The sequence below is a fragment of the Saccopteryx leptura genome, chromosome 6 (assembly GCF_036850995.1).
Source record: "Saccopteryx leptura isolate mSacLep1 chromosome 6, mSacLep1_pri_phased_curated, whole genome shotgun sequence".
NCBI lineage: Eukaryota > Metazoa > Chordata > Mammalia > Chiroptera > Emballonuridae > Saccopteryx > Saccopteryx leptura.
This window is the reverse complement of record NC_089508.1, coordinates 145,035,453-145,090,429: the sequence shown is the minus strand read 5'-3', so window position 1 is coordinate 145,090,429 and position 54,977 is coordinate 145,035,453. Positions and strand designations below refer to the sequence as shown.

At 40.8% G+C, this 54,977-nt stretch overlaps 1 protein-coding gene across 4 annotated transcripts; it reads left to right on the top strand.

The window, feature by feature from the left end:
• The first annotated feature begins 29,478 nt into the window (after positions 1-29,478).
• CBLL1 (Cbl proto-oncogene like 1) lies at positions 29,479-52,056 on the top strand. Of its 4 annotated transcripts, none has more exons than XM_066341668.1 (6): positions 29,479-29,818; positions 35,591-35,758; positions 40,569-40,666; positions 41,258-41,341; positions 44,049-44,122; positions 46,662-52,056. In XM_066341668.1, exons 1-6 carry the CDS (start codon positions 29,770-29,772, stop codon positions 47,698-47,700), a joined length of 1,512 nt encoding a protein of 503 aa, XP_066197765.1. In that variant the 5' UTR covers positions 29,479-29,769; the 3' UTR covers positions 47,701-52,056. The 4 variants fall into 4 exon arrangements, with proteins under 4 accessions (XP_066197765.1, XP_066197764.1, XP_066197767.1 ...); XM_066341667.1 differs by having other exon boundaries at positions 29,486-29,818; positions 40,566-40,666; positions 46,662-52,055; XM_066341670.1 differs by lacking the exon at positions 29,479-29,818 and adding an exon at positions 30,398-30,756.
• The last annotated feature ends 2,921 nt before the right edge of the window (positions 52,057-54,977 follow it).

The following is a 54,977-nucleotide window of genomic DNA, read 5'->3' as shown; positions in this document are numbered from 1 at the left end:
TTTTAGAGAGGAGAGATAGATAGATAAAGATAGAGAGAGGAGTGAGAGAGAGAATGGGGGGAGGATCAGGAAGCATCAACTCCCATATGTGCCAAGACCAGGCAAGCCCAGGGTTTTGAACTGGCGACCTCAGCGTTCCAGGTCGACCTTTATCCACTGTTGTCACTACAGGTCATGCTTCCCTATGTTTTGTTTAAAATGTTTGTTTTACCTCTTCCATTTAATTATATGATATATCTGGAGCCAATTTTTGTACATGATGTGAGTCAAGGGGTGACGATACTTATCATTTTTTTCAAAAAGAGATATCCCCCTGGCCCAATACCTTTCAATAAAAATGTCACCCTTTCTCTTTCTTCAATGTAGTATCACCTTTATCATAAATCACCTGAATGTAAATGTTCATGTCTGTTTCTGAACTCTCTACTCTGTTTCATTGGCTTATTTTTCTGGCCTTGTACCAATACTTTAACTGTCTTGATTACCACAGATTTTTTTTTCTTTCTTTTTTTTTTTTTTTTTTGCATTTTTCTGAAGCTGGAAACGGGGAGAGACAGACAGACTCCCACATGCGCCCGACTGGGATCCACCCGGCACGCCCACCAGGGGCGATGGTCTGCCCCTCCGGGGCGTCGCTCTGCTGCGACCAGAGCCACTCTAGCGCCTGGGGCAGAGGCCAAGGAGCCATCCCCAGCGCCCGGGCCATCTTTGCTCCAATGGAGCCCTGGCTGCGGAAGGGGAAGAGAGAGACAGAGAGGAATGAGGGGGGGGTGTAGAAGCAAATGGGCGCCTCTCCTATGTGCCCTGGCCGGAAATCGAACCCGGGTCCCCCGCACGCCAGGCCGACGCTCTACCGCTGAGCCAACCGGCCAGGGCCACCACAGATTTTTAGTAGCTCTATATATTTGGAAGTGTAATTTTTCCAGTTTGTTCCTTTCCTATTATATTTATTTATGCCTAGCCATCTTTATTTCTATCTATATTTTAGAATAGCCTATCTATTATTAACAAATACTATGAATATATTTCCTAGAATTAGCAAAAACTTTCATGAGGGACAATGACCCTCAAAAAATTAAATTATGCTTTACATGAAATAAAATAATAGGCCCTGACTGGGTGCTTCAGCGGATAAAGTGTTGACCTGACACACCAGAGGTTGTGAGTTTGATCCCTGGTCAGGGCCCATATAAGAAGCAACTGAAGGGTGCACAACTAAATAGAACAACTAAGTAGAACAATGAGTTAATGCTTCTCTCTCTCTCTTCCCCCTTCTACACACCCTCTCCCCTCTCCAACCAATGAAAAAATTTTAAAAAATAAATAATGTATATTGAAAGTCACATAAATTAATCATTGCTGTTTTATTAGATGATACAAAATGCAAAAGCAACTTGAGTTTTGTATTTGTTTGTTTGTTTTAGGTTAGATAGAAATACAAATTTTGCTTGACCTGTGGTGGCGCAGTGGATAAAACGTCAATCCGGAATGCTGAAGTCCCCATTTGAAACCCTGGGCTTCCCAGTCAAGGCACATACGGGAGTTGATGCTTCCTGATCCTCCCTTTCTTCTCTCATACAAATTTCAACTCATATGCTTCACAAATGTACATGGTAGACTCCTGGGTTGAGGTCATGTGTCTCATTGGGTTTGAGATATGTCCAGATACTGCCACTGAAGGGCAAGGCTAAAGAGAATTTTGTTTAATGATTGCGGGCCTCCAGGGAGAGAGAGAATTTATTCTAAAGCAAGAAGGATCAGGCTTAAAGAGTTGACCCAGTATCAGAGCTTAGTTGTTGGTGAACAATGGTAATTGGAGGTGATATAGGGCTGTGTTACTCTGGGCTATGTTCTAGAGCCAGATCCATAAACTCATGCTTGGGTCCTATGAAGAAAAGAAGCTGCAAATATACAACCCAAAGAAGCTGCTTTACTGAGGCCTCTATAAAAGGATGGTCACATGCAATGTTCTTGGCACCCACCATAAAAGTATAACTCCAAAGGTAAAGGAAGACATTCTGTACTGGCTCCAGGCACATCTGCAGCTCTGAATACCTCATGTCTTAACGATGGTGACCAGCAAGAATGCGTGGAGGAGAACAGTCCCGGATAGAATAGACTTGCTCATGAATACATGTGAGGCACTCTTTGGAACTTCCAGAAATATTTGAGGGTTGCTCTCTCTAGGACTTAGACCTATGTGATAAGATGAAATAGGAGTCTAGAAAGTATCCATCATGCAAAAAGTAGAACAATGTAACAAAAGCCACATTAACTTTAATCACATAAACTTTAGTTTCATAAAGAAGCCATATAATAACAAGTAGAGAGAGAAAAATAAAAACAATGAGGGAAGGAAAGGAGGTTAAAGGGGGGAAAAGAGACATATAAAAAAGTGAAAAATCTACCAAAGGCATTAGGAAAGGGAAGGGAGGGAAATAAGAAAGGGGAATTAATTGAAAAAACAGAAAAAAGGAAGGCTAAAATAAAAGGTGGAGAGAAGATGAGAGAAGATATAAGGAAAAAATAGAAAGAAACGATAGAGAGAAATTGGTAGTGGGCAAAGAAAATTCAAATAGAGAATTAATTTCAATACAATCATGTCATTTAAGAACTCAGAGGCCCTGGCCAGTTGGCTCAGTGGTAGAGCGTTGGCCCAGCATGCGGAAGTCCCGGGTTCAATACCCAGTCAAGGTACTCACTAGAAGCGAGTATCTGCTTCTCCATTTCCCCCCTCCCTTCTCTCTATCTCTCTGTTCTCCCTGCATTGGAGCAAGTTGGCCTTAGGTGCTGAGGATAGCTCCATGGCCTCACTTCAGGAGCTAAAATAGCTTGGTTGCTGAACAATGGAGCCAGAGCCCCAGGTGGGCAGAGCATCACCCAGTAGCGGGCTTGCCGGGTGGATCCTGGTCAGGGTGCATGTGGGAGTCTGTCTCTCTGCTTTTCCGCTTGTTACTTAAGAAAAATTAAAGAAAAAAAAAGAACTCAGAGAATTTAGCATCACTCGTTTTCTCACACACCACACTTTCTCTTAATTCTTGGTCTCCTTTACTTGGCTCTGTTTTCTTCCAACATAATAGTCATCACAAGCTAGAATGCTCTGTAATTCACTTATTCTTGTTCATTTTCTTTCCTGGCTCCTCCCTTATGCTAGACACAAGCTTCTCCAGGGCAGGGTTCTTTGTTTTTATTCCTAGAAATGGAAGAGTGAAGAGTGCCGGACACACAGTTGGCGCTTAATCAATATTGTTGGAAGACTGAATTCCACTGCAGTGGTGCTGAATAAGCCTACATAGTTAGTGAATGGCAGTCATCTGAATGTGTAAGACACCCAGAGTTTCCTGGGCTTTTCAGTCCTATTCTAGCCCTCCCAGATCCTACTCCTGAGTCTGCTCACTGGGGTCACCCACTTCATTCTTTTTTCAGGAGCTTCTTTGACTGGACACAGAGGAATTGTTTTTGCATAGGATCTTCTAGCTTCAAGGCCATCTCCACTGCACTATTTTATAGCTTAGGTGAAATACTTCAGTTTTCTGAGACCCTCCCTCAACAAAAACTTTTATATTTTGAAATACAGATTGACAAGAATTTGCAAAGAATTGCACAGCAAGATTCCCATGCACTCTTCACCCAGCCTCCCCAGTGTTAACATCTGTGCAACATAAAACCTAGCAAATTGGCATTGGTACAAATCATAGATTTTACTTGTATTTCACCAGTTATATATACACTCATGTGTGTGTTTGTGTGTTAATACAATTTTATCCCTAAAATAGTTTCACATAAACACCACCAAAATCAAGATGCTTAATTGTAGCATTAGCACAAATTTCCTTCTGGGGCCCTTTGTAAAAGCACTCCAGGGCAGATATACCCTCCACATCATGGCATCTCAGACTGACAGCTGGAGTTGGAGGGACACCTCTCAAAATATACTTCTTATGCCCAAGATAAGTTGGCCACGTCATATTTCATTTTAGAATTTATTTGTGACTTTCTCCATTGCTAGTCATTCCCAGCTCAGTCATGGAGGAACCCTAGGCCATAGAGGAGGAACATCTGAAGGTCACCTTTTAGAGTCAAAGAAGGGCACAAGTCCTTGACCAATCAGCCCTGCAAGTTGGTGGAGGCTCTTCAGAAGGGAGATTGGGTATGGCTGTTGTCTCAGTTCAGGCTTTTGTCACAGATCACCAGAGGGTGGGGGGCTGAAAGAGCAAACATCATTTCTCACAGTTCTGGAGGCTGGAAGTCTGAGATCAGCGTGCCAGCATGGCCAGGGTCCTGTGAGTGCCCTCTTCCTCGTCCGCATGGGGTGCGTTCTTGCTGTGTTCTCACATCGCTAGCTTGCTGGGCTTTTCTTTTTTCTTCTTTTTTTTTAAATTCATCTATTTCTTCTGGCTTTATTTATTTATTAATTTATTTTTATTTTTTTATAGGGACAGAGAGAGAGTCAGAGAGAGGGATAGATAGGGACAGACAGGAACGGAGAGAGTTGAGAAGCATCAATCATCAGTTTTTCGTTGCAACACCTTAGTTGTTCATTAATTGCTTTCTCATATGTGCCTTGACCGCGGGCCTTCAGGAGACCGAGTAACCCCTTGCTCAAGCCAGTGACCTGGGTCCAAGCTGGTGAGCTTTTTGCTTAAGCCAGATGAGCCCACACTCAAGCTGGCAACCTCGGGGTCTTGAACTTGGGCCCTCCACATCCCAGTCCAATGCTCTATCCACTGCGCCACCGCCTGGTCAGGTTTGCTGAGCTCTTCTTGCAAGAGCAGTATAATACTATTGAGGGCTCCACTTCCCTGATATAATTATTCCCATGGGACCCACCTCCAAATATCATCACTTTGGGATTAAGATTTCAACATATAATTGGGGGGGAGCATATTTGGTTAATTGTCCTCTCTTCAAAACGCCTGTGAACTAGGTGGCACTGCCATACCCTCGATGACAGATTCTGATCTCTGTGAGTTGATCAGTCAACCTTACCCCTGAGAAGTGAATTCACTTCCTAGTGCATTAATTTCTGGTAAATCTAGCACATCAGGATCCTTTAACCCATTCCCCCAAACTTATGCCACAGACAAAGGCAGCCTGTTCGTCCTCTGTACCCCTGCACAGAAGTGTTCCAATGAATAGGAGAGAGCTGGTCCATTTGAACACACGTGTGAGCTCTGGATCTTTCTCTAGTAAGCTCCCAATTTAAATGAGTAAGGGAAGGAAGTGGGGAGAAGTGAGGTCAGGAGTGGACTGGGGCCAGATTATGAGGGACCTTGTATGCCACATTAAGCATTTTGGATTTTATCCTTTACTCTGATAAGAGAAAAGGGCAAAATGGCTGGGTTACATTACTTAGCTAATCCAGTCAACTGACCTAGATATCTAGAAATGAATTCAAAACATGTAATTAAAGTAGAAATGAATGAAGCTTTTGTTGTTTAGTTTCCAAGGAAAGAGTGACAAACGCAGACATATTAGCTTTTGTGATTTAGAAAAAATAAACTTGTTCTGTGGATGTGATTTGTATTTTCTTAGTTTATTCTTTTAAGGACAATTTTAATATTCTATTATTGAAAATGATACGAGGCATTACTTTTATAATTAGGAAAATATCGCTATATTAAAGAACTTAGGGCAGAAATGGATACTGATTTGAGATTGTGGAGTTAATATTTCCTTATACACATCTTGCTGTTTCTACATAAGAGTCATTGTCTTCTCTGGTTTTACTTGCTTGTCAAACAAAAAGAATTCTTGGCCTCTACAACAAAAGAAGAAGTGATTGCTGAATATTTCTGTTTAAACCAGTTGTTAAATGCCTGTGACAAAATACAAGGTCTGGCAAGGAGAGCTCTGTGCTTGCAGCCACTGTCTCACAAAGAATTCTTGGTCTTGAACCTTTGGGAACGATATCCCGCTCCTTATCCCTCCCTCCTACATGGAGTGGTTGCCCTAAACAGAGACACAGCTGGCTGCATGGCTACACGCTATGAGGGAGCTTGGGATAAAAATCTGTCCTAGGGGCAGAAACAACAGGAAGACCTCCTTAAACAGTTAGGCTTTTACAGACAATTAAAAAGTTGAGGCTAGATTCTTCTTTTAGTATCATCTGCCCTTTTTTTCCAAGACAGTAGTTTTAAAATCAATTCCTCATTCATTCATTCATTCATTCATTCACTCATTGTTAACTATGCACCTATTTTGTGATAGGCGCAGAACTAGGAGCTGGGTATATGGTAAGTGATAAACACATAGACCAGTGGTTCTCAAACTTTGTGAAGTCGGGGCGCATTTAAAAGCCTACAAATAATTGTAGGCGCACTATATACAAATTTCTGAGAAATATATTAAAATAATTAAGTCAAATATTAGAGAAAAAAAATATAAAGTCCAAGCATGCTTTTATGATAATTAAACAAAATAAATACAACAAAATTAAATTTATTCTGACATTAGAAAACATTTTTATGTTACATTTTTTGAGTTATGCTTTTTAGAATTTGTAAAAAAGGGGTTAAAAAATAAATAAAATGACAAAAAATTATCTTTTTATATATAGAGATACATTCTTAGTAAGATTTAGTAAATTCAGCAGGTCCCGGAGCGAATGTGTTAAGCTTTTCATTCTTGTGTCTATGAGAAACATGAGCCTGATGTGTCCTTGCGATTTCTTCAATGTTTGGGCATATATTTGAAAGGCAAACTCTCATTTCCTTGTCAGTACACTGAAGAATTCTGCTCTTTTTACTCTTAATTGTGTTGAGGGTAGAAAATCCTAATTCACATAAATAGGATGTTGAAAATTGTAGTAAAATGTTTAAAGCTTTTTTAGCTATTGCCTCATAATCTTCTTTTATAGAAATCCAAAAGGCTTCAAGAGATAATTCCTTATGTTTAATCATCAATCCAAATTCCCCACCATACATATCATCTTAGCTTTACACCAAACAAAGGATAGAAGAAACTTGCCTCCAGTCTTTCTGGGGAACATGGGGGGTAGTGTAAACAATCCAGCACCACAGCTTAACAGCCTTTTGCAACCTAATCAGGCAAGTGAGGTAGGGGGTTGGGCAGATTTTCAGCTTATAGCGAATTCCCCACACCTCTGTCCCCCAAAATCTAAACTCCAAAAACCCTGATGGTTTTTTCGGTCCCCAACAGGCACATATTTCTCTGGAATACCATAGGGCGCACCTGGAAATCTTCTAGGGCGCAGCAGTGTGCCCTGGCACACACTTTGAGAACCACTGCCTTAGACAATCTCTGTCCTCATGAACGTATGGTCCAGTATGGGAGATGGCCAGTGAACATCCGAAAAGACATATGATGACTGCTGTGGTGGGGACCTCAAGGCAACAAATGGAGTGTTGTCTTGACAGAGAACAGGGGGAAGTCTCTGAGAAAGTCATATTTAAAGACAGAATTGGCATGCACAGACCTGGAGAAACTGTCTGTGCAGGGGAAACAGCATGGGTGAGAGCCCCAAGACAGGAAAGATCTCAGTGGAGAAGGCGGCTGTCGAGCTGGACGATCAGCAGGACTGGGAAGGTTGCCAACACAGGGCCTAAAAGTCAAGAGTTTGTAATGGGAAAGTGTTGAAAGGCTTTAAACTGGGAAACATTGCTAGTTTTGTGTTTTCAGAAGATTATGCTGAGAGACACCTAGATTTGTTTGTGTCCATGGGCAGAGAGCTCTCGCAGGGTTCACAAAGACCTGGTCATTTGGGTTGCCACAGGAAGGGGACTGGGTGGCTGGTATTACATATATATCCTGAGACTGGAGGCAGGAGCAAGAAGAAGGCATTGCAGATGTCCAGAACAAATTTGAGACATACTTAGAAAAACTTGGTGATCCAACTGTGTGTGTGTGTGGGGGGGGGGGGGGGAGTTGAGATGATCCCTAATTTTGGATTCGAGATTGAGCAACTCAGTGGATAGTGATAAAAACTGAAATTGTGGAGACTTGAAGAGGGATTGTTTGGGGGCACTGGCAGCTCTAGAATTTCTATTTAGTTGAGGCTAAGAGATGGCCAGCTAGTCAGAAGGAGGAACAAGAAGAGATTTGTCTTAAATATACATTTACATAGCATTTATATCAGTGAGGCCACGTTTGCTTATAATGTAGTAACCTAAAATACACACAAGTACACACACCACGAAACTAAAAAAGCAAAGCCTCAGTGATTTATAAAACAAAGGTTTTTTTCTCCTATCGTTTCTTGCTTGCTCTAAGTTTGCTGTGGATCTAAATGACTGTCTGAGCAGTTTTCTTCCACATGATGACTCAGCATTCCAGGCTGTTTTGATCTTAGGCATCTATACCTCAACAAATCATAACCCTGGAACAAAGAAAGGTGAATTAAAGATGGCAGGTAGAGTTATGTGCCTGCTCTTAAATATTTCCATCCAGAAGCAATAAGTGCCATAGCCACGTGTGGCTTCAGGGACATGGGTCAAAGCCTCTCTCACGCCTAGAACAGAAAGGAGAGCTGGAAGTGCTGCTAAGCTCTAGTAATGTTCACAATGCTATTTCACATAAGAATGGAAAAACTTCGAAAGTCTGTATCAAAGACTGGGGCAGAAGCTGTGAAGAGAAGTGGAGTGTGAACCACCCTCTCCCCAGCTTCCCACCGCGCCTGCCCCGGGTCCCATCCAGCACTGCTTTGTATGCTCGGGGTGGGGGAATGCAAGAATCCTAGTTTTGGACATATCAAAGTCAAGATGCCTCTGTCCAAGCGGAGGTGTCAAATAAGTAGTTCAATCAGAAGGTCAGAGGACAGGTATGGGTTGGAGATATAATTTGGGAAATTAATAATATATATCTACAGTTGGATATGAAAGTGTAAAGCCCAAGAAAGTGGTTTAGAGCAGTGGTCCCCAACCTTTTTTGGGCCACGAACCGGTTTAATGTCAGAAAATATTTTCACGGACTGGCCTTTAGGGTGGGGCGGATAAATGTATCACGTGACCAAGACAAGCGTCAAGAGTGAGTCTTAGACGGATGTAACAGAGGGAATCTGGTCATTTTTAAAAAATAAAACATCATTCAGACTTAAATATAAATAAAACGGAAATAATGTAAGTTATTTATTCTTTCTCTGCGGACTGGTACCAAATGGCCCACGGACCGGTACCAGTCTGTGGCCCACAGGTTGGAGACCACTGGTCTAGAGTGATGGTTAGGGCTAAGATTGTTTAAGGAAAATATAGAGAGGATTATTAGAAGGCAGCTGTGGACCAACCCTGCTGACAACCAAAATAAATGGTCTGAGAAGGAGACTAACGAGGAACAGAGAAGAAAGGGGAGAATAAACAGTGACATTGTTAAAACTAAGGGAAAAGAGCTTTTTTTTCTAGGTGAGAGGAGGGGAGACAGTGAGGCAGAATCCTGCATGCACCTTGATGGGGATTCACCTGGCAACTCCATCTGGGGTTGTTGCTTGAGTACTGAGCTATTTTTAGTGCCTGAGGCTGATGTGCTTCAACAGAGGTATCCTTAGCACCTGGGGCTGATGCTCGAACCAATCGAGCCACTGGCTGTGGGAGAGAAAGAGGGAAAGAAGGAAGAGAGGGAGGGAGGGAGAAGCAGATGGTTGCTTTTTGTGTGTGCCCTAACCAGGAACCAAACCTGGGACATCCACACACCAGGCCAACACTCTATCCACTGAGCCACTGGCCAGGGCTGGAAAAGAGCTTTAAAAGGTATGTGTGCTTCCTTCTTAGAGCAAACCCCTGTATTTGTGTTATGGATCCCGCCCTTTTTGTGTCTCAGTTCCTCTCTCTACTGAATCGTATCTATTAGCACTTACACGTGTTCTAGTGACATATCCTGTCTTACAGAACAATGTCTACCTCTTCCATCTGCCTTTCTAACCACTGTCATATCACAAAGCTTTAGGCACATGGCTCTCCTATCAGTTACTCCAACATACCAAGTTCTCCAGTGCCTTTGCACTTACTCTTCCTTCTGCTTGGCACGCTTTCCCCCAAGTTTCTCTAAAGAGTAACTTGTTAAGTCTCAGCTTAAATGCCATCTTCCCAAAGGGGCCTTCTTTGACCACACTATGTGAAGCAGTTCTCCTTCCCTACCCTGTGCCATGGGTGTTTATGCTAGTCCACGCAGGCCACTATAACAAAAATGCCATAAACTTAGTGGCGTATAAACAACAAGCATTTCTTCTGCATAGTTCTGGAGGCTAGGAAGTCAGACTATGGTTCTGGCAGATTGGGTATCTGGTGAGAATTCACTTCCTGCTTCACAGAGAGAGTGCTTTTCACTGTGTTTGTATGTAGTAAAAGGGGCAGGGGTCTGTGTGGGGTTCCTTTTATAAGGGCACTAATCCTACTCACAGGGCTCTGTCCTCAGTCCTAATTACACCCCAAAGGCCCCACCTCCTAACATGTCCACCTTGGTGGTTAGGATTTCAATGAGTGAATTTTGGGGAAACACAAATATTCAGACCATCCAGGAACTTCATTTTGCATTGTTCTCTATTTCCTTCAAAGCACTTACCATGCTCTGAAGTTATTGTTTAATTGTTTACATATATACTGTGAACCTCCCCCCCCCCCCGAAAGAAAGCTATAAGAGGATATAAGGAAAGCTTAGTTTGGGGAAAAGTGGGGGTTTAGGAGCATAGGACTGGTCATTTTCTCTCAAAGTATTATCTTTTCAGCAATTTAAAGATAGTATGTTGATAAGAGAGTTGTTAATAATATGATGTGAATAACATTGACAAGCAGTCTGAAATTCAGATTGCAATGCAAGCAGAATAGTCAGTCAAAGGCTGACGTCTTTGTAAGTGCTTGCTGCCACACCAACCACAGCTGTGGCGCTCACCAGTCCTTGCTCTGGCCCCTGGCCATATAACTCTGATGTCAGAACCTGGCTACATCTTTGAGGCAGGACCTCATCTATTTATACATCACAGTGCCTAGAACAGTGGCAAACACATAGTAGGTGCTCAGTAATTATTGAATGAACATTAACAGTTGGAAATGTTGCAGAGAGCTTAGATTCAGGCTGAAAATCACCCAATGATTTTGACATGAAGTTCACTGGTAAACTCAGTAGGGCCATTTTAGGTGGGTAGAAAGAGAAGAGAGGAAGTGAATCCAGGGAGACTGATCTTTCTAGGAACTTGGTTGCAAAGGGAAGAAAGAATAAAACAATAGTGACAGGTGCAAAAACGACGAGAGAGTTTTGTTTTGTTTTAGAAGGAAGAGATTTCAACTTCTATAGTTCAGAAGAATAAAACCAGTAATGAAAGAATTGAAAATGTATGGGAGGGAACAGATCACTGATGGTGGGTGGACAAGCACAGAGTTAGCATATATAGGACAAGGACTTCCCTTTCCTGTGAGATAGCAAAGACATAAGGAGGGGTTGGGGGGGAGGCCAAGAAGCTAAGGAAATGAGCCTGCCACTGGCCTTTTTTTCTTTTCTTTTCTTTTTTTAAGTGAGAGGAGGGAAGATAGAGAGACAGACTCCCACATGTGCCCCAGGCTGGGATCTACCTGGTAACCCCTGTCTGGGGCCAGTGCTAGAATCAACAGAGCTACTGACTGCAAGAGGGGAGGAGAGGGAGGAGGGGGATAGGGAGGGAAAAAGAAGCAGATGGTTGCTTCTTATGATGTGAGCTCTGACTAAGAATTGAACCTGGGATGTCCGCATGCTGGGCCAATCCTCTATCCATTGAGCCAACCGGCCAGAGCCTTCTTTTCTTTTTAAAAAATTTAATTTATTGGTTGATTTTTGAGAGAAAGAGAGAAAGAGAAAGAGAGAGAGAAACACCAATTGGTTGTTTCACTTATTTATGCATCCATTGGTTGATTCTTTATGTGCCCCAACAAAGGATCAAACCCACAACCTTGGTGTACAGGGGCAACACTCTAACCAATTGAGTTACCCAGCCAGGGCTTTATTTTCTTTTTAAACAGAAAGCTCAGAAACCTGACCTTAGAAATAATTTCCCTTTTCAATTTCTCCTCTTACCCAATTTAATTCTGCTCCACCCTGTTTACATTGTTTCACTTTGGCCCTTTCTGCTTTGTCAGTCAACTCCTCCCTGTTCTGGGTCCACCTGCAGGCCCTTGGCCTTCTGCTGGGTTAGGGGCCAGTCTGGAATCACCCTGCTCTTTGATAACAAGTGACAAAACCTCCCATCCTAGGAAACTAGGATTTCCTGGCTTCTACCTGATTTTGCTAAGTCTTAATGAGGATTCCCATGGAGTCTTTTCACATTCCACACAATTCATCACCTTACTTCTGTAATTCGGTTCCAATTGGTATAATAAGCCAGCCCAAAGATGGACACAAACCTCTCCCTTAACTTCCTAAAATATAATCAAGATATTTTCAACAAGATTTTATTTGAAGGTTTAGAGATAATGGAATGGAATGACAAGAAAGGAAAGTAAAAACATGCTGTAACTCAAACGTCCAGCTCATTTGCTCCTACTCTATCTCGAGATTGTTTTCTTAGACGTCAGAGGAGCATAGCTAATATAGCAAAAGCACTCCAGATTTTTCTTACCACATAGAAATGCTCCAGATTACACCCTGCTCAGCAAAACAAAGCTAGAGGAGCAAATTTCTGGAAAACAAATGACCCAGTGTTAGCCAAACCTGACCAAGAACCACACCTCCACACTTCCATACAAAATAGGAGAGTTTCCTTGAAGCCTCTCTGCTGATTCCAGTGGAGAAATCCACTGGGGTCCGGGAATCAAACCAGAACACATTTGACTTGTTTTAGATATGCTTTCACTAATTATTATGGAGCAAATGCTTAGTTTATGGGCCACAATATATTTACATTCATATATGCACATTGCCTTGTTAACATTGCAGTTCTATTTCTGTCTCTTCACATGACTTCCAAACTTTTGGTGAAATACAATATACAGTACTTATTGCGTGGGAGATTTTATTTACCTGTAACTGGTGCCACCTAGTGGTCATCATCTCCTAAACAGCTTTAAGTCCAGGATTTTTTAACTACCTGGCAAAGTGGTTATGAAGATGGAGATGACTAACAGTCATTAAGTGCTTATTATTTATTAGGCATTATTTTAGATGTCATGTTAATCTATTTAAATTTATTGGCTAATTTAACCTCAAAAACAACTAGGAGGTGGGAGCAGCCATTCCTATTTTGCAGAATATGGAAACTGAGACAATGAAAACTTGAGTTGCCTGAGGCCACTCGGGAAGTAAATGGCAGCTAATGATGCCCTTAATTAATATACCAAAACAGTCAATTCTACTGATGATTCTGTATGCTGTGTTTATATATTGGTAAGTGAGGGGGTGTTGATGATGTGGTTTAGCACCTGGGAGATGGTTTAAGAAGACTTAAATACTAACAGGTTCCAAGCAAGCAGAAATGTTCTGCGCTGAACACTGGGCAGACAATTCATTCTGAATTCCTCTGGTGCCCTGGACAAGGATGCAGGTGGACTAGGCCATTTATTATTGTCTTTAGTTGCAAGAAATAAACAGTTATTGGCACTAAATGGGATAACAAAAGTGGGGTTCAGGCTGACATGCTCCCTCCCATACACTGAATTAGAAAGCTCAGACTCTATGCTGACAATCTGAAGTATTTATTACTGATAAAGAAAGTGTGTATCATTTTCTAGCCTCTCAGTGAAAGATTCAATGCACTCAAATGCCGCTTTTTCTCTGTGGAGTAAACCTTATTGCTACCTTCAAGGTGCTGTCAAGGATTTTCTGTGTAACTAAGGAAAGTTAAGTCACTCTAGAGTCTAGACTCCATAACAAAATACCATGAACTGGGTGGTTTGAACAACAGAAGTTTAGTTCCTCACAGTTCTGGGAAGCTTAAAGTCTGAGATTTGGGGGCCAGGTTCTTTTTTTTTTTTTAATTATTTTATTTTATTTATTAATTTTTAGAGAGGGAGAGAGAGAGAGAGAGAGAGAGAGAGAGAGAGAGAAGAGCTGGAAGCATCAACTCCCATATGTGCCTTGACCAGGCAAGCCCAGGGTATCGAACAGGCGACCATCCACTGCGCCACCACAGGTCAGGCCCGGGGTCAGGTTCTTGTGAGAGCATTCCATGAGAAGGCAGCCAGGAAGAGACCTCTCACCACACTGTACCTAGCTCTGTGTGCAGGAAGAGAGAGCACACATGTGCTCTGGTGTTTCTTCTTGTAAGGGTCCTAAGCCTATCATGAGGGAACCACCCTCATGACCTCATCTCATCCCATTTAGATTCCTTCTCCAAAGGCTCCATCTCCAAATACCATTACATTGGGGAGTAGGGCTTCAACGTATGAAGGAATGTGCTTCCTCTCACAACGTATGAAGTGAGAGGAAGCACATTCAGTCCATAACACCAGCTATGTAACAAATGTAAACAAAAAATTTTATTTTGTTTACATTTATTTTTTATTGCAAATGAGTCTTAATGGAATTTATTATATAGTATTTTAAACACCAGCAGAGTTGAAAGAAGGGAGCAATAGAACACTGCTCCCTGGATTCAATAATTGGAATATTTGCCTTATCTATATGTCTATATACCTATTCGGGAAAATATGTTTTGTTCAAAGTATATTGCTGAAATCATGATATTCTTCCCCTAACTATGTAAGCATGCATCTCCTAGGTAAAATACTCTTATTACACTTAAGGAAAGGATGCCATTATATCAACTTCTATTCAATCCATATTAAAATTTTTTCAATAGCTGTAAGAGTTGTTTTCTCCTGAATTTGAATTCATGAAGCTTCAAGCATTACATTTAGTTGTTATAGCTCTTTAGTCTCATTTATTTATAGAAGTCCTTCTACCCTTTCCTCACAATGACATTGATATTTTGAAGAGACTAAGCTGTGTAAATGATGCTGTGACTTTCTTTATTATCTCTTAGGGATTTTTTTTCTGTTTATAGTAATTTTTTTAAAATTAATTTTAATGGGGCCCCGGCCGGTTGGCTCAGTGGTAGAGCGTCGGCCTGGCGTGCAGGAGTCCCAGGTTTGATTCCCGGCCAGGGCAAACAGGAGAAGCGCCCATCTGCTTCTCCACCCCTCACCCTCTCCTTCCTCTCTGTCTCTCTCTTCTCCTCCCACAGCCAAGGCTTCATTGGAGCAAAGTTGGCCCCGGGTGCTGAGGATGGCTCTATGGCCTCTGCCTCAGGTGCTAGAATGGCTCTGGTTGCAACACAGGAACGCCACAGATGGGCAGAGCATCGCCCCCTGGTGGGCATGCCGGGTGGATCCCGGTTGGGCCCATGCGGGAGTCTGTCTGACTGCCTCCCCGTTTCCAACTTCAGAAAAATACAAAAAAAAAAAAAATTTAATGGGGTGACATTGATAAATCAGGGTACAGATGTTCAGAGAAAACATCCCTAGGTTATTTTGACATTTGATTATGCTGCATTTCCATCACCCAAAGTCCAATTGTCTTCCTTCACCTTCTAACTGGTTTTCTTGGTGTCCCTCCTCTCCCCCAACCCTCTCCCTCTCCTCCTCCCCACACGGTAACCCCCACACTCTTGTCCATGTCTCTGAGTCTCATTTTTATGTCCCACCTATGTATGGAATCATATAGTTCTTAGTTTTTTCTGATTTACTTATTTCGCTCAGTATAATGTTATCAAGGTTCATCCATGTTGTTGTAAATGATCCGATGTCATCATTTTTTATGGCTGAGTAGTATTTCATAGTATATATGTACCAAAGCTTTTTAATCCACTCGTCCTCTGATGGACACTTGGGCTGTTTCCAGATCTTTGCTATCTCTCGGAGCAATATATTTGCCGATTTATCTCCACGGGCAAGTGAAATAAAAGACAGGATAAACAAATGGAACTTTATCAAACTAAAAAAGCTTCTGCACAGCTAAAGACAATAAGAACAGAATAAAAAGACAAACTACACAATGGGAGAACATATTTGACAATACATCTGATAAGGGGTTAATAACCAAAATTTATAAAGAACTTGTAAAACTCAACACCAGGAAGACAAATAATCCAATCAAAAAACGAAGAAAGAAATGAAGAGACACTTCTCCAAAGAGGACCTACAGATGGCCAATAGGCATATGAAAAAATGCTCAATATCACTAATCATTAGAGAAATGCAAATTAAAACCACGATATAATCTCACACCAGTCAGAATGGCACTCATCAACAAAACAACACAGAATAAGTGCTGGCAAGGATGTGGAGAAAAGGGAACCCTCCTGCACTGCTGGTGGGAATGCAGACTGGAGCAGCCACTGTGGAAAACAGTATGGAGATTCCTCAAGAAATTAAAAATCAAACTGCCTTTTGACCCAGCTATACCACTGTTAGGAATATTCCCCAAGAACACCATAGCACTGTTTGAAAAGAAGAAATGCACCCCCATGTTTATGGCAGCATTGTTCACAATAGCGAAGATCTGGAAACAGCCCAAGTGTCCATCAGTGGACGAGTGAATTAAAAAGCTTTGGTACATATATACTATGGAATACTACTCAGCCATAAGAAATGATGACATCGGATCATTTACAACAACATGGATGGACCTTGATAACATTATACTGAGCGAAAGAAGTAAATCAGAAAAAACTAAGAACTATATGATTCCATACATAGGTGGGACATAAAAATGAGACTCAGAGACATGGACAAGAGTGTGGGGGTTACAGGGTGGGGAGGGAGAGGGTGGGAGTTGGGGGAGGGGAGGGGCACCAAGAAAACCAGTTAGAAGGTGAAGGAAGACAATTGGACTTTGGATGATGGGAATGCAGCATAATCAAATGACAAAATAACCTAGAGATTTTTTCTCTGAACATCTGTACCCTGATTTATTAATGTCACCCCATTAAAATTAATAATAATAAAAAAGAGTGGTGAAAGGGGGGTATCCCTGCCTTGTTCCTGATCTTAAGGGGATTGCTTTTAATTTTTGCCCATTGAGTATAATGTTAGCTGTGGGTTTGTCATAGATGGCCTTTATCATGTTGAGGTATGTTCCCTGTATTTCAACTTTGCTGAGAGTTTTGATCATGAATGGGTGCTGGATTTTATCAAATGCTTTTCTGCATCTATTGAAATTATCATGTGGTTTTTCTCCTTCCTTTTGTTTATGTGATGAATCACATTGATTGATTTGTGAATATTGTACCAGCTTTGCCTCCCAAGAATAAATCCCACTTGATCATGTTGTATGATTTTTTCCATATATTGTTGGATCCGGTTTGCTAATATTTTGTTGAGGATTTTAGCATTTAAATTCATCAGGGATATTGGCTTATAATTTTCTTTCTTTGTGTTGTCTTTGCCTGGTTTTGGAATCAGAATTATACTCGCCTCATAAAAGGAGCTTGGAAGTTTCCCTTCCTCTTGAATTTTTTGAAATAGCTTGAGAAGGATAGGTGTTAGTTCTTCTTTGAATATTTGGTAGAATTAACTTGTGAAGCCATCAGGCCCAGGACTTTTCTTTTTTGGGAGTTTTTGGTAACTGTTTTGATCTCATTTGTTGTAATTGGACTGTTTAGGTTTTCTGATTCTTCCAGATTAATTTTTGGAGATTATATGTTTCAAGGAATTTGTCCATTTCATATAGGTTGTCTAGTTTTTTGGTGTACAGTTCTTCATAGTATTTTCTTACAATATTTTGTATTTCTGTTGTGTCAGTTGTTATTTCCTGGTTTCATTGATCCTCTGTATTGTTTCTTTAGCCTCTATGGCATTTATTTCTGCTCTGATCTTTATTATTTCCTTCCTTCTACTACCTCTGGGCTTTACTTGCTGTTCTTTTTCTAGTTCTTTTAGATACAGGATCAAGTTGTTTATTTGAGCTTTTTCTAGCTTCTTAAGGTATGCCTATAATGCTATAAACTTCCCTCTCAGGACTGCTTTTGCTGTGTCCCATAAATTTTGAGTTGATGTATGCTCATTATCATTCGTTTCTAGGAATTTTTTTATTTCTTCTTTGATCTCAGTGTTAACCCATTTGTTATTCAACAACATGCTATTTAGTTTCCAAGTGTTTGAGTATTTTTCAGTTTTTCTGTTATAGTGGTTTCTAGTTTCCTGCCATTGTGATCAGGGAAAGTACTTGATATGATTTCAATCTTCTTAAATTTGTTGAGACCGCTTTTGTGCCCTAACATGTCGTCTATCCTAGAGAATGTATCATGAGCATTTGAAAAGAATGTATATTCTGCTGCTTTAGGGTGAAAGGTTCTGAAGATATCTATTAAATCAAGTTGATCTAGTATGTACTTTAAATCTTCTGTTTCTTTGTTACTTTTCTTTCTTGAGGATCTTTTTTTTTTTTTGTATTTTTCTGAAGCTGGAAACGGGGAGAGACAGTCAGACAGACTCCCGCATGCACCCGACAGGGATCCACCCGGCACGCCCACCAGGGGCGACGCTCTGCCCACCAGGGGGTGGTGCTCTGCCCCTCTGGGGCGTCGCTCTACCATGACCAGAGCCACTCCAGCGCCTGGGGCAAAGGCCAAGGAGCCATCCCCAGCGCCCGGGCCATCCTTGCTCCAATGGAGCCTTGGCTGCGGGAGGGGAAAAGAGAGACAGAGAGGAAGGAGGGGGTGGGGTGGAGAAGCAAATGGGCGCCTCTCCTATGAGCCCTGGCCGGGAATCGAACCCGGGTCCCCCGCATGCCAGGCCAACGCTCTACCGCTGAGCCAACCGGCCAGGGCCTTGAGGATCTGTCTAGTGATGTTAGTGGGTTATTGAAATCCCCTACTATTATAGTATTGCTGTTGATCTCGCCCTTTAAATCCATCAAAGTCTGCTTTATATATTTAGGTGCTCCTATATTAAGTGCATAGATACTGATAACAGTTATAGCTTCCTGTTGGATTTCACCCTTTATCATTATGTAGTGATCTTCTTTATCTCTTACTATAGCCTTTGTTTTAAAGTTCATTTTGTCTGATATAAGTATTGCTACCCCAGCTTTTTTTTCATTTCCATTTGCGTGAAAAATTTTTTCCATCCTTTTATCTTCAGTTTATGTGCATCTTTTGTTTTAAGGTGTGTCTCTTGTAGACAGCATATGTATGGGTCCTGTTTTCTTATCCACGCAGCTACCTTATGTCTTTTCATCGGATCATTTAATCCATTTACATTTAAGGTTATTATTGATATGTAGTTGTTTATTGCCATTTTATTCTCTTTTTTTCTTTCTTTTTTTTTTTTTTTTTTGTATTTTTCCGAAGCTAGAAACGGGGAGAGACAGTCAGACAGACTCCCACATGCGCCCGACCGGGATCCACCCGGCACGCCCACCAGGGGGCGATGCTCTGCCCACCAGGGGGCGATGCTCTGCCCCTCTGGGGCGTCGCTCTGCCACAACCAGAGCCACTCTAGCAGCTGGGGCAGAGGCCAAGGAGCCATCCCCAGCGCCCAGGCCATCTTTGCTCCAATGGAGCCTCGGCTGCGAGAGGGGAAGAGAGAGACAGAGAGGAAGGAGAGGGGGAGGGGTGGAGAAGCAGATGGGCGCTTCTCCTGTGTGCCCTGGCTGGGAATCGAACCCGGGACTTCTGCACGCCAGGCTGACGCTCTATCACTGAGCCAACCGGCCAGGGCCCATTTTATTCTTTAAAACTGCATTCCTTTTTTGCTATATTCTTTTTCTCCTTTGATCTGTTTACAACAGGCCCCTTAGCATTTATTGCAGCCTTGGTTTGGTTGTAGTGAATTCCTTGAATTTGTTTTTTTCTGGAAAGCTTTTTATTTCTCCTTCAATTTTAAATGATAACCTTGCTGGATAAAGTAGTCTTGGTTGTAGGCTCTTGTTCTGCATTACTTTGAATATTTCTTGCCATTCCCTTCTGGCCTCAAGTGTTTCTGTTGAGAGGTCGGAAGTCATCCTTATGGGGGCACCTTTGTAGGTGATAATCTTTTTTCTCTAGCAGCTTTTAATATTTTCTCTTTATCACTTAGCTTTGGTATTTTAGTTATGATGTATCTTGGTGTAGATTTCTTTGGGTTTCTCTTTAATGGAGTTCTCTGTGCTTCTTGAACTTGTTAGACTTTTTCTTGCATTAAGTTAAGAAAGTTTTCAGCTATGATATGATTGAACAAAGTCTCTATCCCTTGTTCTTTCTCTTCTTCTTCAGGAACCCCTATGATGCAAATGTTATTTCTCTTCATGTTGTCACAGACCTCTCTTAGAGTTTTCTCAGACTCTTTAAGTCTCTTTTCTTTTTTCTGCTCTGCTTCTATGCTTTCATTTATCTTGTCCTCTAACTCGCTGATTCTATCCTCAGCTTCATCCATCCTGCTTTTAATTCCTTCCATTGTGTTCTTCATTTCTGATATTGTATTTGTCATTTCTGACTGAATCTTTTTTATTATTTCAATGTCCTTTTATATATTTGCTATCTCTTTATTTAGGTGTTCGTAATGTCCATCTATTGTTGTTCTAATATCTTTGAGCATCCTAACAATTGTTATTTTAAACTCTGCATCTGGTAATTTGGTTATATCTGACTCATTCAGGTCCTTTTTTGGGGATTTCTCTTGATTCATTTGTGTTGCATTTCTCTGCCTTCTCATTTTGTCTGTGTAAAAGAAGGTTTTGGCCACCGGAGTCCACTGGTTGTGGCCTCTGTGTTCCCTCGGTGTGGTCTGTCTACAGGCCCACCACCCCCTCTGCTGTTGCTGCCTAGGGCATTCAGGTATGGGCATTGCCAGTGCCTGCCCAGTGAGGCTGTTGCTGTGGTTTCTATCTCTCCTTCAGGGGAGTGGCTGTGATCACGTGCTCAGGTGTACAAGTCTCGGTGGCCTTGGCCTTCGCCCCGCCCCCACGGGTGGCGTATGCTCGGCCCTGAGGGCAGGGGTGAGCACCTTTGCTCAGCTGCGGGTCTCTGCCTGATTCCAGGCTTTCACCCTACCCCTGCAGGAGGAGTTTGCTCGCAGTACAGCTGCAAGCCTTGGCTCTACAGGCTGGGCAGGACTGTGCGCCCACACTCAGTAACGGGATTCCGCCTGTTCTGGGCTTTTGGCTCCACCCCTGCAGGAGGAGCGGGCTTCCAAGTCAAGCCAAAAACCTCGGTCCCACAGGCGGGGCAAGGCTGTGCTTCTGCACCCTTGCTCAAGGGCAGGTCTCTGCCCCTTCTGGGGCTCCTGCCCTTCCCCCGCAGGTTGGATTGCAGGCAGCCTGCAGCTGGGCTTGACCACTTTTTTCTTTTTTCTTTTTGTATTTTTCTAAAGTTGGAAACGGGGAGGCAGTCAGACAGACTCCCGCATGCGCCTGACCAGGATCCACTCAGCATGCCTACCAGGGGGCGATGCTCTGCTTATTTGGGGCGTCATTCCGTTGCAACCAGAGCCATTCTAGTGCCTGAGGCAGAGGCCATAGAGCCATCTTCAGTGCCCAGGCCAACTTTGCTCCAATGGAGCCTTGGCTGTGGGAGGGGAAGAGAGAGACAGAGAGGAAGGAGAGGGGGAGGGGTGGAGAAGCAGATGAGTGCTTCTCCTGTGTCCCTGGCCAGGAATTGGACCTGGGACTCATGCACGCCAGGCCGATGCTCTACCACTGAGCCAACCGACCAGGGTCTGGGCTTGACCACTTTTGTACGTCTCCTCCTCCCCAGCTGGGCAAGACTGAGCTCACACCTGGGCCTCAGTGGTGGCCAGCTGGCTTCTGCCCTTGCCGATAGAACTGTACTTTCACGTCCCACAGCCGCCCACCCTCGAGCGAGCCCTCAGCCGTGTGGGGGGGGGGGCGCTGCAGCTCAGACCCTAACACTAACTACTGTAGTCCCGAAAACTCCCTCCTTCTAAGCGACTCTGCTCTGGGTGCTGCGGGAGAGCTTGTTTGGCTGGTGTCCTGCTTCCCTTTGCTGGCATTGCTGTTTCCAGGGGAAATATTCGCTTCAGATTTGGGGAGTGACTCATCCCAGAGGTTAAGGTGCCTGTCTCTCAAAATGTTTCTCCCTGTGCCTCCTAGATTATACTCTCTTCCTATTACTCCAGTACTCTCCTCTCTCCCCGTCCCTTGGAGCCCCGTGTGAGTGGTTGTGAGAGAGGTTTTCTGCGCGGTCCCTTTAAGAAGAATCCTGGGTCTGAGAAATCAGTCTCTTTCTCACAAACAGTATCCTGTCTTGTTTCCAGCTAAATACTGTCCATACACCTCTTCTAGGCTCTGGGGCTGCAGGCTTGGGCTTTGTTCCTGGGACTCAAGACGCTCCCCTCACCACTAGACTCATTTCCCACCATGCGAGTCTCTCCCGGCTGCCGTTCACTCCAGGGAGCTGAGCAGCCCTCTCCGCGTTTCCGCTTTTCCTATCAGTCTCGGTGTGGCTTCTTCAGTGTTCCTTGGTTGAAGAGTCCTCTTAGTTTAGTCCAAAGTTGGTTTTTCCAGATGATGGTTCTTAAAATTAGTTTGTAATCCACTTTGGTTCTGGGAGGTGGGAGTTGGTACATCTGCCTACTCCATCGTCATCTTGTCTTCCTCCCTCTTAGGGATTTATACAGAAATATTTACCAGGAAAACGGGGGAAAAGCTGTTACAAAAATACAATGCATAATTATCTCAGGTTTAATTTAAACTTCTTACCTGAGTGGAATTGGAAAGCTTATCAACTGCAGAAGTTAACATATTGTTACATGGTGATAACACAGAAATACACTATGTGTTCATAATTCTAGAACTGTGCTTGAATTTACCATAGTTTTACACTTATGTATGTCAATGGTTCAGCTTGTCAAAATATGTGGATGAAAAAATTTTTAAGTCTTACTAAAAATATTCTCAAACCATATAGAAAAATGCAAGAATAAAATTGCAAGAATCACTCAGAATCAGTCTATACGGAAATAACTATATGAACAACAGCTGAACAGTGAGGTGAAGCAGAGCTTGCCACTCAAAAATATGCCCTATGGGATATTACTTTAAGCTGGTGATTTTTAAAGAAAAGACAGGAAGAACTGCAGACCTTGCTCCTAATTGTCTGAAAGAATTAATAATACCTGCTCCAGGAAGAAAGGTATTATCAGAGATCATTGTAGTTTAATATGAACTAGTGTATGATAGATGGGGACAAACCTATCGGGCCTATTTGATCCAAGTCCTGTGCCCCATTGTTAAAAATGGCCCAGCCATGTGAATTGCTTCCTCTCCATCCAAGTCCCAAACTACAAACCCCTCCCCCGTCCTTAGCTCAGGATGGCACCTGAGCCTTACCTGCCCTTTCTGTCCTTACGTCTCATATTCTTACAAAGTCCTTCTGTGTGTATCTGTAATAAATTTGGTCATTTTCTCCTGTTAATCTCTCTCAGGTTAGTTTGGTCACTAGTCCAGCCAAAATTTAGAAGGGTGGGAGGAAATTACTTTTATTCCCCAACAAGGGCACATCCAACTATCTCTCTGTACATCTACATGGGCAGATAGGTAGCAATTCTTTTATAAAAATAATAGGTACTCTTTATTCAGTGCAAGGCCTGTGTGCCCATCCTTGCCCTGTCTCTGCTCCATCAGTACTTCAAGGGGGTTTGGTTCCTGGAGGCTGCCTGGCTCCTGCTCAGCTGACGGCTGGCTGAGTCATTTGATGAAAGACTGGTGAGTGTGATGAACAGAGAGAACCCGGGGTATATTCTTCACAGCAGCTGTGTTTTTTTCTGGTCCCCTGTGCTTCAGGTGACACTGCTTCCTCCTTTTGTCCCTTCAGCCTAAGGGCTCAGAGGCTTTTGGCTCTTACACTAATCACTGGGTTATCTCATTGTCATATTTGGCTTCTTAGCTCTTACGTTACCTATAAAACCAATTCCCTGCCTTAAATTATCTCACTGAAATTATTCGATCCAGACTACTTTATGATAGATGCTTCTTTAAAATATTCTAATTTTAATAAATTTTACTTGACTTTTATACAACAAAAGAACATGAGGTAATTCTTTCGTTTGTTTCACATGAAGGATATTACTTTGTAAGAGCTCTTTATAGGTTAAGGAAAGAAATTATGAAAACATCTCAGAAGTTGAATTTTTAAGATTTTAAACTACTTTTCAATTTTAGACAGTAAATGTAGACAATTACTCACATGTTTTCTGTCACCTCTCCATAAGTTCTCATTACATATATTTATATTGTTTAGGTTTATAACATTCACATTCTAGTCCATACCACAATTTCCATAATCGCTTAGTATTAGTAAAGTTACATATTTGAACCAGTTATATTTCACTAGCAGGTAAGTTTCACACAGGCAAGGTGGGTTATTTGCTTTGTTCACTGATATATTAAAATGACTACTTTTAGTAGTCATTTATTAGTGTTGGGCACTAATAAATACTTTTTGAATAAATTATTCACCACAGTTCTTCACTTAGTTTAAAATTTTTAATTTTTCTAATAGGCTGGATTTCATTATTGTATACATGCATATCTACACACACACACACACACACACACACACGGTTTTTTCTCACTCAAAACAAGCTCAGACAGGCTATGCTGAGTTCCTTCATGTTTGAAGAATTGGGATGTTACTTTCTGCATTAGATTTTCTTTGCTCATTTGATTGAGTGAACTCTGAATATTGGTGTAAAGAATTGTCACTAATTCTTTACAATCTGAATGGTCAGTGCCCTCCTTTCATAATTAGTTATTTTTTTTTATTGTCAGCTTTTATCCAGTGCTACATTTATTTGTGTGAAAAATTTAAAGAAATTTTTTTACAGTATCATGTTATCTGATAATATTCTTCAGTAATTCAACAAGTATTTTGCAAGTACTTTCTTCTAAATACTGTGTATTATACAAATTATGGATGGCCAATGAACCCTATCCTCAAGGAGCCTGTCTTGTAGGGTGGATACGATAAGCATGTTGCAACAGTAAGAAGTAGAATGGACTGTCTTCAAGGAAACATAGTGCCTGGATGTTCTGAGGGACAGTAATTACAGAGGAATGAACCAAGGTGGACACACTGAAAGCCTGTTATTTGTCAAGCAATAAAGAGACTTCACAGATGTTATCCCCTTTGATCGTCAGGACAACTCTGCAAGTAAAGTTATCATTATCCCCATTTTACTGATACAGAAATTAAGCTTAATAATTGACAAATTATCACACAGGATGAGTTGACATTTTAACCCAGTCGTGCCTGATTCTAAAGTGCTTGCTCTTTCTCTACTACATATATTTCCTGTTGTAAGAATAAGTCAAGAAGGCTTGATGGAGAAAGAGGCATATGAGAAAGTGTTTTAATAAATAGGTGGGTTTAAGGTGGGAGTAAGAACCATAAATCCATGCCTAGTATTTTCCTCAGTGGGGGGACTGGTAGGGATTAAATCTGCCAAGAAACAGCTTTGTTTATTTGGAGACCCAGTTCTCAGAAGGTAGCTATACAGATTACAGGAAAAAACTCAAAGTAGCCTTGTTTGTTACTTTCCTGGCATTCTTTGGTCTTGGGGATCTATCTGTCTTCTTCCTCATCACCAGTTTGCACAGCCACACAAAGATTAAATCATCCTGATGTTAAGATTTATTCTTCCAGGCAGATATCTGTAAAATAGCATAAGCTCTTCAAAATACCACGAGATATAAAGCAGTGGTTTTTAAACTTAAATTCCAAGCCATTAGCCTATTCTGACATTGTAGTGAGCCATAAACGGCATTTAAAAAAATGGACAGAATAGAAGAGAAATAGCAGAGAGCCTTGTATATGGCAAGGGTAAGAACGTTTCATGCCAGTTATATGTGTATGTGTGTGTTTGTGTTTATGTACTGGGTTATGATGTAAAATATATATCTGATAATGAGAGATATTTAAACAGTAACAGGGCCTATTTACAAACCATGTACACCAGAGAAGTCTGAAAGCCCTTTCTGATGGGCATGGAGTGGCAGCTGGAGTTAGGGTCAGCAAAGCCATTGTACAAAAGTTTTCTCAAATCTAGAAAACAGCATCACAGACTGCTTGCTTACAAATATGGCCTAATTATAAAGCAGTTTAATACCCTAAACATTCTTTCAGGAGTGAGCTGAATAGAAATGTAGCAAGAGCCCTGGCCAGATGACTCAGTTGGTTAAGAGCATCGTCCCAAAGCACAGAGGTTGCTAGTTTGATCCCCAGTCAGGGCACATAGAGCGACAGATTGATGTTCCTGTCTCTCTCTCTTTCAATTCTCCTTGCTAAAACCAATAAGTTAAAAAAAATATGGGGAGAAAAAAAATAAGGCAAATATCTCTTAGCAGAGAGGCTAGGGAGAAGCAGGCCTGTCCAGTTCAAAGGATACCCACTGCAAAACTTTCCTTCTCAGATGAGGAAGGCTGCAGGGCCTCTAGACCAAAAACCTGCTATCCAAGTGGGGAGATGCCTTCAGCCAGCAATGTTCAGTCCTCGCCTCGCAGTGTTTACTTCCTTCTCGTTCCCCAGATCTGTCTCTTGCCCAGTTTTTTATACTTGGTATGCACGCTGCCTTACTTGATAATACTTGGCTGTGGTAACATGTTGGGGATCAGTTTCAAGAGCTGGGAGGGAGAGGAGAAAGCTGGGATTCTGTGGGGCTGAAGTTTTAAGCCTGCTAACCCAGTCTGAGGGGATCCCTTCAATCAGCTCCAATAGACCGAAGTCAGAGTCCTGACTGAGCAGCAGGCTGCCTTGTGTGTGGCTCAGGAGGCTACTAGGTCTGAGGCAGCCTTACTGACCCTATCTTCCAAACCTATGTCCAGTCCATTTCTATAAATAACAGTGAAATTGTAGCTAACACTTACTACTCATTTAATAATGTGCTAGCTGCTCTACTAAGTGTTACTTTATTTAATCTTCACCATCACCTCCAGAAGCAATGAATATAATAACTGCCCTGGTCATGATAACTACCATTTGATGAGGACTTACTGTGTGCCCGAGGATGCTAAGTGCTTTAGATAACATTTAAGTCTCACAACAACCCCAAGATAGGTACTAATATTATCCACATTTTACAAATGAAGGTCAGCCACAAAGATTAGGTAATCTGTTTAGTCTCACAGCTGGTAAATGGTAGTGCCGGGGTTGAACCCCACAGTCTATAACTCCAAATCCATATATCTACCTACCATTTCCTACTGCCTTTCCCATCCATTTTACTTAATCAAACTTGTTAATGTATATGGACACTATCCTGACCAGTTCTCTTATTAACATTCACTCACACTTGCTGGCATTTTGGCCATCATAGGGCTCTCTGGCTTCTTGGTCAACTTGTTTTTCTCTCACATTAGCAGTATTCACTTCTCCCCTCAAACTTAAGATTTGCTCATTGTTTTAAATATACATCTCTGAATTATGTTGTTTATATAAATATATCATGCTAGGTTTTGTTTATGTGTTTCTTTTTCCTTTTTTTCCAAGTGAGAGGAGGGGAGCTAGAGAGACACTCCTGCATGTGCCCCAACCAGGATCCACCCAGCAACCCCCATCTGGGGCCGATGCTCTGTCCATCTGTGGCCATGCTTGCAACTGAGCTATTTTTAGCACCTGAAGGTGAGGCTCCAAAGAGCCATCCTCAGTGCCTGGGGCCAATGTGCTCAAACCAATTGAGCCACGGCTGTGGGAGGAGGAGGAGGGGGTAGGGGTAGAGCAGTAGATGATCTCCTGTGTTCCCTGACTGGGAATAGAACCTGGGATGTCCACATATCGGTCCACACTCTACCACTGAGCCAACCAGCCAGGGCTGTAAGTGTTCTTTCTTAATTGTTACTCTGAAATCTTACTTTTCAAGGGTCTTTACAATCATATATTATTTTATTTTTCAGTACAGTATTGGCAACACCATTTTAAAGAGGAAAAGTCAGGTTTTTTGCCCCTTCCATTCTGTGGAAAATGGAGGGAGAATAATGCAGAAGCTTTCGGGCTTACAAGGACAAATGGGTCATCTAGTCATAATTTAACTATAGTTCTCTGGAAGGACTGAGGCCACTACTTGCTAGACAACAAAGAAGATAAAGGTTATTTAAAAACTTCCTTTCCCTTTCAATAAGACAATATTTACATGTCCTACACTGATTTTAACTCTTCCTCCCTTCCTGGAGTCCTGAGAGTAACATATACCTCTAGACAAAGGGATGGGAGGTAGACACTAAGAGATTTGTGAATGTCTTTGATATGTAAAACGACATCACTACTATGTTACCTTGTAAGTTTTAATATGCAGGAATGTTTTTGTGGATCCTATAGATGAATGTTGTAAGCTTGTTAATGATTATTGTGTCATGCTCCCCTTCCTTTTCCCCCAACCTGTGTGTGATCAAGTCTATATAATGAGCTGCAGGCTATTTTGCACGATTTGGGTTAGTTATACCCATGTAAGTCATATGCATCTGGCTTATTAATAAATCTCCTCCTAACAATTCTTCTGTTTCCTGCCTTGGTGTCTCTACGTTAACTGCGGAATTAAGGTACGCTACTTTACAACAATATGTAAATAGAAAGCTATCAAAACATCTTGAAGAACATTGGCTTATGATTCATACTGGCAAATGGTCTGTCACTAAAAGGAAAGTATGCACCTCAGTGCTTCAGATCACATATTACAGTGATGTTGCATTTTTACAAAGCTTAGGACAGTACCATGCTATAAAATAAATATGAATGTCAACTTTCAATAAAAAATAACACCTGTGAAACCTGTGACTGATTACAGCATACAGGTCATTGACCATAGATACCAGAGCACAGTGATAAAATATAAAGTCTATATATAGTTTCACTTATTACTTTAGGCAAAGAGAATAACTTGTCAAGTTACTGCACTGGTAAAGGGAGGCAACTAGAGCTAGGGAGAAATGGATATAGAGGACAGATACTAAAGCAATGCATGGAAACCGATGTCAAGTCAAATAATTCAACAAATGTTTAACATTTTATCAACAGAAAGGCTAAATAAGTGATTCTTCCTTTAGTAAATTTTCATAACTTGATGGACCATAAAACGCTGACAAAACTTCTGATTTACTAAATTATGTAAAATACATTTTAAAGTTTCTTTTTTATTCTAATTCTTTCAATAGTAGCATCAGCAGACACCGATATTATTCAGAACCTGAATTTGCAGCAATCTAAAGCATGGTCGATAGGCTAATATGAGGATAGAAAAAATAAAGAGCCCTTTCTAGGTGAAAACTACCTTCTTTAATACCCCAAATTGGCTAAATGTCCGACCACATCAGCACCGTATTTAGAGAGATAAGGACGTATGGGAGAAAGGTTAAGCTTTCTCCAATCTTCAAAATAAAAAATAAGCCCAAGCAATTGAAAGTATCGTGAAAACCACTTATAAATTCAAAAACCTACATTTTAACAAAAGCAGGGGTAATTTTGATACACAATTGTGCTTAGTTGTGAATGAACTTAAAAACTTGTTTATAGAGCTGCAGATAGTGTATCTTTTAAAGATGCCAGTAAAACCACTCACTGTTCATATTATTATTGAAAGCTGTTATTGTATAATCATATAGAGCACATGGCTACACACACTTTATTTGGACGTCAGTACCACGAAAATATTTCTGTAAAGAGGTCAATATAAGCTCTTATTGATCTAGGAACTCTGGCACTGAAAGCGTGCATAACCCGGTAACGATGTCGTCACCAAGGGAAGACAAGAATAGAACCCAAATCCCTCGACTCCCCAGTTTGTTTCCCGGTAATTGTGCTCCTCGACTCGTCCGAGGGCATCAGGTGTGAAGGGCTGAGCGACCGCGGGCTCGGCGGGTCGGCGGGGCGGAGGCTGCACCGAGGGTCCCCAGGAGCCCCGGCCTTCGCCTTTGTTCTGGCAGAGGAAGATGCAAGCGGCAGCACCCACAAACCTCCGGGACCGAGAGCTGGAACTAGGTACTGTCAGTTACGGTAACTCCCTTCCTCATCCCAGGCCTTTCCTCTGTAACCTCTGCCTCCCGCCCTCCCCGAGCGCCCGCTGCGCCACGCCACGCCCGCGTCCGACCCACGCGTCCTCCGGGCCGCGCTCTGGCTGCCCCGCGGCACGGGCACAGTCACGAGCGGCCCGCCGGGCAGTGGACGCTGGTCAAGCATTGTACATGTGTTGCCGCAGTTAGACTTGGAGGTGGGAACCCAAGTCTGCTGTGCGTGGGTCTGTGCAGCTCGTCACGACAAAGCGACAGTGAGTTGACGCATAGAGCCTTTCTCTCTAGCTGGGCGCTTCACTCAGCTCAGCCATCCCCCGGGCAAACCTCCCGCAGGAGGACGCCCGCTGGAGCGCGAGTGTTTACACTTTCCCCAGACCTCGGGGAGGAGACAGTAGCTCGCAGACCCGGGGGACTCCAAACCGTTACTCCGCCCGCGGGGTGGGGCCAGCCAAACCGCCGAGCCTGCGCAGTGGGCCTGACCGGCTCGAGGGCTCCGGCGTACTACAAGTCCCAGAAGGCCACGCGCCGCGGGGGCGGGTCACCGCCTCACCTGCCGGGAGTTTATTACACCGGTTACTACCGCTTTCCCCCTTCCCGTCGGTCTCCTTTCTACAGTTAAAGGCTACTCTTTCTTGAAGCACGTGAGGAGAAGCCGTAGGAACCTCGATACCCAAGCTCTTCGCACACTCGCTCTTTCTCTCTCGGCCCGAGCTATGCCCGACTCCCTCACCGGAGTAGGGTAGTGTACGTGAGAGACGAAGGCCCTTGCAGGCCAAAGCTGGGGCAACCTGGGCGCACTTCCGCCTCCCAGGCTCCGGAAGGTAGCGCGCACGCGCTCCCTGCGACTCCGGCGCAGTTGACTTCCGCTCCCACTGTGCTCTGCGAGCCGAATCATGGATCACACTGGTAAGGAGGCGGAGGCAGTGGGGGGTCCCGGTACCATGCCCCCTTGGCTGGCCTGGGACGGGTCGCTTAGCGGGCATAGAGAGGTTGTGCTCAACCTACAGCACTGGGGTGTGGCGGTGAGAAAGAAATCTCACAGACCCCTCCCGGTGCCCGGCAAGCGCCTGCTGCTTCCCGGCCTACTCTCCGGTGTGGTACCCACAGCCTCCGTGTCTACAGTAGCCGCTGCTTCTCTCGTTCTGCGGAGCTCCGAGCCCGAGCCCCAGCGGCGGGCGGCGCGGGCCTTGTGGGGAGGAGAGGGCGCTGGGTCTTTTCAAAAACTCATCCCGGGTACTCTGCCCAGCGTTATGGGACTGGCTGGTAGATCGCGATCTCGGCGTCGGGGAATCCTCGTTACGACGGGAGTCGGTGCGCGAGAGTGGGTTGGAGACTTCCTGCTGTCTTAGTCGGCTTTGGGCGGGTGCAGCTGCAGTCACCGCTTGTCGTTATTGTCTCCGGCCCTTATAGAAGTGGGAGAAATGAATCAGATGTGGTTTTCGGAACGATACCCGGAGCTGCTTTCCCATCTAAACCCAAAGCATGCCCCGCGTTCTTTCCCTGTGATCCTTACTCATCATTTGGGGACATTTACAAAGGGAGTTTAAAATCGAGGTACAGTACTTAAAAATTTCCTCCAAAGGAGAATGGTTCCACTCTTCGTTATGTGCTCTTTTGGCTTTTGCTTCCTTATGGTTTTGGACATTGAATGAGTTAAGTTAGTGCTCCATACAGTTATGTCAATCATATCACAAGTAGAAGAAAAAGGCTTTTCCCTGTATTAAGTTTTGGTTGGAATGTCCTCAGTGTGTTTTTATATATATTGTGTAGACATATAAAACATACTTGTAGGGCTGGAAATGGAATGGGAAACAAGACCGACTGCCTTACTGCTGTCATGGAGGTTACATTCTATTGGGGAAGATACAATAGAATTTAAAAAATTCCCGAATGTTTACAGATCATGCATGATAAGTTCTGTGAAGACAGTAAATGGATGCTGTTGTAAAGACTAATTGGAGGGTGCTTCAGAGATGGTGGTCTGGGAAGTTCTTTCTGGAAAGGTTACATTTAAATTTGAGATCTGATGGTTGAGAAGAAGCCAGCCATGGAATAAATCAGGAGGAAAGCAAGTACAAACACAATAGGAAAAAATGGAGAAGACCAGTTTGCTGGAGCTTAGTTATATTAGCAAGAGGGATAGAGCTCTCAGGTGAGATTGGGAAGGAGGGCAGGAGTCAGTTTGTGCAAGACTTTGAAGGCCATGGCAAAGATTTGGATTTTGTTTTAATTGCGATATGGAGCCTTTGAACAGAAGTAGAGGAGGAACATCTCTTTTAAAAATACAGGGTGAGGTAAAAGTCGGTTTACAGTTTTTCTTATGGAAAATAATACAATTAGTAATACAAGAATGAACTTTTGAGTACTCAACAGTTGTAGGTCTCTTTTTGCCCACTCTTCTATGATGAGTGGTTTAAGAGAGGGAGGCAAGAATAATAGAAAATAGACAATTGAGGTAATTGAAGGGAGGAAAACTTTTTTTTTCCCCCCCCGAAGCTGGAACCGGGGAGGCAGTCAGACAGACTCCCGCATGCGCCCTACCGGGATCCATGCCCACCAGGGGGCGATGTTCTGCCCATCTGGAGTGTCGCTCTGCGGCAATCAGAGGCTACAGAGCCATCCTCAGCGCCTGGGCCAACTTTGCTCCAGTGGAGCCTCGGCTGCGGGAGGGGAAGAGAGAGACAGAGAGGAAGGAGAGGGTGAGGGGTGGAGAAGCAGATGGGCGCTTCTCCTGTGTGCCCTGGCCGGGAATTGAACCCGGGACTCCTGCACGCCAGGCGGACGCTCTACCACTGAGCCAACCGGCCAGGGCGAAGGGAGGAAAACGTTTTAAAAGGGTAGAGGTGATTCATGGGAATTTGGGAACAAGATTTTGGACTGTTAAGTATGAAATATATATTGAGTCATGCAAAGGGAAATGTTAGGTAGTGATCAGAGGAAAGATTTGAGCTGAAAAAAACATATTTGGGACCTGGTACTGCATAGTTGATGTTTTAATGCATGAGGCTGGACAAGATTACTTAAGGAAAGGGAATACAGAGGAGGAACTCCAGTACTAGTCTAGAAATACTATAGAACTGAAATTCTAGGATCTTGATGTTTGAGTAGCAAACATCATACATTAGCAAAATATTTCTCATTTGAGTATATTACTGGAGATGGAACTCAAGCCTCATTCACAGTTTAGAGAATGTTATGTTAGGAAATTGGAATACGGGTAAATGTGTATTTAGTATCCTAATTTTAAATTTAGAAGGTTGCCTAAGAAAGTGAGAGTCATCCTAACAAAATATTCACTAATGAGCTGACCACTTAAAAATTAATTTTTGCTCAGAAATCCCTGCTGCTGCTTAACACTAGCTTGTTTTCTATTTTTTTTAGCTAATGCATCCTTGATGTTTCAAACCATACAAAAGACTCAGGTTCTCATGAAATTCACAAGCTATTTGAATTATAAATAAAATAATTGGCAAGTGAGGAAATGCCAGTTAGCCAGTTAATTGGAGACATTAGGCCATGATAGGCATCTCAAAAGAATGATTTTAATATCAAAGGGTTAAGAGATGCTCTTGGAAATTGATGCAAAATTATGCAAAAGTACTGATTTTGTGATCATGCTGAAAAAGTCAAACATATTGTATAATGAAGGCTATTTGGTGGTGTTCGAATAGAATTTTGCTGGAAAAATTATTCCAAGAAACTTCTACATAGTTAACATTTGATTTATTCTTGGCTCATTCTAAGAATTAGCACCTAGTTGTAACTGTAACCTAAATTTTAGAAAATAAAATATTTCTTGGTTCCTTTAATTCAAGATAAAATTGTAAATACACCTTTAGAAAATGATAGACTATAGAAGTGTTTTTCCTTTTTTAAAGTGGATTCGCCTTAACTGGCCAGTTATATCCTTAGTTCTTTCTTTGTGATATCCAAAGACTTGGTGTTAACGTGCGTTATGTTTTTTAGTTGGCATGTTCAAAGGGAAATTGTGCTGTATATTCTGATTCCTAATAAACCAAATACCCAAGCTAGACCCAGAATGAAGCTGGCAGCAAAGTATTAAGGGACAGCAGGCTCTTGAAAGTCGAAGTAGGCTAAGCAAGCAACTCTAGTGACTTCAAGTGCTTAGGGAGATGGGAAAAGGCCTCTACTCTAGTATTGGAAAGTTGGTGTTTTGATCATTCACCAAGGTAACATCATTAAGAGTTCTGAAGGGTGGTGGTGTTCTGTTAATCCTCTGTCTGCAACAACTTACTTTTTTAGTTATTTGAAAATCAGGAATACCTTTGAGCAAAAAAAAAAAAAAAGATTCGTTCTGTTGTATCTATTTTTTGGCTATTACATTGCTTGTAGGTAGTTATTTTTAAATAGGCAACTAGAGTGAAAGAAGATGAAATGCATTATTTAACTTGTTAATACATTTAGTGAAGTGTTGAAAGTTCATCAAGTTGGGTTTATCAGAACTCAAGATTTTAGTTCGTATAATTCCTTTTTCATGAATTTTATTTTGAGGATTAACTAGTATAAAAGTAATAGAAAGTAGACTGAAAGATATTTTAATTAATTATTAAGGTCCCGTTTTGAATTTTGTTCATATATATACTGTTCAGAAGGAGTGCAAATCATTGTGAATTTAGTATGTCTTTGGAGGTCATTAGTTACTATTTCCAAATTTGGCTTTATTAATGTGGACTGCTTGGCTATCAGTCTCGATTGTATTATTGCCTACAATGGCAGTCATACAGCTTCAATGACGAGCCGTGTTTAAAGCATTACTGTTTTAGAGAATTATTTTATTTGTATTTCCTACTCATGGCATTTCCCTTTCTGTCTTTGGTAGGTAAAGGTGAATATTTTCTGTGTTGTAATATTTTGAGAAAAGGTGACTTTTAAGCTTCCAATGGAGTCAGTTCTATGAAATAGTGCCCCTGTTACTTACGGGATAAGAGTTATTTCATAGTTAATAGCAAGCAGGAACTTAGAAAGTGTCAGTTGTTTAGACCTAGTTGAAGTACAGAAACCTTGTATCTTTCTAAACTAATTTCCATTACAGTGCTAAGAGTAACAGTTGTGTACATCTAGAAATGTTATGGCACAGATATGTTATTGTGTGCTTCTACTAAATGGTGCTATAATTTTTACTATATTTCCAATTGCTCTTAGAAAAACTGTTTTATAATTAAAGGAATATTTTTTTTCCTTGAACCAAACTTCAATTGATGTGTTATTTAATTTTACCATTGTCAGTGTTAGTTTTGTGTTTTCAATTTTAGTGATTGCTCTGATGTAGTTTTAGTTACTAAATTTATTGAATGCATGTTTGGTGGAGATAGGGGTAGTTTACTTTCTTTTTCTTCTTCTCCCTCTTGCTCTTTTTATTTTAAAATATCTCTTTTAGTCATTTTAAGACAGAAGTCTTTATCTTGGTCTCATGAGGGGTTTTATGTTTCCATAAATTCCTCTGGAATTATACGAATAATTTTGTTGTCTACTTTTTTAGAGAGAGTTCTATAACTTGTCAACTTTTTGAAAGGTTCCATGTCTCAAAAGCATTTCTTAAAGGGTTTTTCCAAATTAGAGAAAATTAGCACTTAAACTTATATAACATAGTATTTAAAATCAGAACCCAGATATTCAGCCCTTGATAATGTTGAGTATGTTGCTTTAATAACTGTGGCAGAATAATCTTCAAAAAGAAAAACTAAAAGAAATTACAACTTATTTTTTTCCCCTAAAATAGACAATGACTTACAAGGCACTAATAGTTCTGGATCATTGGGTGGTCTTGATGTTCGAAGAAGAATTCCTATAAAGCTCATCTCCAAACAAGGGAACAAAGCCAAAACTGTACCTCGTACTCCAAGGACTATAAACAGAATGCCTACCAAGGCTCCACCTGGTGATGAAGGTAATTTGTTTAAACTAACAGGTCCAGAGGTCTTTTTGTTGTATCTGATTTCACCAAGTAATCCATGTGATGTTATTTGCTTATAGGTACCTTTTAAAACTTGTACACTCCTCATTCTTCAGTCTTACTGATGTCTCATTGGGGCATGTTATACTTTTCTGTCCATTTATACATACAGGGTGGTGGTAAAGTAAGTCTACAGTTCTTCTGGAAAATAATACAGTAATTAATAATACAAAAATACACTGTAAATTCTGTTTTGCATACTTACAACTGTAAACCAATTTTTGCTCCACCCTGTATTTTGGTTCAGTTTCTTTTACAAAAGAAGTAAAACTGTTTATTGTTTATAAAAATCTAAACAATATTGCAGAAAGCATATTAGTGTCCCTCTGTCCCCCACAACTCTTCTCCCCAAAATGATCTGTTGTGACTTTTTAATAGTTATTTTTTCAGGTCTAACTGCCTTTTTTTTCATGTAAGATGCATTTGAGGTTTTGCCTTGTCAGTTCATACAGATATACGTACATCATTTAAGAAAATAGGCTTAGGTATTTCATTTTCTAAAAATTATTATTTATTTTATTTATTTTTAAGAGAGGGAGAGAGTAAGAGAAAGACAGCAAGGGAGAGTGAGAAGCATCAACTCAGTTGCTTTCGCTTTATTTTTTAAATTTTTTAATTTTTTTTATTTATTCATTTTAGAAAGGGGGGGGGGGAGAGAATGGGGGAGGAGCAGGAAGCATCAACTCCCATATGTGCCTTGACCAGGCAAGCCCAGGGTTTTGAACCGGCGACCTCAGCATTTCCAGGTCGATGCTTTATCCACTGCGCCACTACAGGTCAGGCTGCTTTCGCTTTAGATGTACGTTTAGCTTCTCGTATGTACCTTGATCAGGACCATTCCAGTGTCCCCTTGTTCAGGCTAGCAACCTTGGGCTTTTCATGCCAGTGACCTTTTGGGCTTATGCTGGTGAACTTTGAGATTGTGTGCTTAGAGCGAGTGACCTCAGGGTTCTGGGTCAGTGTTTTGTCCATTGCACCACCACCGGTCAGGCTGTGTATATCATTTATGGCTGTACCATAACTTATTTAACAGTTTATCTAATTTTTAGCTGTTAAAAACAATATTGCAGTAAATATCCTTGTACATATACTTTAGTATGTATACTTGGTAGAATTTAAACTTTGCATTTTAGAACTTTTTGGATACTGTGCATTTTAGAATTTGACAGATATTGTCAAATGGCTCTTCAAAAACAGTACATCAGTTTATACTCCCACACACCAATATTGGTACATACTACTAACCTTTCACAATTTTTTTTTTTTTTACAGAGACAGAGAGAGAATCAGAGAGAGGGATAGGCAAGGACAGACAGACAGGAACGGAGAGAGATGAGAAGCATCAATTATCAGTTTTCGTTGCGACACCTTAGTTGTTCATTGATTGCTTTCTCATATGTGCCTTGACCGCGGGCCTTCAGCAGACTGACTAACCCCTTGCTCGAGCCAGCGATCTTGGGTCCAAGCTGGTGAGCTTTTTGCTCAAGCCAGATGAGCCCGCGCTCAAGCTGGCGACCTTGGGGCCTCGAACCTGGGTCCTTCCGCATCCCAGTCCGACGCTCTACCCACTGCGCCACCGCCTGGCCAGGCTCACAATTTTTGTTTTGATAAAACATTTCTTTAATTCTGAGTGGGGTTACATATCTTTTCACATTATTGGTTGTTTCTTTTGTCTGGGCTCTATCGGTTTATATTCTTTTCTCATTTTCTTTTTTTTCTGTTTAGTTGTCGTCGTCTTGATTTTTATGAGTTCTTTTAAAATTAATAAAATTAGCTCTTTGTCATACTTTGTTTACATTACATGTCTTGAATTTTATATATAAAATTTTTGTTGTAGAGAAGTTCAAAGATTCTGGGTAGCAGATATCTAGTCTTTTCTGTCATGACTTCTAGGTTTTATGACATTTTTAGAAAGGCCTGTCTCATATTCTGTGAGTATAAAACAGTTTTCCCATCTTACCTTTTTACAGTGTCAGCAAACTATGCCCTGTGAGCCAGATAAAGTTTTACTGGAACATAGCTATGCCCACCCCTTCACGTATTGTATGGCTGCTTTCACACTCTAGTGGCATAGTTGAGTAATTGTGTAAGTAAGTATTTACTTATCTGGTATTTTACAGAGTTTGCTGACCCTTGCTTTGGAGCATCATGGATTCTGCTATTTAAGAAAAAAAGTGGAGTTTGGCTTTATTTTTTTCTGTAAAACAGCTAGCTACTTCTCCCAACCATTGAATAATCTATCTTTCCCTTGTTGAATGGGAATCCCACCATTATCATATATTAAAGTTCTACAAGTATTTGTATCTATTTCTAGATTTTCTATTCTTTCCTAATAACCTGTCCATATTTCCTTTTTTAGAATCAAATGGTTTCAGTTATACCTTATATTATTGTTCCCTTTATTATAGGGTATCTCTCCCCATCAGAACAAGTATTTAAAGTCAAATATGGTAAATCATAGTGGTAGCAATTTAGGGTTGCTATTACACTATCAGTCACTCGGGTCTCCCCCTTTGACCTTATTGTTTTTTAAGTAACTTTTTAAAACTACACAGTAATGTTTATGTCTAGTAATAACCCAAACAGTGCAGAAGAGCTAAAATCCTCCTATCACTGTTTACCTCTCAGTTATTCCTTCTGCCTCAAGCCTACATCCCTTTCCAGTCTCTCTCTTAATAGAGCAAACTGAGGCTGAAGATAATTTTTGGATATATTAGATTCACCTATTTGGTATAAAAATTACTGATTGGTTTTTATTCCTAGCTATTGTTCAGAATAATGGTGTTTTGAGCTGGTATGTATCCAAATATATGTATGGTTTAGTTATAGATGGCAGTGCAGGTTGAACTACTCTGAAAAATGATAATGCACTCCTAATTTCCTTGGCACTTGTTCTACTCAATAATTTTTTGAGTTTTAGATAAATAAGAAAAATAGATTTTTTTATTTTGAGATTTATTTATTTATTTATTTGAGAGAAGGGGAGAGATGGTGGTACAGATTCCTGCATGTGCCCCAACCAGCATCTTCCCAGCAACCACTGTCTGGGGCTGATGTTCAAATCAATTGAGCTATTTTTAGCAGCTGATGCTGACAGGCTAGGACTAACCATACTATTCTCAGCACCTGGGACCAGTCCTCAAACCTATTGAGCCCCTGGCTGAGGGAGAGGGAGAGAAGCATATGGTCACTTCTCCCTTGTGCCCTGACTGAGAATCAAACCTGGGATGTCCATGCACTGGGCCAATGCTCTATCCTCTGAGCGAGCCAGCCAGCCAGGGCCTTATTTTGAGTTTTAGATGACACTGGCCTTTATAAGGTATAATTAGGTTATATAAGAGCCTATAGTCACTCAGATAGAACACTCTTTGAACTCTACATTTGATTGGAGATAATTACATAGCAGTATACTGGAGTATATATATCAGCTTTAAAAAAATTCTTGTATCACTGTGTGTGTTTGTGTGTGTGTCTGTGTTTGTCTCTCCATCTGTCCGTCTCATTCCAGTTTGTGTTTCTGTGTTTGTACACAGGTGCTGTAATTTAGTCATGTGGATAAAGTTAAAACTTGTGTGCTTCACTACTCTGTTTACTAGTTTTAGGGCCAAAAAAGTAGTGAGAAGCCTGGCACTTTGGAGGGATAGATTTGTCTTCTCAGCTTTACTTTAGTACATTGGATTCTTTAGAATCCTAATCAGACTGGTCATTAGTTTTCATTTTGTTTTGTATGGAATGACAAGATTACCATCACCCTTTTCATTAGTTCAAAGAAAGCGAGCTCATTTAATCTTCATATTTTTTAAGTATGCTGATCCTAATATATGCAGTATAGGAGAGGATACTTGTAAGAAGATATGATGTAGCTTCTTCAGTTTGGATAATTAATCAGGGAGTGGTTTTAATCGGAGGGATAAAGTATCAATATGCTGTTATTTCTAAAACCAGGCTCGGTTTAAGTCTGAAGAAGAAGATATCTAATTTATTAAGTCATAACAAGAATACCTGAAGAATTTTTTTTATTTTTCGTTATATTCCTTAGCCTCTTGCTGAATGGTACTACTTTTGTAGATAGATTAAATGATCTATCTTAAAAGCTTGTATAATAAGCATGATGATGGTAATTAGTAAAGTTTTATACTAGAAATAGTTGAACCAGTAATAAGAGTACTAGAATGGTAGTGGAGAGATCTGAGGTCTGTTTCTAGATCTGGCCTCTTTGTGTTGTTACTATGGTCTCCTTATTGCAATATTTTCAGTTTTGAAGTAGAGATTTGGAAGACATTGATCACCAAGATAATTTCCAGCTGGTGTTTAAACTGGTCTTTTTTTTTTTAATAGCGAGAGTGAGTGACAGGATCAGGGAGCTGCTCCTTTATGTGCGCAGACTGGGGAATCAAACCAGCAACCTCTGTGCTCTGGCACGGCACTCAACCAACCAAGCTATCCAGCCAGGGCTTATTTTTATTTTTTTATTTTAATTTATTGATTGAGACAGAGGGGAGTGGAAGGGAAGCATTCATTTGTTGTTCCACTTAATTCTGCATTCATTGGGTGCTTCATGTATGTGCCCTGACCAGGGATTCAACCCGCAGCCCTCTTATTTCAGGATAAATTATTCTTGATTATCTTGGTCATAGAGCTTTGAAGAGCATCAGGGAACAGGCCTATTTTACCATGTATATGTACTTCCAGAATGAAATTTGAGATGTGAAAAGTTAATAGACAACCCTTTCTTTCTCAGAAGGATTTGATTATACTGAAGAAGAGCGGTATGACTGTAAAGGGGGTGAACTGTTTGGAAGTCAGCGAAGATTTCCTGGACACCTTTTTTGGGACTTTCAGGTATAACTGAAATAAAAGCATTTATTAGAACAATAAAATATTTTAAATATTATATTAGAACAGTGCAAATACATAGGCAGCGACATAAACTTTTTTTTTTTTTTAAAGATTTTATTTATTCATTATAGAGAGGAGAGAGAGAGAGAGAGAGAAGGGGGGAGAAGCAGGAAGCATAAACTCCCATATGTGCCTTGACCAGGCAAGCCCAGGGTTTTGAACCGGCAACCTCAGCGTTTCCAGGTTGACGCTTTATCCACTGCACCACCACAGGTCAGGCGACATAAACTTTTGAAATAGCTGTGTCTTTCACCACACACAACTTATTTGTTTATTGATGCCTTAGTTCCACCATTTCCAAAAATAATTTGAAACCGTTTTAGTAAAGTCAAGTAAAATAAAAAACCATTAATACTAAAGAGAAAAACAAAACCCTGGTAGTTCAGCCAATGGTGTAGAATATGTGAGGATACCAAGAAATTTTGATTTCTAATTACTTTATGACATTTATAAAATGTAAATTTATTATATAAATTATAGGTAGGATTTTTAGAAATGCTTAAAAAGAAAGTTTTAATTGTATCATTTCAACAGATAAACATCCTGGGTGAAAAGGATGATACACCAGTTCATTTCTGTGACAAATGTGGATTGCCTATTAAGATCTATGGTCGAATGGTAAGTGTCTTTGTAAATGTAAACATTTTTGTTCTGAAATTTAAGTCGATAGGTTTATCACTGTTAATGGCTAAGTTTGTGACATTTAAAATAAATGTGAAATAGTTAAGGGAAATTTTGGGGTAATATTCATTTAATGTAATGATCTTGACAAACTTTTGAATTGCTTGTCAAGTATTAAGTGAACTAACTTCTGAAAACTAAGTAATTTCTTTGTACTATTTGATACTCTGTTTATTAAGGAAAAATGTTCCCCTCCCCCTTGTTTAATATACAATTTTTCATTTCGTTGTTTTTTTTTTTCCTGTTTTGAGAGGAGGGGAGATGGAGAGACAAACTCCCACATGCTCCGCGACTGGGATCCACCTGGCAACCCCTGTCTAGGTCCGATGCTTGAATCAGCTAAGCTATTTTTAGTGCTTGAGACTCACGCGCTCGGACCTACCAAACTATCCTTAGAGTCCCAGGCCAACGCTTGCACCAGTCAAGCCACTGGCTGTGAGAGGGGAAGAAGGAGAGAAGGGGAAGAGGGAATTGAAAAGAAGTCGATGAAAAAAAAAAAAGAAAAGAAAAGAAGTCGATGGTCACTTCTCATGTGTGCTCTGACTGGGGATTGAACCCAGGACACCCGCGTGCCAGGCTGATTCTCTAGCCACTGAGCAAACTGTCCAGGGCCCAGTTATTCATCTCTGAAGGCTATAATTTTTAGTGTAAAACTGAATTAGTAGCATTGTTATTTCTGAGAATTGAATCAACCCTCCCTCCCTCCTTCCTTTCTCCCCTCCCCTCCCCTTTGTATTTTTGTATTTTTGTATTTTTTCGAAGTTAGAAGCGAGGAGGCAGTCAGACAGACTTCCGCATATGCCCGACCAGGATCCACCCGGCATGCCCACCAGGGGGTGATGCTCTGCCCATTTGGGGCCTTGCTCTGCCATGACCAGAGCCATTCTAGCGCCTGAGGCGGAGACCATGGAGCCGTCCTCAGCACCGGAGCCAACTTTGCTCCAATGGAGCCTTGGCTGCAGGAGGGGAAGAAAGAGAGAGGAAGGAGAGGGGGAAGGGTGGAGAAGCAGATGGGCGCTTCTCCTGTGTGCCCTGACCGGGAATTGAACCCAGGACTTCCACACACCGGGCCTATGCTCTACCGCTGAGCCAACTGGCCAGGGCTTTTCCTTTTTTTAATTGAAGTGTGAGTAGGGAAGATAGACTCCCACATGCGCCCTGACCAGGATCCACCCAGCGATTCGCATCTGGGGCCAGTGCTCGCAACTGAGCAATTTTTAGTTCTTGAGGCTGAGGCTCCATGAAGCCATTCTCAGTGGCTGGGGCCAACGTGCTCAAATCAATCAAGCCCTGGCTACAGGAGGAGAAGAGAGAGAGAAAGAACAGGGTAGGGAGAGGGAGGGGTGAAGAAGCAGATGGTTGTTCCTCCTGTATGCTCTGATTGGGAATCGAACCTGAGACTTCCACAGCCATGTCAATGCTCTACCACTGGGCCAACAGACCAGGGCCTGAGAATTGAATATTAATTATTAAGAAAAATACAACCCTAGGCCCTGGTTGGTTGGCTCAGCGGTAGAGCGTCGGCCTGGTGTGCGGGGGACCTGGGTTCGATTCCCGGCCAGGGCACATAGGAGAAGCGCCCATTTGCTTCTCCACCCCCCCCCCCCCCCCTCCTTCCTCTCTGTCTCTCTCTTCCCCTCCCGCAGCCAAGGCTCCATTGGAGCAAAAATGGCCCGGGCGCTGGGGATGGCTCCTTGGCCTCTGCCCCAGGCGCTAGAGTGGCTCTGGTCGCGGCAGAGCGACGCCCCCTGGTGGGCAGAGCGTAGCCCCTGGTGGGCGTGCTGGGTGGATCCTGGTCGGGCGCATGCAGGAGTCTGTCTGACTGTCTCTCCCCGTTTCCAGCTTCGGAAAAATACAAAAAAAACCCCACAAAACCCATAAGAAATCCAGCTTATTAAAGTGGAACTGTTCTGGTTGAATCAGAGATGGAGATCCTTGAGACCTACCACAACCCCCACTTACACTTTAAAAAAAAAAAAAAAATACAACCCTAACTGTAATTTTATAGTATTTTTGACATAATCTTTTAAAAATGTACTTTTACTTTAGTGTTTTAAAAATAAATTGAATCAATAATATATTTCTGATGGTAGAGGGCATTGATTATGCACTATTGCTTTACAGTATAACATAGCTAAGTAACAGTAATGGGCTGTGAGTTTTAAAATGGCCAAACATCATTTTTCTGATTCTTGATTTAGTTTTAGAATTTTATAAGTTTATTACTATAAAGCTACCAGGGAAAAATGCAACCTTTATTAAATGTAGGAAATAGTTATCTTACTGCTTTGGAATAGTTTCAGGAGGAACAGCATTAGATAAAACATGGTTACAGTATTCTTTTTCAGGAGTTTTAACCTGTAGGAACCATGGATGCAATTTATAGGGTTTATACCTTCAGAAAGTGTAAGTGAATGTGTGTACATTTATTGGGGAAAGGATCCAAGTGTTCACCATAACCTCTTAAGGACTTGTGACTGAAAAGGTTATTGCTTTGACGTAATCAGTACTTCATAAATGTTCATTTTAACAAGCAGTTCTCCAGTGCCTTCTATGTCTAGGTCACCGTTCTTACTATTATTTTTTTTGGAAATATTTTAATTTGTTCTAATAATGTGTCACTGTAATATGTCTCTGTTCACAGATTCCATGCAAGCATGTTTTTTGCTATGACTGTGCTATTTTACATGAAAAAAAAGGAGATAAGATGTGTCCAGGGTAAGATCATCAGTAAATTTTTAAATAATAAAGTTTGTGCTGTAGATTTATAATCTTGGTTAAAGGTCAGAGGTGATGTAAAGCAGAGTACAAATGTGTGGGCATGGCTCCCCTTTTCTGTGAGCCCAGAGTTGGCCTTTGCCTTCTCTTTAGGATACTGAGCTGTCATCAGTCACTTCAGAGTGTCCAAAATGGCAAAGTATATTTGTCATCACAAGATTTGTTGTAAGCCAAAAACAGTTGTTTTCTTGTTTTGATAGGATGCCGCTAGAGAGATAGTGTTGTATAGTGACTGAGAGCAAAGACTTTGGGATTAGAATTCCTGGGTCAAATTCCTGTTCTGCCATTTATTGGCTATGTGATACACACTGTTTCTTCATCTGTAGAAGAGAGCTAATAGCTTCTACCTCCTTGTGTTATTAGAATTAAATAAATATATATGTATGGCAAATAGTGTATGGTAAGTACTATATGTAAGTATAAGCTTCTTATTTATTATCTTCAAATCTGACTATTGTGTCCTGAGTATATCTTATAACACCATTATGGCATAGACTCAGACAAGTTATAAAGATCTAGAGGTATTGGTATATGTTGATCTATGCTGGAATGAATGGGCTTGAAGGATTCAGATTAAATTAGGAGTTTTTGTATCAGTGGGAACCCCTGATAGAAGGCTTGAGGAAAACTTTGAGAGAAGCTTCTTTGTCCTAGATACCTCCTGGCCTGGGTCAGAAGCTATCTCCAGAGTTGTACTTTTGGTTGACAGCAAAGAAACCAAAGCTAGACAGTTGTAAGGGGTGATTTCCTTTTGTGGGATAGGAAGACTGGCGTCATGGAGAGGAAAAAGGGTGCTGCTTTGACAAACCAGTAGTAAAAACTGATTCTCTTGGTGTAAACTAGCTCTTTAAAGTCACAAGTTTTAAAATCTGTGGTATGAGTTTAAAGAATATTTCTTCTCTAGAATTATAATTCAGAAGAATTACAAAATTAAAAGTGCATGTTTGCTTGTTTGCATAGTTTTCTCTAATGCATACTTTTCCAACATGATGTACATTTACTCTAAATTACTATATGTTAAACTTACTTTGTTAGCTTCATTGGGATAAAGGATTTTCGATGTACACTATGGTAGAGTACATTAAAAGCTTTTTTCTTTGATTGTAAGATTAGAACAATGTTAATATTTGAAATGGAATTTAATTTTCAAGGCATTAAATGTAACTCCAGTAAGCACCTCACTGGTTGGCCCTTAGCTGTTTAGAACATAAGCCTATCTGGATTAACCGACCCAGATCAGAAAGTGAAGAGATGGCAATCCCAAGTTAATGTAAATGTTATATACTACTGCTTTAAAGCATTATCCAAAAGCAAATGCCTCATATCCTGTTACTGTGGAGATACTTCTGAGCTTACAGTGAATAAGAAGAAAAAAGGAGAAGTGTGTCAGATGGCCACTAAAGGGAAGCCAGTTAGTACCAGCCTTACAGCAGGATGGAAATACAGCCACAACTCAGATTCAAGAACATAGAGCCAATTAATAGAGTGTCAAATGACTCAGCATGCATGCTCAATGATAATAGCTTATAGTGATGCATATATAGTGTTGAGTGATTAAATACTATCATTTTCATTGTTCCATTGGTCTTGGGTGAAGTAGATATAAAAACATTGAGTAGGGTAGAGTAGATGTTTTAACCCTTTTATAGATGAAGAAACAGTTTAAGTGTCTTCTCCAGGATTATAGAGCTGGTACCAGATCCCAGTTCTCTGATTCCTAGTTTAGTCATTTCTCCACTATTTCAGAAGAGTAAAGGCAAGAGTGGATTAAATATAGAGAATGAAGAATAGTTATAATTTTGACCTGGAGTCATTAAAATGTTGAGTTAAAACTAGTGCTTACAACTTAGAAAGACAGGAGTGTGTAATACTTTTTAGTGGCAAATTTGACTGACCATCCAGAAAGATTCTTAAGAGACTCTTGATAGCCATGGTTTGAATTTAAATTTTATGTTGTGTAATTGATAATTAGGATGTTCTTACTTGTTTCTGTAGTCCTTGCAGCATCTTCTTCAACTTCCTGTCTTTCACTTAGTAGTATTTGCACAGGAGATGCTTGTTGCTTAGTAAATATCGGACAAGTTTGAGTTCCGTGATTGTGACATTTGGTTTGCCCTTCCTGGGTTTGTATTTTTGCAAATGGATGCAAAGCATAGCATTGTTTGAGAAAATCAGATAAATTCTAGGTCTTGGTAAGAATAAGGTTTTTCTTAAAACATTGTTTGATACACCAGTTTTTTCTTGTATTAAGAGTTCTGAAGTTGATAGGTATACTGATGCATAGTAGTGAACAGAGCAAATTGGGAAAGATTAAAGGCTCACTTAGAGTATAATTTCTGTTGTGACTTAGAGTATAATTTCTGTTGTGAACTTTTGCAATATTTTCCATAACAAATTTTAAAATAAGCATATCTTTGAAAGTGCATTATTCTTTACAGTCTGTTTTAGTAAATCAGTTCTTTTTCTGCTTCTAATTCAGCTGCAGTGACCCTGTACAGCGAATTGAGCAGTGTGCACGAGGCTCTCTCTTCATGTGCAGCATTGTTCAAGGGTGCAAGCGAACGTATCTGTCTCAGAGAGACTTACAGGCTCATATCAACCACCGCCACATGAGAGCTGGAAAGCCTGCTCCCCGGGCTGCACTTGAAACCGTTCATCCTCCTATTGCTCCGCCACCAGCTGAAATCCCTGATCGCTTTATCATGCCACCAGACAAGCACCATATGAGCCATATTCCACCAAAGCAGCACATTCTGATGCCACCACCTCCTTTGCAACATGTGTCACATGAGCACTATACTCAGCCACACGAGGATATTCGTGCTCCTCCAGCAGAGTTGTCCATGGCTCCACCTCCGCCTCGTTCAGTCAGTCAGGAAACCTTTCGTATTTCAACAAGAAAGCACAGCAATTTGATAACTGTCCCTATTCAGGATGACTCAAATTCAGGTGCTAGAGAACCACCACCTCCTGCCCCAGCACCTGCTCACCATCATCCTGAGTATCAGGGGCAGCCAGTGGTCTCGCACCCTCATCATATTATGCCTCCACAGCAACATTATGCACCACCCCCACCTCCTCCACCACCAATAAGCCATCCAATGCCACATCCTCCCCAGGCTGCAGGTACTCCTCACTTGGTTTATAGCCAAGCTCCACCTCCACCAATGACCTCTGCTCCACCACCAATAACCCCTCCCCCTGGACATATTATTGCCCAGATGCCACCTTATATGAATCATCCTCCTCCAGGACCTCCCCCACCTCAACATGGTGGTCCGCCTGTAACTGCACCCCCTCCTCACCATTATAACCCTAACTCTTTACCCCAGTTCACTGAAGACCAAGGAACTCTGAGCCCCCCATTTACACAGCCGGGGGGGATGAGCCCTGGTATATGGCCTGCACCAAGAGGGCCGCCGCCGCCGCCTCCGCGAATGCAGGGCCCGCCTTCTCAGACCCCACTTCCTGGACCGCATCATCCAGATCAGACAAGATATAGACCGTATTACCAATGATGATAGCATTTTGAACTGAAGATACGATGAAAAAACTTATGCATAGTCAGTCTTTTAATTAAGCTTTGACTGTTTGGGGAAGGAAAACACCTCTTATGAGGTGCCTATAGAATACTTAGGTCATGGTCTCTTAAAATGGTTTTAAATCTTCACTTTAGGATTGATTTCAAGTATTATACTGTTGTGCAGATACGTGGCTCGGTAGAGCCCAGCTATATTTTAACAACACTGATCCCCGGGGGTGGTAAATTTACCCAGAGGCATCCATTTGTAAAAATCTGAAAAAATTTTTATTGTTCCACTTTCAAAAGTATTGCTTTTGTTAAACCTAGGTTGTTTTTTTTTTTTTTGTGATACATTTTGTTAACCTGTGTAAAAGGATTAAATTTCAATATGGTTGTAAAAATGCCATTTTTTATGTGAATTTAAGTGCAGCCACATACTGTTTTTTAAAACCATGTGTTTTACCACTACTTTCCCAAAGTTACAATAAAATCCTAAAAATAAAAATATAATTTACTGTTAGGCAGACTGTTAAATGGTAGAGAATTATTTCACACTCTAGGCACTGAAATTTTGAGGTATATTAAGTATATAATGCACTTCACATGGATGCCTTTTCATTTTTAGGCAGCCTCAGGAGCACCAGAATACATCGGCATTCCAAGTACTGAGATATGATTGTAACATTGAAGGCAATACTAGTTATTTGGAAAGACGCGGCCATAGTAATTGACTACAGGCTCCAAGCTGTTGAGAGGATGCTGTTGTTACTCATTGATGCTTGTTACTGAATGGTTGGAATCACATGATTCACCCCACTTACTAGTCTTAAGAAACATTATTTTATAGAATTGTTTAAATAGTGTTCTTTAAATGAAGTATGTTCTACTCTGCTCATTGTCTTAAACTCAATATTTAGGGCTGAATAGGCTTTATGTAACTCCTCATTTCATGATAGAGTTTGATCCTGTGCTTAAGTCTTGTTTCTCGGGTTTTAAATTACAAATTGAATGCCATGGAGGGATTGAGTACTGTATTAATGAAGGACATTCTTAAAGTCACAAACTTGCATTGCTCAGGTTTCATTTCTGTGTGGTAAGGATTCTCTAACTTGAAATTTAAAAACTTAAATGATTTTTTTTCTTTTTATTGGTTAAGCAATCTAAAATTTGGGTACTTAGGTGTGGCATCAGCAATGAAGACTACCAGATAATTTTGTATTGGAGAAAAGTGATGACTAAATTGTGAATCTCAGTGCTTTATAAGGTGCCTTTAGAGTCAGCTTCTGCATTATAGGGGCTTGTTACATAGTCCAGCTAAGATGACCACTCAGTTTCTACAGAACTCATGTACAATTCCTTATTCTTAGGATTCTATTATGTATCCTTTGAATAAACCCCTGTGTGGTATTTCCTCCCCCCTAAAATGGTGCATAATATAAACATGAAATGTGTGGTATGCAGATATCATTTATTGAATAGTTTGTAGTATATAAATTTAGAACATTTCTTTTTGACAAAGGGTGAACTGATAGTGAATTTACCATTTAATTCTGTCAGGTACAGGCAAAACAGTTTCTCATTTTGGATAATCAGATGCAAAGTCATCTATGAACCTAGAGCTGAAGTTAGAAATAATATAAATCCCCATTTCAACCTCAACCAGTCATAAATAATTCACTTTTTTTAAAAGTAAATTTTCACACCTATCAATTTGAGAGTCCAATGTTACTGTAATATTCCTAGTGAGACGTTGTTCCTAGAAGCATGGGAGTGAAGTCGCTTGAAAGCTGGTGAGTGCTCCTGTCATATTACTGTAGGTCCTTGGACTGCTGCATACTTGATTCCTTTTGTGCCCCTATTTAGGAGCTGTTAAATATCACTGTTGAAACTCCAATACCATTCTTGGTTTCATGTAATAGAATAACCAAATTCATTTGAGCTTCTCATTTATGAAGAACTCTTCTATTTTTATTGAAATTAACTAGAGTTGAATGTGGTTATGAAACCACGTAGCCTATGCATTGGACAAAAAAAAAAATATGAAATTCCACATATTAGGAGTTCTTGAGGCTTTTAAAAAATGATTTCATTTAGGTTTAAGAAATACAAATTATGCAGGGAGGCAAATCAGATGAATGTGTAGTAGGCAAAATTTTTAAATGTGTTAGACTTGAATTCATTCAGTTATTGTTTGAATGAGGGTGGGTGGGTAGTAGAAGAATAACAAAATTACTGTTAGTATTGTTTTTTCCTTAAAGAAAAAAGATGTGAATTCCAGCCTTATTTCAGGGAAGCCTTTGAATCTATAATGGACATAGTCTAAATTAAATGTATGTATGTTTCATTATATTGCTCTTAAGACTACTGAGGTGGCAGTTTAATTCTTAAAAACAATAAAATGCAAGCATAAATACTATTTTGCCTAAATGAGTTTTTACCTAATGATGACACATTTGGGGAAATGCAGAATTTTTCATGTTTCTGTTGAAAGAACTTTTGCAGTAAAATTAGATTCACTTTTGGAGATCAAAACCAGCAAGTTGAACGATAAATTTCTTAGTGGCATGTTTATTAAACATAAGAGTATTATTTAGTATTTTGGGGAAATAGTTGCAAAGACCGTAAAGAAATGACTTATATCCATTTTGCCCTGTAAAATCCACTGCCTCAAAATTATTGTGTAAATACTAGTTAGACACTGCTGCAATATAAATGGAAGAGATATTTGACCGTATATTTAAGCTCACATAGTATACAGAGCTGCTCTAGACTTTGTTGTAACATACTGGGAGTATTTTTCACCCATCTTTTTGGGAAAGCCCTGTAGCCCTATCTGATAAAAAAATTTTGTGAAAATCCTAGAAGTACATGGAAAAAAAACCCCTCACAAATATCTAAAACAAAAAACTTCTTATTAGATCAGCCATCAAACTGGTATATTGACATTAATTGAAATTTGACATAATCATAATCATTCAAACATTTTCTGAAGTGGATGTATTTTTCACTGGTTTGTAACTGTAATCACTTAAATGGTGGCCTTGAAACCAAGTAGAGTTTACTTGTTGCAATTTATACACAATCTAAAAGCAATACTGGATATCCTAAACTTCAAGTGGAGAGGGAGGTAAGCTAGTTAAAATACTTAGTAGTGATACTAATAAAAACATTTGGATTTTCAAACTTTTTTTTGTTTTGATAAATGTCCTTTTAATTTCCCATCGAGAGAAAAGATGTTAAGGTAGATTAAAAAATATATATTCAGTGAGAGGAGGGAAGGCAGAGACAGACTCCCACATGCACCCTAAATGGGATCCACCCAGCAAGCCCACTAGGGGGCGAAGCACTGCCCATCTGGGGCCCTTGCTCCATTGCAACTAGAGCTGTTTTTTAGCACCTGAGGTGGAGGCCATGGAGCCATCCTCAGTGCCCAGGGCCAAGTGGCTTCAAGTCATGGCTGCAGGAGTCAGGGAGAGAGGCAGGGGAGGAATGGAGAAGCAGATAGGCTCTTCTGTGTGCCCTGACCAGGAATCGAACCTGGGACATTCACACGCCAGGCTGACACTACCACTGAGCCAACTGGCCAGGGCCAAGGTAGAATTCTTAAAGGAACATTGTAGTGTTAAAGTTTCATTGTCCTGTTGCCCTATGTTACAGACTTCTTAGGCATTAGAAAATCACAGGATTGAAAGGAACAATGATAGGACGTGGATTTAGCTCTTACACTTGGGACAGAACCATATATATTTTAAAAATCTAGCATTTTGAAGTTACTACCTTAGAATATCTCATTTCTAAGTAGTAGGCACTAAGTTTCATATTGCATTTAAGCCCATTTCTTATTAATCTACCTTTAAAATTGTTCTCTTGCTGCCTTCAGTTAGAAAAATTCTCTCTTGCTGTGTTACTTTCAAAACTTCTAGTTTTTTGTTTTAAAATTTATTCATTTCAGTCACAGGAGTGATAATATAGCTTTGGGGGGAAATGTAATATTACAAATAAAGCTACAGATCCCCTTGACCACTGATGCTATGAACACTTACCTCCCTGAGATAAGTACTGTTACAACTTTCTACCTAGTCATTATATGTAGTTAACAGAGCTGATCTATAAATAGGCTCCAGGCTCTGGTTGAGCATTGTAACCCATGATAAATGTGGTATTTTATGATTTATATTTAATAAATACATACTGGGCACCTACTCTCTGGGATATAAAGATTAATTTATTCATTCAGGTATTTATATGCTAAACACCATTCTACACTTGGGATACACAAGTCTAGAGTCAACTAACATCTCACTAAATTGTGTAAGTATAAAATCCTATGGAATAGAAAAGCCAGGATAATTGGGTGTTGACAGTGTTGTAACTATATATTAGAGTGGTTTGGGTAGAACTCATTGAAAAGACATTTGGGCAACGATGTAAGTAGGTGAGAGCCATGCAGATAACATGGGCAGAACTTTCCAGAGGACAGTTCCAGAGCATGTTGCACCTGGCGTATTTGAGGAACACTGAGCAGAGTAAAGTGGAATGATTGAGATTAGTGGCAGGAGGTCAGAGAGGTAACAGAATGCAGAGATCACAGGCTTCCTAGGCTATCTATCATAAGACTCACACCTTCCTCTTATATGGGAAGACATTGTGGGGTTCTAAGCAAAGGAGTGAAATATCTGTCTGCTGAGAAGAGATGAGGAACACAAAGATAGACCAGTCAGAAAGTTGCTTAAATACTGTATTTCCCCATGTATAAGACACTACTTAATTTTGGGGACCGAAATTTGAGAAAAAAATGTATTACATAAAGTTATTGAACTCAAGTGTTATTCATTATAAAACTCATACAACTCCCCATCACTGTCAAAACTCCCGTCATTAGCTTGTCCTCATCTGTGTCTGATGATGAATCACTGTCTTCATATATTGCCCCAACCTCAGTTCCATCTATGGCATTTGCAATGCCACACTTCTTAAATGACTTAACAAAGATCTCAATCTTGATATTATTGCAGGATCTTTTCACCCAGGTACAAACTTCTCCTTATAGTTGTTTTCTTCACTCTTCCTGCTGGTGTCAAATTGTCCCCAGAAAACTTCATCCATTGGTTCCATTCATCTCTCATGGCAGCTTTGAAGGGTTTGTTAATGCTGACATCAATTGGTTGGAGCTGGGATGTCAAGCCCCCAGGTATGATGGCAAGTTTTGTTTTTTTCTTTGCAGCAATCTTCTTTGTGTTTTTTGTTATGTGTGCCCTGGACTGATCAAGCACCAATTGGCCCACTCAGTCTCTTTCTCCAAATTTTCTCAAACCAGATCTTCATCCCATCCTGATCTATCCAATCCTTGTCATGAATGTGTATAATCACTCCTCGAGTAATGTCTTCTTTTGGCATTGTTTTTGCATTTGGAAATTAGCATAGGAGGCAGCTTGGTTCTGTCAGCACAACAAGCTAAAACAACTGAGTAATGGCTCTTTTCATGTCCACTTGTCTTCACAGTTAGTCTTCACCCCCTTCTTATCAGCAGTTCTGTTACTTGGGACATCAAATTGAAGGGGGACTTCATCCATCTTTGCAATCTGTTCCAACTCAACCTGATGTGTCTTCTGACATTGAATGACAAAATGATTACATTCAAGGACCTTTTGCTCATAGCTTTCAGGCATCTTTTGGGCAAATCTGGTGCATGTATGCATGCTTAGTCCATTCCACTTTGAAATCAGTAATTTCTTTTTCATCAGCAATTTTTCTTGCCTCATGCTGAACCATCTTTGTGGACACAGGAATTCAATTGCCCTTTGCTCTTCAATCCACATCTTCAATTCCCTCTCTAAATCAGGCCATTTTGCTGACTTGCCTCTCATGAGCTTCTTCTGTTGTGGCGTTTTCAGTAGGTTTCCTCTTCCCGTAGCCAGTCTCAGATTGATTTCTCAGTTGGAGGAGGACCAAACTTATGTTCAGCAGCACGATTTCCATTCACTTTTCCAAGCTGGTTCACCTTTAACTTGAATTCAGCACTGTACAAAAACTTTTTCTGAGCTGTTTCTGGGCAGAACATGGCAAAACATAACCCTACCGTAATATACCGGTAACAAGTGCAAAACAATGAGCGCAAAGACAACAAGTGCGAAAAAGTGGAAAAAGCAAGTAAAAAAACTACGAGTGCAAATAAAACGGGAAATGCGAGCATAAAAGTCTACAACCACTGTATAAGATGCAGCCAGTTTTCAGACCCCCAATTTTTTGAAAAAGGGTGCACCTTATACATGGGAAGTACGGTAGATTACACAAGACTAGTGTTATAGGTGCACACACACACATATAAAATAAATATATGAATCATAGACAAATATATAAAAAAAATATGTAAAATGTAAATTTTCTGTATTTAAATTAAACACTAACTTTATATATGTTAGACATGGATATACGATGATGAGTTGATAGAAGCAGTCCCTGCTCTTTAGGAGTTTATGTTCTAACTTGTCTGGGAATTGTTTGTGGTCGTCATCCCTCAATTTCCTCAAAAAGTTCTTCTAATCTTTTTTAAAGTATAGTGACATGAAAAAAATGTATTTTAAAAGACATATCACTAAAACACACATACACACAACTATAAAGAGAGAAAATATTGTTTATTTACATAATCCTGAATATAATATATTTTCTAATAGCTTTTCTAGGTACATATACTTGTACAATTCTAAGTTAGTGACTTTGGAACAAATCTGTAAAATGCACCTATATTGTTCCTGACTTTAGTCCTGCCGTTTACTAGATCAGTTTTAGACAGATTTTAATTTCTTTTGGGAGACAGTATTTCTCAACGGTTAGGAGCCTGGGCTCTGGGGAGGAACCGTCCCAACTTTATTCTGGCTCTGATACATCAACCGTATAACAGTCTAATTGCTTATCCTCTTTGCGGCTTGATTTATTTTGCTTTTATAAAAAGTGAGGATAAATATTGTACCCATCTTATGAACGATAGGTTGAGAATCAAACGAATTGATTCCAGGTGTACTTTAAAGGTAGGATCAATAGAATTTCCCAACTGATTTTTCAGCCTGAGCAACTGGAAGGACGGAACCAGCACTGACTGAGGTGGAAGAGGTGCTGGTGGAGCCGATTCTGGGAGGAGAGGAGCGGATGGGTTTGACACACGAACATCCGGGTGTAGATGGTCCAAAGCGAATGAATTGCTTTGTTTCTCCGTTCTTGTTTACACAGTGTAGTCAAGCTTGCATTTAAAACATTTAATTTACATTTCTA

Coding starts and splice junctions, on each gene's coding strand:
- CBLL1 (XM_066341667.1), top strand. CDS start 29,770: ATGCAAGCGGCAGCACCCACAAACCTCCGGGACCGAGAGCTGGAACTA. Junction 40,667..41,257: donor ACCTTTTTTGGGACTTTCAG/GTATAACTGAAA, acceptor TCATTTCAACAG/ATAAACATCCTGGGTGAAAA. Junction 41,342..44,048: donor TTAAGATCTATGGTCGAATG/GTAAGTGTCTTT, acceptor CTCTGTTCACAG/ATTCCATGCAAGCATGTTTT.